This window comes from Heterocephalus glaber, unplaced genomic scaffold (genome assembly GCF_053883595.1).
Source record: "Heterocephalus glaber isolate CG9 unplaced genomic scaffold, H.glaber_assembly_v1.0 deba00000738, whole genome shotgun sequence".
NCBI lineage: Eukaryota > Metazoa > Chordata > Mammalia > Rodentia > Bathyergidae > Heterocephalus > Heterocephalus glaber.
The window spans coordinates 2,487,792-2,559,880 of record NW_028258161.1 but is presented as its reverse complement, the minus strand read 5'-3'; the positions used below and the strand labels follow the sequence as shown (position 1 = coordinate 2,559,880).

The 72,089-nt window shown below is 37.0% G+C and overlaps 1 protein-coding gene and 1 long non-coding RNA gene across 3 annotated transcripts; one reads left to right on the top strand and one right to left on the bottom strand.

The window, feature by feature from the left end:
* Nucleotides 1–26,203: 26,203 nt before the first annotated feature.
* On the top strand, nucleotides 26,204–30,265 carry LOC110345872 (uncharacterized). 2 transcript variants are annotated; one of them, XR_002389510.2, is made up of 4 exons: nucleotides 26,204–26,729; nucleotides 28,124–28,181; nucleotides 29,452–29,549; nucleotides 29,656–30,265. It is a non-coding gene; the product is annotated as an uncharacterized LOC110345872 (long non-coding RNA). The 2 variants fall into 2 exon arrangements; XR_015449477.1 differs by having other exon boundaries at nucleotides 29,452–29,577.
* A 19,000-nt stretch (nucleotides 30,266–49,265) lies between these two features.
* Nucleotides 49,266–61,973, bottom strand: LOC101713566 (flavin-containing monooxygenase 5-like). The gene is made up of 8 exons (XM_004865247.3): nucleotides 61,676–61,973; nucleotides 60,444–60,632; nucleotides 59,847–60,009; nucleotides 58,223–58,365; nucleotides 56,826–57,025; nucleotides 54,667–55,016; nucleotides 52,026–52,098; nucleotides 49,266–50,340 (listed from the first exon to the last, which is right to left on the bottom strand). The coding sequence occupies exons 1-8, from the start codon at nucleotides 61,808–61,810 to the stop codon at nucleotides 49,992–49,994; spliced, it is 1,602 nt and encodes a 533-aa protein (XP_004865304.1). The 5' UTR covers nucleotides 61,811–61,973; the 3' UTR covers nucleotides 49,266–49,991.
* Between the last annotated feature and the right edge of the window lie 10,116 nt (nucleotides 61,974–72,089).

Below are 72,089 nucleotides of genomic sequence, written 5' to 3'. Positions count from 1 at the left end.
CCATGAGCAATAAGTGCTTTAAATCTCTATAGTTTGGAGTGCTTTTTAATGCAGCAATACTGATATATTGACTTATCGCCTGTAATGGCAAAACTGACCATAACTTACTGGTATGTACAGATGTTTATTTTAACTATGATAAATATAAGTAACATGCAATACTGGGCATGGTGGTGCTTGTCTGTAATCCCAGCACTCAGGAGGCTGATGCCGGAGAATCACTGTGAGTTTGAGGCCAGCCTGGGCTACATAGTGAATTCAAGGCCAGCCTAGGCTAATAGCAAGATCCTGTACCTCCCCAACCTCAAATAAAACATAAGAAAAATAACAGAAACAGAACATTCTCACCATTTTTAAGGAAGCAGTTCAGTGGTATTAAGAACACTTGCATGTTATGCAATCTTCACCATTGTTCATTTCTAAAGCTTTTTTATGTTTTCAAAAGAAACCATTATACCTATTAATAACTTCCTATTCCCACTACCCTATCCCCTAGCAACCACCATTCTACTTTCTGTATTTGTAAATTTGCCTGTTAGAGGTATCACATAAAAGTGGAATTACTTGTTGTTTTATGTCTGGCTTATTTCACTTCATTTAATGTCTTTGAGTTTCATTCATGGTGAAACATGTCAGAATTTCCTTCATTTTTGAGGTTGAAGACTATTCCATTGTATATACCACATATTGTCTGCCTATTTATCAGTTGATGGGTAGTTGGATCATTTTCACCTTTTGGTTATTGCATAGTACATGAAGATTGAATTAAAAGTATCTTCTTCAATACCTGTACCATTCTTGACTTCCAGGATAGTGCTCCTACTATTTTTCTCCTACTACTGCTTCATAACTTTCTTTAGTATCCTCATATGCTATGCCTTTGAATTGAATGCCTTGGAACTCATCTTTTCAATGTCTCCATCTACACTCATTTTCTTATTTCCTGTGTTGCCCCGGTTTTAAGTACTTACATTTGAAATGAGACCCACACTTTTGTTTCAGCTTGGACATATCCTCTAAACTGTAGACTCCAGGAATTTTTATTTGGATGCCTAACAGGTATCTCAAACTAAATCTGTCTAAAGATGAAATTTGGATGCGACTACCAAATTCTCCTGGAGGCTTGTAATCTCATTAAGTAACACTTACAACCTTTTGTTTTCTCAACTCAAGTTATTCTTGGTACCTGCCTTTCTCTTCCACCCATTAGGAATCCATATCCAAAATATATCTAGAGTCTGTCCTCTGTGGTTAGCATCCTAGGGTAAAAACTGCCATCATCGTCACTGAGGTCATGGTCCCTAACCTCATGGCTGCTCAGCTTGCCTCTACTTTTATCCCCTGCAATTTGTTCTCAACATAGCAGTCAGTGTCAAAAAAAACCCTCAGGTTTCTTCGCTGCTCAAAATTCTCCAGTCAGTATAGTAAAACCCACAGTTATTACTGTGACTTTTAAAGTCTTTTAAGGCTCTCCATCTCCTCAGTCCACCACCACATCCTCTTCTTCAGAGCTTTGGCATCTACTATCCCATGTCCCTGGACAAATCTTCAGTTTATCAGATCACCATTCAAATGTCACCATCTGGATGTGGCCTTCCATGACTACTTTTTATAAAATAGCACCTTTCCCACACCTAATAGGCTTTATCTCCCGTATTTTGTCCATCATACTTAAGGCTATCTGGAATTATTTATATTTACTTATTTATTGATTGTCTTCCCACTGGAATGTAAGATCCATGAGTGCAGGGACTTGGTCTGTTACATTAACTGCTGCACACCTGGCAGTCAAAATAGCACCTGGGAAACAGTACACCCTCAGTAAATTACAGTTGAATGGATGAAGAAGTCATGAGCAACTCTCCCTCCTCATGTAGGTAATAGAATTTAAATCTGCAAAATAGACCTTCGGGTAACAGAACAAGTTGGCCTGCAGAAAGCATTCACTTGAGGTATAGTTATTAGAGTGTAGAGAGCTTGAAGGAGAATACATTTCACTTAGTACTTCATTTACTACTTCTGGCAGTAAAGTACAAGACCATTTGTTTATTGCAGCCACTCTGATCTGTGCTACACAATCAGGAATTTTATTGCCCTACCATTCACTGGTGTAGTGGTTGAGAAGAGGGGAGGGAAAGAGACATCAAAGAATAAAATTTTAAAAATTAAATATATACTCCTAATACAAATATAGAATGAATACAATGATTTATTAAACTTGTTAACAAGGGAATCTGCAAGGTAGTAAAGCTGGTGGCAAGATTATTTTAAATTAAGCCACTAAATTTGACACTGGGCATGGTGGTGCATACTGGTGATCCCATCCTTCTGGGCAGCTGAGGCAAGAGGACAGCAAGTTTGAGTTCACCTTGGGCAATTTAGTGAGACTGTCTCAAAACAAAAAATAAGGAAAGGGCTGGCTGGGGATGTAACTCATTGTGAAGGTCCTAGGTTCAATCTCCAGTACCATTGCCCCCCCCCCCCCAAAAAGAGTTTATTGCCAGGTTAGATACAAATGAGGGTAACCCTGGTTAACATCATGCTAGTCAATGAAACTATAATTTTTGGGTTTTCTTTTCTATAGTATAGAAGATATTTGCAGCTCAACTGGAAGAAAATCTATAGGTTATCATCTAACCACATAGTGTCTGAGCTCTAATCAATTATAAATAGCAATCTTGTTTATCTTTTCAAAAAACCAACTGTTTATTTCATTGATTCTTTTTTATTTCAGTGATTCTTTGTATTGTTCTTTTAGCCTCTATTTCATTAATTTTAACTCTACTCTTTATTATTTATTTCCTTCTATTAGTTTTGAGCCCATTAACATTGATGGTTATAACTGATAGGTATTGACTTATCATTGTCATGCTGCTTTCCTGTTGTTGGCTCTTTTTTATTTTTTCCCCCCTCTCCTTTTAATTTCTTGCCTTGCCTGATGGATTTGCTCTGTTGGGCCTCATGGAATTATGACCTTCATAGTCTTTTTCTAGGATATTTTTTAGAATTGTTTGGAATGCCGGTTTGGTATTCATGAAGTTTCTCAGGTGTTCTTTGTCATGGAAATATCTTATTTCCCCATCAATTTTGAAAGATAGTTTTGCAGGATATGTCAGTCTAGGTTGGAGGTTGTTTTCTTTTAGGGCTTGAAATATCTCACCCCAGGCTCTCCTTGATTTGAGGGTTTGTGTTGAAAAGTCTGCTGTGATTCTGATGGGCTTTCCTTTGCATGTGATTTGTTTCTTTTCTCTAACTGCTTGTAGTATTTTGTTCTTCTGTTGGGTTTCCAGGATCTTGATTATTATATGTTTAGGTGTAGATTTTTTTTGATCATGGCTAGTTGGAGTCCTATATGCCTCACTTATCTGTATGTCAAATTCTTTCTCTCTGTTTGGGAAGTTTTCTGTCATTAATTCTGTGAACAGTTTTTTTATGTCATTTGTACTTTCTCCTGCTTTTTTGTGGACTCCTATCAGTCTTATATTATTCTTCTTTGCATCATCTAGGAGCTGTTGGGTTGATTTTTCATGGTCCCTTACTAGTTTTAAGAGATCTCTCTTTTCATGGTCACTGACCACCATCCTGTCTTCTACATCTGATATTCTGTCTTCAGATTGGCTCAGTCTGCTGTGTATACTTTCAATAGAGTTTTTAATCTCCTGGATATCTGTTTGAATCTATTTCATGGTTTCCATTCCTTTTCTATGTTGGGAATTCATGGTTTCCATCATGGTCCTGAACTCACTATTTTTTTTTTTAATCTGTTTTCATTCTAGAGTTTCTAATCATGTCTTTCATTCTGCTCACCACCTCTGTAGTTACCTGGGAAATTATTTCTGTTTTGAATTTTTCTAGAGCCTCATTCATCTGTTTTGTTACTTCCTGTGCTATCAGTTCAGGGTGTCCAGGTAGTTGATTATCAGACTTTTCCACCTCGTTTCCCCCAGAGTTTGCCTTTGGTGAACTGGAAATCTGGAATTGAGCCTTGTTAAATGTCTTCTCATTTCTATTTTCATTGTTGGTACTGTCCTTGGTTTAGTTCCTGGGTCGATACTTTGATATTGGTTATTGTAGGTATCTTTGTTGCTTGTATTTAGAACCCTAATGGAATGATTGCTTCTCAAAGGTGTCTCCCAGATATAGCTGGCCTTAAGGTTTTGAGTCTCTAATGACTTTGGGGCAATCTCATTTTCATTATACCAGAAGGATAACTGATTAGATCAATCACAACACCTTATCCCAAGTGATACAATCAGCAATAACAATAATATAAAGTACAGATTAGAAAATAACAATTTGTGGTAGTTATTAGTTTATCACCTTTAACCATGTGAATTAAATCAAAATTGAGGACCAGCACAAAATATGTTTGTAGTGAATAGACTCTATAATATAGCAACTTTACCCTTCGGGATAGGGACTTAGAAGGAGTTGGGGAGGGAGGGATAGATAGGTAGAAGGAAAAGGAAAGGTTAGAAGTGAGGCCAGAGGACACAGGAAGATCACACAAACTCTAGGGAACTGTTGAAGAAAGAGGAAAAGACAGAATGAAAGAACAAAGACAAGAACAGAGCAACCTATCAGCAATAGGGAAGCTAGAAACTGTATTCATTTTCCTTGGAAACTAATGACAATTGAGAGAAGGAAAAAACAAGAAGAAAAGAAAAAGAAAAAATCTGAATTAGGGTAGGAACAGTAACAAAAAGGGAGATGAAGAACAATGTGGGAGAGCAAGAGAGTGAGAGAAAGAGAGAAAAAAAGAAAAAAAAGAAAAAGAAGAAAGAAAAATATTTGAAAAGAGTAGAAAAACAAATAAAAATTAAAAATGAGAGAAAAAACTAATTTTGAAAATGAAAAATAAAATATAAAAATGAAGGACCTCCTTCAAGGTATGTCTCTGCTGTCACAGTAGATAACATGGGCCACAGTGTGCGGATCTATGTCAATTAGTCTCAGGAAGCCAGCAGCAGACCCCTGAGATCCAGACTGATTTCGGGCTGCAAGTCCCAGTTGAGCTCCCTGACCTCCTGCAGAGTTGAACTCTGCAAGGTTCTACTGCAGGTTCCAGCTGCCCTTCCCCTGAAGATAGTCCAGGTTCCGATGGGAGGTGATGATCCCTCCAACTTACCTAGCACGGTGGTCTGGGGTGCCTTTATTGCAGAGATTCTTTCCACTTTTCCAGTGGGCTTCAGTTTTTATCAGGGATCCTGAGAGAGGCCCTCTCTCTGCTCACTTCTGCTCTATCTTCTGGAGCTCAGGACAATGGCCTTTATGATCCCCTGTGCCTCTGGGGTGTGGATCCAGGTATAGGAGGCCAGAGGTGGGGGGCAGCTGGGTGGTGCTGCAAATGTCCACCCCTGGCTGGGAGGCCCAGAACGGGGCAGTGTAGCTTGGTGGCTCCAGGTGGTTCTGCCCCTTCTATTAGTTTTGGATTTAGTTTGTTCCTTTTTTCAAAGACAAAATGCCCCATTATGTTATTTATTTTATTTGGAATTGCTCTTTTTTTTTCTTCCAGTACTGGGAATTGAACCCAGGGCCTTTGCTCTGAGTTATATCCTCAGCTTTAAAGTTTAAAAAAAACAACAGTTTTCAGATAGGGCCTCACTAAATCACCAAGTTGCCCAGACTAGGCTCAAACTTGTGAACCTTCTGCTTCACTCTCCCAGAGTACTGGGATTGCAAGGACATGTCCCCATGCCTGGCCAGATTAAAAAAAAAAAAAAAAAAAATATATATATATATATATATATACACACACACACACACACACACACACACTAAAAGCTGTAAACTTCTCTCTCAGAACTGCCTTTACTGTCTTCTACAGATTCTGGTATATAGTGTTTCCATCATCATTTGACTTTAGGAATTTAAAATTTCCTCCTTGATTTCTTTAACTACTTCCTTATCATTTAAAAGTGTTTCATTTTATTTCCCTACCATTCACTCTACATGGGTTTATCTAGTTTCTCTTGTTGATTTCTAGTTTCATTCCATTGTGATCAGATAGGATGCATGAGATTATTTCAGTATTTTTGTATTTGTTAAGGCTTGCTTAATGACTTAAAATGTAGACGATTTTGGAGAAAGTTTTGTGCACCGTTGAAAAGAATATATATCTCACTGTTGTTGGATGGAGCACTTCAGATATTTGTTAAGTTCATTTGCTCTATAGTGTGGTTTAATGCTGATGTTTCTTTGTTGATTTTTTTTGTTGCAATAATCTATCTATAGATTGATAAATCCTTCACTAAATTAACCAAAAGAAAAAGAAAAAAAGACTCAAATTAAAATTGGAGATGAAAAAATCTGTTGTTTTGTTTGTTTGTTTTGTTTTTTTGGTACCAGGGATTGAACTCGGGTCCTTGTGCTTGCAAGGCAATCGACGGAACCACTGAGCTAAATCCCCAGCCCCAAAAAATCTGTTTTATACCAGATATTAGTGAAATCCAAATTATTAGGAACTATATTGAAAACTTATATTTCAAAAATTGGAAAATATGGAAGAAATGGATATATTTCTAGTTACATATGACCTACCTAGAGGATATAAAAACTAAACAGATTAATAACAGACAATGAGATTGAAGCAGTAATAAAAAGTCTCTCAGCAAAGAGAAGCCCAGGACTGGGTGGATTTATTGCTGAATTTTACCAGAACTTTAAAGAAGTGACACCAATGGTCCTCAAACTATTCCATGAAATAAAAAGGGAAGGACTACTTGAAATTCTCTGGAGGCAATATTATCCTGATATCAAAACCAGATAAAGAAGTAACAAAAGCAAACAAAAAAAGAAAACTATAGACAATATCCTGAATATACATAGATGCAAAAATGCTCAATAAGATTCTTGCAAATATAATTAAAAACACATTAAAAAGATTATACACCACAATTAAGCTGGTTTCATTCCAGGGATGCAAACTAAGATCAACATATATAAATCAATAAAAGTAAAAAAAAAAAAAAGTAGTACACCACATAAATAGAATCAACCATAAAAATCACTTAATCATCTCAATAGATAAAAAGCTTCCATAAAAGTTTGACATCTTTTCATGAGAAAAACTCAGAAGAAAATAAATATAGAAGGATATTGCTTCAATATAATAAAGATATAGAAGACAAACTCACAGCCAACATCATACTAAATGGGGGAAAAACTGAAAGCATTTCCTTTAAAATCAGGACCAAGATAAAGGTATCTACTTTCACCACTTATGTTCAATATAGTACCTGAAATTTTAGCCAGAGCAAGTCAAAGACGTAAAAGGAACACAAAAAAGAAGTTAAGAAGTTAAGTGATCCCTGTTTTCAGACAATTTGATTCTTTACTTAAAAGACTCTAAAAATTCCACCTGAAGAATTTTAGGTCTGTTAAACAAATTCAGCAAGGTGATAGGATACACCTATCTTTTAGAGCATCACCTTGTCTTAGACACTTCACCTTGTCTTAGACATTTGAATAAAACAAATAATCTAGAAATAGAACCACACATACATGGTCCACTGAATTTGAAAGATTATTTAACATTAGCATTTTATAGAATATAAACTCAATTCAAGAGCCGAGGAAAAGATAGTGTTTTTAGCAAATGGCACTAGAACACCTGGTATCCGTATATAAAAAATTAACCTCAACCCTTTATTTCCATACATAAAAATAACTTGAAAGGATCTATGAACCTAAATATGAAAGCCTAAAAGTATAAAACTTTAAGAAGAAATTATAAGGGAAAATGTTTATGAATTTAGGGTAGGCAAGAACTACCTAGGATACAAAAAAAATGATGTATAAAGGAAACAAATTGATAAATGAGATTTGATCAAAATTTGGAATTTTAAATGACATTGTTAAAATGAAAAGCAGTTCTTAAACAGACCATATTTACAATGCATATAACCTATGACCAGAATATATAAAGAACACTTACAGCTCATTAATAGACAACCCAATTAAAAAGCAGACACAAGAAGACGATAAATAGCCATTACAGCCTAGTGCATAGTCTTAATATCTTTGTTGAAAATCAGTTGAAAATCAAATGTGTGGGTTCACTTCTAGGTTTTGTAGTCTGTTGCGTTTGTCTATATGTCTGCTTTCATGCCAATACTATGTTGTTTTGATTACAATAGCTTTGTAGTATATGTTGAAGTCAAGTAACATAATGTCTTCTGCTTTTGTTCCCCTCAGGATTGCTTTGGCTATTTGGCTTTTTTTCTGTGATTCATATAAATTTTAGGATTATTTTTCTACTTTCATGAAGAATGGCATTGATATTTTGATAGGGATTGCATTAAATATGTAGATCCCTTTGGATAGTATGCACATTTAAACAATATTCTTCCAATTCATAAACACAAGGTGTCTTTCCATTATTTTCTGTGTGTCTTCTTCAATTTCTTTCTTTCTTTCTTTTTTTTTTTGGTGCCGGGGATCGAACTTTGGTTCTTGTGCTTGCGCAGCAGGTGGCAAAACCACTGAGCTAAATCCCCGGCCCTTCTTTAATTTCTTTCATCAACGTTTTATAGCTTGTATTCTAGAGATTGCTTTTGAATTTCTTTTTCAGATAATTCCTTATTGGCATACAGAAACAATACTTATTTTTGTGTGTTGACTTTCTTTTTTTTTTTTTTTGGTGCCAGGGATCGATCTCGGATCCTTGCGCTTGCACAGCAGGTGGCAAAACCACTGAGCTAAATCCCTGGCCCCTGTGTGTTGACTTTCTATCCTGTAACTTTGCTGAATTTATTAGTTCCAATAGTTCTTTTTGGTGGCATCTTTTTTGAGTTTTCTCTACATACAATCATGTCATCTGTAAATAGTGATAATTTGACACTTCCTCCTTTCCAATTTGTATGCCCTGTGTGCTTGCCTGATTGCTTTGGCTGTGACTTCTAGTAAAATATTGAATAAAAGTGATAAAAGTGAACATCTTTGTCTTGCCCCAGAACTTAGAAAGTTTTCAGTATTCCCCTATTTGGTGTAATGCTAGCTGTGGACCTGTTATATATGGCCTTTTATGTTAAGGTATGTTCTTTCTATATTGAATTTGTTCAGAGCTTTATTTTTAATCAAGGAAGGATGTTTAATTTTATAAAATGACATTTCTGTATCTCTTGAGATGATAACATGGTTTTTGTCTTTCATTCTACTGATACGATGTATGGCATTTATTGGTTTTTCTGTATCACATTTACTGACTTTCATAGGCTGAAGACTTTTTGCATTCCTGGATGAATCCCACTTGATCATGGTGGATAATATTTTTACTGTACTGCTGGACTCAGTTTGTTGGTATTTTATTGAAAATTTTTGCGTATAAGTTTATCAAAGATGTTAGCCTGTGGCTTTGTTTTTGTTGTGTCCTTATCTGGTTTTGGTATTGGGACAATACTGAGCTTTTACAATGAGTTTGAAAAAATTTTCTTTTTCAATTTTTGTAATAATTTGAGAAGAATTGGTGTTACTTCTTTAAATGCTTTGTAAAATTCAGCAGTAGAGCCTTCTAGTTCTGATCTTTCTTCAATGGAAGACTTTTTTTTTTTCTTTTTTGGTACCGGAGATTGAACTCAGGTCCTTGCGCTTGTGCAGCAGGTGGTGAAACCACTGAGCTAAATCCCTGGCCCCTAGAAGACTTTTTTTAAAAAAAATAACTGATTCAATATCATCACTAATTATTGGTCTGTTCAGACTTTCTATTTCTTCATGATTCAAACCTTTAATTTGTTATGTTTTGTTATTTTGAGTCAGGGTCTCACTATGTAGTTTAGGCTGGCCTTGAATTCAGTAGGTAACCCAGCTGGCTTTGAATCCATGGCAGTCCTCTTGCCTCAGCCTCCCAGGTGCTGGGATTACAGGTGTGTGCTACCATGCCCAGCTGCATGATTCAGTCTTAGTAAGGTGGATGTGTTCTTCTAGATTATCGCATTTCTTGGGATGTACTATAGTTGTTCATAATTGTCTCTAATGATCTTTTGTACTTCAGTGCTGTCAGTTGTAATGTTTCCATGTTCATCTCTGATTTTGAGTCCTCTCTCTTACTGTAGCTAATGGTTTGTCAACTTGGTTTATCTTTTTGAAGAAATACTTTTTTGTATCATTGCTTTTTTGGGGTTTCTTTCACTATTTATGCTCTGATCTATATTATTTATTTCCTTTTACTAATTTTGGGTTTTGTTTGTTCTTTTTTTCTAACTCCTTGAGGTACAATGATAGGTTGTATATTTGAGATCTTTCTGATTTTTTGATATAGGTGTTGATCCCTACAAACTTTTCTCTTAGTACTACTTTGGTTGGGTCTCATAGTTTTTCATACATTTCATTTCCATTATCATTTGTCTCAAAAAATTTTTAAATTTCCTTCTCAGTTGCTTCATTGACTCATTGGTTGCTCAGAGGTATGTTGCTTAATGTCCATGTATTTGTTATAGTTTATATTTTTGTTATTTATTTCTACCTTTATTGTCTTCCTGTTAGAAATGATACTCAATATGATTTCCATTTTAAAAATTTGTTTTTTTGTACCCTACCATATGACCTATCCTAGGGAATAGTCAATGTGCTATTGAGAAAGATGTATATTTTACAGCTAATGGATGGAATGATTTGTAGATGTCTTCTAGGTCCATTTGGTTCAGGGTATGGTGAACTCTGTCCTTTCTATGTTGATATTCTGTCTCTGTGATCCATCCATGCTGAAAGTAATGTATTTAAGACCTCTACTATTTTTGCATTAGGTTATCTCTCCGTTTAGGTATATTGATATTTGACATATTTATATGATTCAATGTTGATGCATATATATTTACATTTGTTATTTCCTCTTGCTAAAATAACCCCTTCATTACCTTTCTTATGTCATTTTAATGCTTTTGATTTTAAATCTATTTTATGTGACATAAATGTGATACTCTTGCTTTGTTTTTGACTCCATTTACATGGAATATGTTCCTATGTTTTCATTTTCAGTCTATGTGTATCCTTAGAGATAAAATGAATTTCTCATAAAAAGCATATAGCTAAGCCTTGTTTATTTTTTAAATCCAATCCCTTCACTCTGTCTTTTAATTGGAGAATTTAATCCATTTACATTTAAAGTAATTGTTGATAGGTAATTTCTTATTACAGTCATTTTATTATTGTATTATAGTATTTTTATAGCTCCTTCTTTTCTTTCTTTTTTTTTTTTGTACCGCAGATGGGTACTGAATTTAGGACCTTGTGCTTGTGAAGCAGGTGTGGGGCCACTGAGCTAAATCCCTGTGCAACTCCTTTTCTTTATCCATTTTGCAGGGGGTTTTGGCTACGTGAATTATCTAGTAATATGTTTTCTTTCATTCCTTGCTTATTATTTTTGGTGTATTATTAAAATGTTTTACTTTGTGGTTACCATGAGGCTTACAAAAATCTTTTGATTGTCACAATCTATTTTGAAATGATAGCATCTTAGTACTGATCACAGAGATAGTAAAAGAAACAAAAAGATGAAGAAAAATATTAATAACATTGCACACTTGCTGGGCATGGTTGCACATGCCTGTAATTCCACACTGAGGAGGCTGAGGCAGGAGGATTGCTGTGAGTTTGAGTCAGCCTGGGCTACACAGTGAGTTCAAGGCCAGCCTGGACTACATTTACCAAGACCCTGTCTCAGAACAAACAAAGAAACCCAGAAAAGAACAAAACCAGAAACAAAACTCTACACTTGCACTCTATTCTTCCCCATATTTTGAACTTTTTTGTGTCCCATTTTACATCATTTTGTATTGCTTATCTTTAACATATATATTTTTAATTATTTTGTTTTAGTTGTTATTCTAATGATATAAATTGTTTACATTTACACTTAGAGCACTCAATTTTTATGTATAGAGTTACTCTTGTCAGTGAGTATTATACCTACCAATGTTTTCTTTTTACTGGTTAATATCTCTCATTGGAAGAATTTCCCTTGACATTTTTCAGATGGTGATAAATTCTTTCAACTTTTATTTGTCTGGGAACGCCTTTATCTCCTCTTCATTTTTTTTCTTTCGAGACAGGGTCTCACTATGTAACTCAGGCTGACCTTGAACTCCCTATGTAGCCTAGGCTGGCCTCGAACTCTCAGTGATCTCTTGCCTCAACATCTTGAGTGTTGGGATTACAGGTGTGCACCACCCTACCGAGCTTTCTTTTTCCTCTGTGAAGAGTAAATTTTCTGGGTATTCTTGGTATTCTTGGTTGGCAGGTTTTTCTTCCTTCACACTAGGAATCAATCTCTTATCCCACTCTCTTCAGTCCTGTAAGGTTTCTGCTGAGAAGTCTGCTGTCAGATGAATTGGAAAAGTTACGTTATTTTTTTTCTCTTGCTGCTTTTAGAATCCTATCTTCAGTCTTTGGGAGACTGACTATATGCAATATGTCTTGGGGTAGACTTAGCTGTCTCAGATCTGACTAGAAACTTTGATCTTCCTGCACCTGGATATTTGAATGTTTTTCAAGGTTTGGGATATCTTCTGTTAGGGTTTCTGTGCATCAGCTTTCTACCCCTTTGCACTCTCAAGTCAGTCTTGAACACAAATAACTTAAATATTTGTTCTTTTATTATTGCCACATAGTTTCCACAGGTATTTTTTAGTTTTTCCACGCCAATAGTAAATTCGCAAATAGCCTGCCTTTGGTCTCACTGAATCTTTCTTCCTTTTGATCAAGTCTGCTATTGCAGTTGTCACATTTCAATTTTCATTTTGTGTATTTTTCTGTTCCAGGATTTCTGTTTGACATTTAATAATTACTTCACTCTCTGTTAAAATATCTGATTACAGATTTTTTTGTTTTCTTAAAGTTTGTCAAATTTCCTTAAAACAGCTATTTTGAATTCTCTGTCCAAGAGTTTGCACATATTGGTTGTTTAATGGTCATTTTTGATGCCTTATTTTGTCTGTTAGATGGGTCATGGGTCTCTGAAAGTTCTTGATGCTTATTGGTGTACAACTATGCCTGTGGATCGAAGGATTAGGTGTTTATTACAGTCTTTGCCATCTTTGTGTCTGTCTTTCCAGAAATTCCGAGCAGGCTGTTCATCATTTTCTCTGAGCCTATGGCGGTTGCTACCACTCCAGTACTAGATGGCGCTTTAAATCCGGGTTTCCCCTGAGCCCATGGTTGGTGTGTTACCACTGTTTCAGCACTAGAGGGCACCCAAGCCCATGTTTGTCCCCAAACTACAGTTGCCACATTGCTTCAGATGGACTGGAGTTAAAGTGATTTCTATTTATTAATTTAGAATCCTTAAAAAAAGGACTTCCAATTATAAAAAACTGTATGACTTTATTTTCAACTCAAAAAATCAGAACACCCAATTTGATAGTTACAAGATACGGTAGCTTATTTGAAACCAAGGTCACCTGATAATTGTGAGTGATACGCAGTATTAGAGTAAAATCTCTTCTAATTTAGTCATTCATTTAAGATTTCTTTTTTAAGAAATTTTTTTGTTTTGAGTTGTGTATAATGTACTATCATCCTCAGAAATGCATGCAAGCAGGGAAATTAGTATGTTGCTAAACTAGTTCTAGTAGACCCTATAATGTGTTTTGGTTCTGAAGCCTTTCAAATTTTCCTCAAATGTTTGGAACTGTATTCTCTTCTCTGACCATGAGTAAAAAACTACTAAAGCAAAAAGAAAGTGGAAAATGGTGTGATGGTGCATGCCTCTAATCTCAGCACTCTGCGAGGCTGAGGCAGGAAGATCACAAATTCAAGCCCAGCTAGGGCAGCTTAGCAATTAAGGAGACCTAGTGAAAAAAAAAAAAAAAAAAGACTGAGGATGTAGCTCAGTGTGAGGGCTCTGGGTTCCAACCCCAGTTCCCTAGTGTAAGGGCCCTGGGGGAGAAGGTGGGAAAAACAAGGAAAGAATTGCATTTTCTCACATAGCTTGTCCTTCATAACAGAAGTTATTCACCATTTACTAAAAGAAAAATGAGACTTAGAAATATGAAGAAGCAGATTCATGCAGTTAGTGGGAGCACCAAGTAATTCATTTTGCAAGGCAGTTTTTCTTTGTTTCTTTTTTTTTTTTTTTTGTAGTTGAAAATGACATGTCACTGCTTCCATCTGGGGTGACTCAGCAAAGCAGATGGCCCATAAATCCTCTTCATCTCTGGTCCTTGTGTCATCATCTTAAATTCATTAGTATATCTCAGGCTCTTGAAAATTGCCTGGCACATGGTAAGGGCTTATTAGATGATGGATTTTACTTTTCTTATCTCCTGGCCTGAGGTCCCCCCTTTGCCTTACTGATATTGGTGGTCTAGATGTATACAGGCTTTAATGCTTCACAAAACTTTCTCACTGTTTTCTTTTATTTGATCCTTGCAATAATCCTAAAAAATTGGCAGAACAGGCATTATTTTGACAGGTAAGAACACTGTGGCTTGGGTAGATTAAGTGGCCAACCCATGATAATGCCAAATAGTAAACAGCAGATGTGGAATTAAAATACAGGCATCCTGGGTCAGGAATTTAGCTCAGTGGTGCCACCGCCTGCTTTGCAAGTGCAAGGTCCTGAGTTTGATCCCCTGTACAAAAACAAAACAAAAACACAGGCTTCCAGCCCCACTGTGGACACTGTTGTTTTCCCTCTGCACGGTCTTCCTTTTTCCTACACCACACCTCAGTAAGCATAACGCTTTTCTTTCCCATGTCCATTCCAGCTTTCCCAACTCCTTCTTTTCTCTCCTTCTCAGATTTTCCGATTTGAGCAAGGAGCTTTGGGAGATCAAAGTGCCAGGAGCTGAGCCCCACACTGCAGAATAAGGGGCCCAGGTGACAGACCTCTCTGTTCCCACTCTGGTAGGAAAGGAGCCCAGGCAAAGGCTGGAAGTGGGAAGCAAAAGTAAAATTCATGGTAGTGAGTTAGGAAGCAAGCACCAGAGGAATTCATTTCCCCATTTGTTATTTGTTTTTAGTTTATTGAGTTTATTGGTGTCTTGTAGGGATGTATTATGATCACATTCATCATTGGGAATTTGTGCCTGTACATGATATGTCTTGGTTATTTTTTCCCCATTCCCCTACCTTCCCTTTAACCCCTCCCTATTTACATAAGTTTTGTTCCCATCTTTCTTTCTTTTTTCATTTTTCTTCTTACCCTTCTTTCCTTTCCCCGACCCCCTCCCTAGTGCCCCTTCCCCTTTGAACCTTTTCTTCCTATTTCACAATGTCTATTAGGCATTTTGGTCCTGATTTACACTTTCAGTTTCTCACACCAGAGAAACTATTCCGTATTTACACATGTGTGTACTATTTATTTCACTTAAGAGTATGACCTCAATATGCATCCATTTATGTATAAATGTCTCTAGTTTATCTTTCTTTATGGCTGAGTAGTACTCCATTTTATAAAAAACCCCACATCTTCTTTATCCAATCACCAGTTTGAGCTGTTTCCAAGATTTAGCTATTGCAAACTGTGCTGCTAAAAAAATGGGTGTGCATATATTGCTGTGGTATGATGCTTTTGATTCTTTTGGGAATATAACCAGAAGGAGAATAGCTGAGTCATATGGGACCTTTAATCTTAGTTTTTTGAGGTATCTCCACACTAATTTTCACAGTGGTTGCACCAGTCTATACCCTCACCAACAGTGGAGAAGGATTCCTTTTCCCACAGCCCCTCCAGCTTTTGTTATTGGTAGGTTTCTTGATAGCAGGCATGCTTTCTGGAGTGAGATGGAATCTCAACATTGTTTCCATTTGTATCTGTCAAATGACCAGTGATGTTGAACATTTTTTTCATGTTTATTTGCTGTTTCTACTTCTTCATCTGAGAAATGTCTATTCATTTTAGATGCCCATTTTTGGATTGGGTCTTTATATTTGGAAGGTATGATTTTTAAAAGTTTTTAATATATTCTAGATAGTAGACTTTTGTCTGAGGAACAGCTGGCAAAAATTTTTCCCCCATTGTGGGTTGTCTCAGCTCTGCTGGTCGTTTCTCTTCTGTGCAGAAGCTTTGTAATAAGATGAGATCTCAGTTGTTGATTCTTTGTTCTAGTTCCCGTGCTACTGAGGTTTTGTTCATAAAGTATTTTCCTGTGCCAATATCTTCAAGAGTTGAACCTAACCTATCTTCTAGCAGGTTTATTGTTTCTGTTTTGATATTTAGATCTTTGATCCATTTTAATTTTAGTTTAGTACATGGTGAGAGACATGGGTCTAGTTTTAGTCTTTGGCATGTAGAAACCCAGTTTTTCCAGCACCATTTATTAAAGTGGCTATCTTTCCTCCAGTCCTCGCTTGTTATTTGTATTGCCACTGGAAAAAATACTGTAAGGATTCTGAAAATCAAGGAAGGATTATTAGAAATAATCAGAATCTTATCCGTAAAAATGCATACCATTCATATTACAAAAAGAGTCTGGACTTTATTATCAGATACCTCAAGGATCTAATACTAACTCTGTTATCGATGAGATTTTCTTTTTGGCCTTGGAGACATTGCTCCTTACCTTTCTAGCCTCATTTCTTCATTCTGTGAAAAATAAATAAGCTAATCTGCCACAGTACTAACTGCCTCCCACGGTATCTTCAACAGATGGGCACTCTGTGGAAAGACAGAGGAAGATCAACAAGGGAAAGATATTGTGGTCATGAAAAATACTTAATGAGGGGCTGGAGGTGTAGCTCAGAGGTAGAGCAATTGCCAAGTATGGGCAAGGTCATAGGTTCGATCTTTAGTCCTGCAAAAAAGAAAATAAAACTGCACACAATTAAAAAAAATGCCCAATGAGAGGCCCCCTTTATGGGAAACTATATCCACTTAATAACATTTTATTTACCATTGCATATATATTCCTGAATTTTGATACTTGTATATTTCAAACACAAATTGATTATGAAAATTATTGAACTTGTCCTTAAGAGTCATTGCCTGCTCAATTCCATAACTACCAAGAGGAAAGGCAGCCCTGTTTCAGAAAAGGAAAAGTCTCTGCCTCATGTGTGAGCCTGATAAGAACCAAAGAGCAAAATGCTCCTTTGCTCACTTTGTGTTCTCTTCCCACAGATGCTCAGTCAGCGTTGCAGTGACCAAGGGAGGCCTCTCAGAGTGACTGACATTTGACACGGATGTGGGTCCAGAGTTGCAGAAAGAAGGGAAGGAGTTAGTGAATAGGCCTCAGTGTATCCTTTAGAGGCCTGTAGATTTGTAAAAAGGATCAATGGCTAGAGCACTTGAAGGGAGAGAGTAACATAGATAATATAGGTGAATCCAGAAGAATGTTCAAGATAAGCTCAGAGGGAAGGAGGACATTTGGTGTGAACAATTAATTACATTTATAATTTATGGAAATTTCAGAACACTGTAAATCTGATGAAAGTGTAAAGACACTTATTATTAACTAATAAAAATAGCCTGGCAGTGACATCATGAATCTGTGAGACATTATTTCATCCACAGAATTATTGGGTTAGTAAAAGAAAAAAGTGCAATGTAGGTAGATTCTACTGGAGCTCAGTTGCTGGGGAACAAGCTGCTAGGCAAATACTTGCCTTTGGTAAAGGTTGCATCCAGCATATTCTTAGGGGCTGCAAAAACTTTATTGCCAACTTCGGAAGAAGAAGAAATAAAAGATAAGGCCAAAACTACAGAGCAGAAACATGGTTTTTGGGCATGTGGAGCCTGAGTCTTTGTAAATAGGGAAGGGTGGAGGGGGTGAAGGGAGGGCTGGGAATGGGGAAAAAATAAGAACCAAGATGCATCATGTAAAGGTACAATTCCCAATGAGAAATGTAAATGTGTTGTATACCTACAATGTACCAATAAAATTAATGGAAAAAAGTAGTAAAATGTAAGGAACAGGGGAAGGGGATGTTACTAGAACCTCTGCAGTAAGTCCTAGTCTCCTGCGAGCCATGGCAGCACAGGGCGAATTACAGGAAAAGTAGACAAATGAGACTGAGAAGAAGGAAGCTGAGCTTTGGGTCTGATCAGTGCTGCTCTGGGCGGCAAGGACAAAGACCCCCTAGCTTGCAGCACCTTTTATTCAGTACGTGGGGAAACAAATGTAACAAGTGAAATGCAGAGTTCAGTACTTCACATTGGGATAAACAAGGTGTAAAAAGACTGGGGGGCAGTGGAAATCTAAGAACAATGAGGAACTATGCAGATGAAGATTTGGTTCCTCCCTGGCGTCTCCGCAGGTGTGGTCTTGTCCTGGAGCATCACGGCATCCGGGGATCACGGAGGTCTCAGTTGTGACCTGAGGCCAAAATGCAATTATGTCTGGAATGTCCTAGCTGGGATGTAGGCAGGAGAACTAGGCCTACTCAAATGATTTTTCCCTAGAATTATGTAGCATTGCTCCCAGCAGTAAAATAATTAGGAAAGGTTAAGTTTAAGATATTTGTAACCTTTGTGTTTAATACAATTTTTTTAAGTTTAGTTTTTAAGCTGTTGAACAACTGCTGGCCCAAGTCCTGGCAATCTAACAGTTGGCTGTCTTGAGCTGGCATATGCTTGGGGAACAACTCAAATAATCAGGTATCAGGTTATTTATAAAACATGAGTTTGGAGTTATCTCATATAGATAGCTTTGGTAGGAAAGGAAATAATATGACTTGTATTTAGTAGTGCAACACTGAAGAGAGAGTTATACAATTTAATTCCACCAAAGCTGTTAGATTAGTGGCAGTATAGAGATATGTCTTAAGATCTGTCATTGTCTTTATAGCTCCCTTTCCTCCACCTCCCAGCTTTCTGAATACATTTTTTAAAAGGCAGTTTTGCCGAGATGTAATTCATATAACCTAAAATCACCCATTCTAAGAGTGCAGTTAAATTATTTTGCATTGCTCCTTTAACTGACCTTCTCAGAAGCTTCTCCTACCTTTTTCTCCTCTCAGGAAGAAGACTAAGTTAAACACCATGTTACCGTAGGTCTTTCACACAATAATAACTTTTTCAGTACAATTAATCATGTTCAGCAAAGTAGATTTCCCCCTGCTTAAGGTGAAAGGAGGGAGCCTGACAGAGGGATGCCAGGTTATCAATCAGCAGCTGAAGCTGCGTTTGGTATTAGGAGTCCCTGAAGTCACCCCAGTAATAGCGAGATAATATTTTATTGAATTTCAGGCACTGTGCCCCACCAGTTGTCAGCTTGGGCTGGGGAAATCAAATAAACTGTGCAGATAGGACAGGGAGCTAAAATTTACTCTGAATTTATACATTAATCTCTTAGTACACATAATATGCATTATATGTGCACTATAATTAATATTCCTCATTTTATAGATGAAGCAGTTGAAGCTTAGAGTGGGAAACTTGTCTGACAGCACACAGCTGGTGTGGGTCATGTAGGGCTCCTTGGTCTGCCGTGGTGCTACAGAATCTATGCTGGTAAGGCACGTGCTCTCTACTCTCTTGGAGAGACACTGTGGGCAAGGAAAGCAACTTAAACACAGAATAGGTTTTTGTTTAGGAAGAACAAATTGCTGCCTCTTCCACAGAATGAGCCTGGACAGGTTATTAAGGGATTTCTCTTTTCACGCATCAGTGTAAGGCATGTAGCTCTGTATACTTTGTGCTAACTCCAATGGCTCCACTTATCTGCCTCATTAATTTTTTTGGTCTCCAATCTTCTAATCTCATTTTTTGCCAGGATCCCAATCAACCAGTCAATTTAATGTCCATTGTAAAGAAGTCCAAGTAGATCCCATCTCTCTCCTTCTGTACAAAGTAGCTCACGGTTCTGTCCATTGCGAGGATTTCACTTCCCTGAGGTCCTTCCAGATCATTCATCGTCAGCTTGTACCAACATATCAAGGTAATCCATCTGTGGGCCGGGTCTGAGATTTTCTTTCTCCGCCTGTTGGTTGTACATCCTCATCCCCTACACACATGAGGTAATTTGAAGTACAGATGTTTACACGTCAGAAGTAGAGGCCACTGGGGCCTGGACCACGCAATTTATTTATGTTCTTTTGATGTTTCCAGGTCAGCTCTCATATGTTTTATTTCATTTGTACAATGAGTGACTGCTGTGCTTTTATCATTATGACACAATGGATCTGCTAATTCTTAGCTCATGAAGGGCAGCTTTTGTGGCATATCTAGGTCATACTGTTTATATAGCAGAGGGCAGAAATACAGAGAGCAAAAAGAACCAATATATGTGCACTTAGGATTACTGGTCTGTCACTTGGTGTACACTTCACTCACATTCCATTGTTCAGAGCAAGTCACCTTACCAGAGGCCCCTGCAGTGCATCCTGATCTGCTCAGTGCTATGATGCAAGGTGAGAAGAAAAACCCAGAGACAGAGTTAAAGAGACAGATATGGGGAGCCAGGGTGTCCAGTGCTTGAGCAGTCAGAGGATTAAACAAGCAAAGGCCCTGAACATCCAGAGCCATAAATATCAATATTTATTGGTGACATCATAGTTAGATTGAGGTAAAGGAGTTACATGAAGGGACTACATGGAGTTGCCATAGATACATTGCTGATGCAGGCAAAGCTTATAAAGGAAGAGACAAAGCATTTTTTGAATTAGGAACACAACAGACAAAATACAGGTTGTGGTTAATAATTAACCTTGTCTTTTTAGTAAAGAAGATTTTAACCCTGGAAACAGAATTTGGGTAAGAATCATTCTGATCTCAGTACATAGGCTTCAACCAGACTCACTTTTATAAACAAGCCAATTTTGTGGGGTTAACTCTATACAGCCTGCACTGCTTACAGCCTGCTTTAGGCATATCAATAGGGCAGTCCCCCATATAACCTAACTAAGCCTGACAATGGAACATGGACTTATGTTCATCCACAGAGAGCCCAGGAAAATGGAGGGTTGTGTCCTGCTCTTACAAGGAAAGAAGCAGACAAGTGGGAGCAAAATGGCAGTCTGCCACATTCCTGAAACTTTCTTGACCACTCTGCTCTATCATGAGCTCTTCCTATAATATGTTATCTATACCGCTTAGACTTTTTTGCTCACTTATATAAAGTTTGGATATTATTCTTTCATTTAGGTGTACTATATTTTTATCTTCCTAGTAAACCAGAAAATAGGATCCAGGAATTATATTTCCCTTAAATCTTTTAGCACAGTGCTAAGAGTACCTTAGTTCTCCAATATAATTAACTAAAGAGTTGGTAGCATCTATATGATAAAATAATCAGCCACATCAATTTTCATGCAGTAGCTCTATGATTCCTGAAGTTTCACTTAAGAAGGGTTTATCTATTATTTTACATATATGAGAAGTGACCTCTTTTAAAGTTGGTTCAGAAAAGAGCAAGTTAAGGAAAGAAACAAAGAGTCTCATTTACTCATTCAACAAGTATTTGTTACAGAGATTATACAAACCATGGAATGATTTCTGATCACTGCAGAGAACAGATTCTGATATCAATTTTTAAAAAAGGTGTAGTGGGAAAGATATCAGGGATATATTATCCTATTCTTGCATAACATTGGTATGGAAAGTAAGCTTACATTTATCTGCTAAGCAGCAACATGATAGTATAGTTAGACACAATGTATTCAGATTCTGCATTTGGCAAAAAATTCTAGTCAATTATTACCAGCAGCTGTTAGGCAAAGGAGACAAGTCTGTGAGGAGATTAAGCCAAATGTTTTTCAGCCTCTAGCTGCTATGGGGTTTTCAGTTTTCTTTCTTTTCTTCTGCAAAGTGCATTAACACAAGAATAGAATTTGTTCATATAGTTCTGGAACTTGGTTCTTTATTATGCCATCTTGTAACGCAATCTGTGGCTGAATGTGACTCTGGCTGGCTTGTACGTTGGTGGTCTGATCTGTTCTGGGTGCCCTGTGGTGGCAACAAGTACACCTGTTTCCATGGGGATGAAGAGGGCTCTGGCAGCATCAATGAGGTTGCTGTTCTCTCGCATCTGTGACTTGCCCACTGACCTGGAATAGTGACAAAGATGAAACTGTCTTTTTTTTTCTGAGACAGGGTCTCTCTATTAGTTCAGGCTAGCCTTAAACTCACTATGTAGCCCAGGCTGGCCTTGAACTCGAGGCCAGCCTCTGGCCTCAGTCTCCTGAGTGCTGGGATTACAGGCATGCACCACCATGCCTGGCTAACACAGATGGTTTTATAGTCAGAAAGACTTGGGTTTGAATACTGACTACCTCACCACTTAGAAGTTGCATGACTTTAGGCAAATTAGTTTCCTATCTGCAAAGTGGGGGCAAAACCAATTTTACTATAAAGGGCCGCTGCAAGCCCCAAGTGAAAAATCTATATTTGCATCTATATCTGCTAATGATTACTGCCTTGCCATAATAGGCACCAAATAACGATTAATGTATGTCTTTCCCAGCCCCTTTACTTCTCATCTGAACTACTTTTTCTTTTCCAGTACTGGGGGTTGAACTCAGGACTTCGTGCTTGCTGGGCAGGCACAGTGCCACGGAGCTGCATGCCCGGCTCTTCCTCTCAACTCCTTTTGAGACAGGCGAAGCCAACTGACCCCAAATGTAGCTTTTGCAGTTACACCTTCAGACGCTGATGACATAGGATCAACTAGAAACAAACACCCTCTCCTCAATTCGTACTTACCAAAATGCTATCCTTCCTTTGAGATTCACCAAAAATACAGCTTTCTCTTTATCATAATTATTATATTTCTTAACATTTTATAGTCTTATTTTGCTCGGTATTTCAGGCAAGGGTATTTTTTTTTTTTGGTATTGGGGATTGAACTTGGGACCTTCAGCTTGCGAGACAGGTGCTGGAACCCCTGAGCTAAATCCCCGGCCCTAGGTAAGGGTATTTTGATTTCCTAAAGAGAGGATAAACTCCTTAAGATCCCACAGTCTGTCACGTACTTCAGTTGAGTCTCCCTAAAAATCTAGCACAGGGCTGGGCACATGAAGACTTAAACTATGTAGGGATTTGAACTACAGCAAAGGCCACTGGAACTTAAAAGTAATGCATGGAATGACTATTTGTCAGTGATTTAGGGCTTGGAAGATCACATCAAGAGTTCAGTTTAGTTAATGCTGCATCTGAATTACCCAATGCATTGGTGAATTTTTCAAGACCCTTGAAATGGTTTTTCATTGAAACATACCATGTTGATAAAAATTCTGTAAAGAATAAAATTCACTAAAAATATGCATAGAATAGTTTCAGCCCAGCCAGAAAATTTTTTTCTTCTGTAAAATGTTTTATTTAAAAAATTAGGTTAATTGTAGTTATTAAAAGACATTCAACCACCTCTGTATCCCCTTCTGAGAAAATTCATCCTGACTGAACTTAAATCTTGATTTTTCTATCCCTCTTTAGCCAGGGTCACCATTGCATCTGTGCTGGGGATATAGATGCTCCAAAGTGACTCAAAAGTGACAGAAGCCATTTCTCTTATTTACCAAAGCTAGGCATTTTAAAATTTATTAGCACATGTTTGCGGTATGTAATGTTTATGTTCTTTGTGGGAAGTTGGCACATGTACATAACACATCTCAATTTCTTTTCTCCATCCATTTTCTCTTCCCTCCTTCCCACGTCCATCCATCTCTCTCTTTCTTCTTTCTTTCTTTCTTTCTTTCTTTCTCTCTCTCTCTCTCTCTCTCTTTCTTTTTCTTTCTTTCCTTGGTACATGTTTGGAGTACATAGTGTTTTCATGCCTTGTGTGGAGTTGGTACATGTACATAACACATCTTTTAATTTTTTAAATATATCTTTGAATACATAATGAGTACATTTTTCATGGAGAGTTGCTGCAGGTACATAATATATCTTAATTCTATTTTTTCCCTTAGCCCTCCCAACCCTCCCTGCTCCTTCAAACTCTTGGTCTCCTTGGCATTTGCAAAAGGTCTAATTTAATTTTTTTCTTCTTCCGTTTAAAAAAATTTCTCTTTCATCCACTATTCCTTTCCTCTTTGTTTCCCTCCTCCCTCCATCTCTTCTTTTTGTTCCACTTTGAGAAAGACCTATCTGCCTACTTCCTATTACCTTTTCTTTTTCTGATTACTTATACTTTGGGTTTCTCATATAAGACAAAACATTTGATATTTACACTTTTATCTGATTTATCTTACTTAACATTATATTTTCCAGTTGCATCTCTTTTCCTACAAATGACACAAGTTTATCTTCCTTTATGGTAGAATAGTACACCATTGTGTGTAAATATATATATATTTTTTATTTTAAATTTAATTTTATTGGTACATTTTAGGTATACAATATAATGACATTCATCATTGGAAATTTGCACCTAATTTCTTTTAAATTTGCACATAATCTCTTGGTTCTTATTTTTTTCCCATTCCCCTGCCCTCCCTTCAACCCCTCCATCCCTCCCTATTTACAAAGACTTTGTTTCCATTTTTTCATTTTCTCATATTAATTCCATTCCCTTCTTTCCTTTCCCCAACCCCTCAAACTCCCCCTTCCCCTTTGCCCCTTTTCTTCCTATTTCACATTATCTCTTACACCTTTTACTTCTTATTACACTTTCAGTTTCTCACACCAGAAAAGCTATTTGGTATTTACACATGCATTCATCACTGTGGTATGATAGCTTTAACTATTTGGGAAGATATATAGATAAGAAAGGGCTGAGTCAAATGGAATTTCTAGTCTTAGTTTTATGAGGAATCTCCACACTGATTTCCCGAGTGGTTTACACTCTCACCAACAATGTAGCAGTGTTCATTTTTCCCACAGCCTCTCCAGCATTTGTTATTGGTTGATTTCTTGATCATAGCTGTTCTTTCAAGTGTGAGGTGGAATTTCAGTGTTGTTTCAATTTGCATTTCTCAAATAGCCAGTGATGTTGAATATTTTTTCATGTATATATTGGCCATTTGTACTTCTTCATCTCTGACATGTCTATTCATTTCAGATGCCCATTTTTTAATTGGGTCTTTAAATTTGGGGGTTAAAATTTTTGAGTTCTTTATATATTCTAGCTAGCAGTCTTTTGTCTGAGGAGTAGCTGGCAATTTTCTCCCTCATTCTATAAGTTGTCTTTTCTCTCTGCCAGCTTTTTTTTCTATGCAGAAGCCTTTTAATTTGATGTGATCCATTTGTTAATTCTTGACATTGTTTCTTGTGCAACTGGGGTTCTGTTCAGAAAGTCTTTGTCTATACCTATGTCTTAAATAGCTTTGCCTATTTTGTTTTCCAGCAGATAATATGTTTCTGTTTTAATATTTAGATTTTTGATCCATTTTGATTTTAGATTAATGAATGGTGAGAGGTGTGGAGCTAGGTTCAATCTTTGGCATATTGATAGCCAGTTTTCCAAGCACTATTTGGTAAACAGGCTATCTTTCCTCCAGCAAAAGTATTTGGCCCGTTTGTGAAAGAAAAGGTAGCCAAATGTGCCTGGGGTTGTTTCTGCGTCCTCTATTCTGTTCCGCTGATGCATAAGTCTGTTTTTTTGCCAATACCATGCTGTCTTTATCACTGTGGCTTTGTAGTGTAACTTAAAGTCTGGTATTGTGATGCCCCATCGTGTGCCCTTGTTGTCCAGAATTTCTTTCGCCATTCTAGGTCTCTTCTGGTTCCATATAAATTTTGGGATTGCTTTCTCTAGTTCTGTGAGGAATGCTGTTGGTATTTTGATTGGAATTGTTTTAAATCTCAATAATAATTTTGGAAGTGTGGCCATTTTGACTATATTGGTTCTGCCAATCTAGGAACAGAGGATGTGTGTCCATTTTCTGTTGTCTTCTTTGATCTCCTTTTTCAGAGTACTATAATTGTCATCATAGAGGTGCTTCACTTCCCTGCTTGGGTTAGTTCCTAAGTATTTCATATTTCTTGATGCAATCACAAAAAGTATCATTTTCTTAATCTTTCTCGGTGAGTTTATTATTATTGTACAGGAACACAATTGAATTTTGAGTGTTGACTTTTATCCTGTTATGGTACTGAAATTAGTTATTCTAGAAGTCTCTTGATGGAGTTTTTGGGGTCTTCTATGTAGAGGATTATGTCATCTGCAATGATAATTTGACTTCTTTCTTTCTTATCCATATCCTTTTTATTTTTCGTTCTTGCCTAATTGCTCAGCTAATGTTTCAAAAACTATGTAGAATAGGCATGGTGATAGCAAACACCTGTCTTTTCTTGATTTTAGAGGGAAAGCTTTCCATTTCTCTCCATTTAGTATGATGTCGGCCATTGGTTTGTCATAGATGGCTGTTATTGGATTGAGATAAAGACTTTCTCTACCTATTTTCTTTAGGTATCATGAGTGGATGTAGGATTTTGCCAAATGCTTTTTTCTACATCAATTGAGACAGTCATGTGATTTTTGTTCTTCCGTTTATGTGTTGTGTCACATATATTGATTTTGCTATGTAATAATTAACTGAGTGTGTCAACTTGAGTAAGAAACATCCAACTAAACTGGGTAAGCATAGTTCTGGGTGTGCCTGAGAGGATTCACTGAAGACAGAAGACCCAGCCTGGGTGTGAGTGGCACCAACCAACTGGCCTGTCACCTGAAAGGAATAAAAGGGGAACAAAGAAGGAAGCCTTGCTTCTGTTTCTTCAGAAAACAGATCCGATCTTCACCTTTACCTTGGATGTCATCTCCCAGCTTCCTTCCGGCACAGACTCTTCAGCCTCTAGCACAGAACCTTCAACCTCCTGATACAAAATTGCATGGGACACTACATGAGCTCCAGGATCTCCATTGCACAGACTGCCCTTTTGCCCTCTTCCACACCTGATTCTCCAGGTGCCCACTGTAAGCAAATCTTGTAAATTCTTATATATTTGTATATCTTGCATTCAAACTGTTTCTCTAGTAAGCATTATCTGAAAGAGCATATGTTGAACCATCTTCGCCTCCCTGAGATGAAGACTGCTTGGTCATGATGTGCAATATTTTTGAGGATTTATTGCACTCTGTTTGTCAGTATTTGATGAAAATTTTTGCATCTATATTCATTAAAGAGATTTGTCTATAATTCTCTTTTGTGTTTGGATCCTTTTCTAGTTTTAGAATCAGGGTAATGCTTCCAGGAATGACTTTGAGCGTACCGCATCCCTTTCAATTTCAGTGAAGAGTTTGAGGAGTATTTCTGTTAGATCTTCTCTAAAGTTCTTGTAGAGCTCAGTAGTGAATCTGTTGTGACTTGAGTTTTTCTTAGTTGGTAGGTTTTTTTTTTTATTACTTCTTAAATTTCATTGACTAATATTGGACTATTAAAGATTTTTTTCAAGATTTTTATATCTTCTTGGTTCACCTTTAGTAATTTATATGTATCTAGAAATTTATCCATTTCTTCTGAATTTTCCATTTTATTAGAGTACAGGTTCTCAAGATAGTTATCAATGATCTGGATTTTGAAATACTCTGTTGTGATTTCACCTTTTCATTTCTAATTGCATGGATTTGTGTCTTTATTTTGGTAAGATTGACTAAGAGTTTGGCTATTTTGTTTATTCTTTCAAAGAACTAACTCTTTGATTCAATGATTTGTTGGTCCCAGTCTCATTTATTTCTGCTCTTATTTTTATAATTTCAGTCCTTGTATTAGTTAATAAGCCTTGACTCTATATAGCTGCTGTCCCTGTACTCGAGAATAGATTTTTGTACATTCAGGAAGAAATAATGTTTAATTTGATGCTATGGGTGTTAAAAATTATATAATATTTACATAATATTAAATATAATCTTATATGTCATATAAGGTTATATTTGACATATAATTATATAATAAAATAAAAGTATATTTACTATTAAATAATGATTATATAATATAAATAACATATTTAGTATTTTGCATTTATAAGATAATACATTAATATTTACAATACATTACATAGATATATATGACTGTTAGTACAATTGAATTCTTATCCAGAAGTTTATTATATGATATCAAATGAAAAGTGAAACTTTGATTGAATCGGAGAGGGCAGAAGCCTGCCTACTTGGCTTTTTGGCAGTGATAGTCCCTCCTTTTGAAAGATTGCTTTATATATCTCCCCATTCTAGTAATTATACCTTTTTGTCAGATTGTTAAGAACATTAGAATACATTTCCTTTCATTGGTTTAAGAAGCAAGTTTATCTTGGCCTTCTTGATGGAATAAAGTCATTAAACTTTGTATCTGCAAACACTCCCATTCCTAGCTTCCAGACCAATGATCATGAAGGAATGAAGTTGAGGATTGGTCTCAGATGGCAGCTGGTATGTTCTAGTATTAACCTTACTCCTATATCCTAAGGTCCTGATTTGCTTGATCATGGTCATATATCTTTGGAACTTTTATACTATTGAATTCAAGTTTTAATCTTTTTTCTCTTCCCTCAGACTAATGTCCCTCCCCAGTTGGTTCCATCCATAATTGCTAGGCAACTGCTTCTGCTCACTGAGTAGTACATTACTTGTGCACAATAGGCTGCTGGGAATGTGCCCTGTAATGTGCCCTTACCAACCTGTCCAACTGGAGACCTCGTATCTCCCAGATGGTTCTACTGGGAGATAACATCTTATCTCTATACCTTCACCAGTGGCTGTGATTCTTTCTAAAATCAACAGATGCCTATTTCACATGCCAGCACCGCCATGTGTACTATCAACTGGCTTCTGATTTCACTTGAAAATAGAATTTGTTTTGCTGAAGGAGTGCTTGTGTGTGCTATTTTGTCCTCTTTAACTTGCTTGGTTCAGTCTCCCCTTCTCTTATCTTCCTTCATCAGGCCATTTTGCTGAAGTTTTAGTATGTTTCACACCTCAGCTTCAGAATTTGGTGTTACACTGTTGAGTAGCAGTTCTTAGAGTCTAGTCCACAGATCTGCAGGCCCGGAGAACTGTCCGGAGAGTCTGTGAGGGGAAAACTATTTTTATAACAATATTATCTTTATTTACTGTTGTCACTGTGTTGATATTTGCATTAATACTATGGATGCAATGGGAGATAAAGTGTTGGTGCCTCAGAATAAATCAAAACAATGCCCCCCCGCAGTCCTCAAACTCAAAAACCAGAAAACAGTGGCACTAAACTTTTCCCAACAGTGCCCCAACCATGCACTGGACTATGCCCTAAACCATGTGCCCAGCCAAGACCCAACCATGCACCAAACTACACCCTAAACCATGTTCCCCAACAGGAACCAGATGGTGCCCCCCAACCATCTGCTCAACAAGGCCCACCCACACCTGAAACCAAGCCCCAAACCATTTCAGTAGTCATGCATTCCTCAGACATGCATTGCAGGTAAAAAATCAGTTTCGCTTAACAGTGTTATTGATGAATTATTAGCTTTGTTCACTATATACCCTTAAGTCTCCTTAATATCCTGTGTAACAGAAAGGAAAGTGTACACATAGCACTTCCCTGCATTCTGAGATATTACAGTGACCTCTGGAAAAAGCATTTGTGGAATTGTTTGAGTTATAGCCTGAGCTAGGGGCCTTTCTCACTGTTCTCATGGAACACCGTTTTTTTTTTTTAAAGAATGACTGATACACGAGCTGTTGTTCTGACTTGGGGATTTAGCAGATGTTTTCTAAAGAGTGGATGAAGTAAGCCTGCCACTTCAAGGAAAACAACAGGTAGCACTCATCGTCAATGATAATATTGGTATGTTCAAGCAAAAATTAGAATATCAGAAATCTTTTATGTGCTCCTATAAACTTGACCATTTCCTAATATCTACAGGTTTTTCTGATGAGAAACACGACCCACTGATTTTGTGTAGTGGAATAATGACAACATTTGGAAAATCTGCGCAACTCAGGGAATCATCATATTCTAAAAGTTACAAAATTTTGGCTGGCTAAAAGATATGCACAAAATGAAGATGTATCAGTAGTTTTTAATGTAGTAGAGCACAAAAATTCATTGATACATTTTCCGATTCCATGCTTGCAACTAACCTATGAGAAATTATTACTTGTTGAGTTTTGCTTTAATATCAAAGAAGAATATCTACAATTATTTGCAAAACTATTAAACTATGATTCTTTTTTTTTCCTAACTACAACTGAGTGAGGCTGATTTTTTTTCATAAACTTCAATCAAAATAACACAATTAAACAGTTTGGATGCAGAAGCAGCTATTAGAATCCAGCTGTCTTCTATAAAGCCAGACAAGAGTTTTGCAAAATGTAAATGTCACTCTTTTCATTAAAATTTCTTTGTTCTGAGTAGAAGATTATTTTTCATAAAGTGCTATTTATGTTGATATACATTGTGTTTATTGTTTATTACTGTTTCTAATGAACAAATATTGTACATACATATCTTAAAATGTCTCTTTTAACTTCTAAAAGAGTAAATATAAACAGACAACTCACATAAAGAGTTTTTTGGGGGGTCTTTTTTAATTTTAAGGGCACAAAGGAGATTGAGAATCACTGAAACTATTAAGACTAAGGAGAGAAGTGTTGCTATTTACTAAATGGCTGAAAATTCAGATATTTTACATTATTCCAGATAATTTATGTAATTGGTACTTTTTTTTTATGCAATAAATGCCTAAGGAGTAATTTGTTTTGTAAAACATATTACTCATTTGGGGTAGCCTCTAAGAATATGTTTAAATATTAATAGCAAATCACCACACAACAAAACAAATCAAGACCAGAAAGGAAATAAACTAATCTCCTAAATTTAAAAAGAAAAAGCCAAATAGACACAGAACATCTATTATAAAATTCCCAAAGGAAAAAACTTGGATTTAGATGATTATAAAGAAGAACATTCTATGACGGGATGTCTTTTAGATAAAAATTAGCTTCTATTGTCATCTACAGAAATCCAAGATCATAAACAAACATGTTTTTACAGCTTGTAATTATTGCAGTGATAGAAATTAAGAAGGAATTAAACAATTTCTCATTGCAAATATTCCTCCTATAGGGTGCTGTACTCAGATTGAATTTGTCAACTGTCTTCATCTAAAATACAAAACCCTGTATTCAAGCCACAGAGTTACAAAATAAGTGGGCCAGCTACCTTTGTCATTGTCCTTATGGATCATTGATTAATAACTCTAGGTGACTGCCAGGCATGGTATCACATGGTTGTAATCCTAGAACTCTTGGAGGCTGAGGCAGGAAGATTGCAATTGTGAGCCCAGACTGGGCAATTTAGTGACTCAGTAAGAACTTGTCTAAAAAAAAAAAGGATGAGAGTGTAGCTCAACCCCCAGTATACCACAAAACAAAACAACTCTGGGTGACAGAGTTTTGTTCTTTCATCAACACTGTGATGCCATGAAATACTATGATGTTTATGTTGCCAATTATAAGTTCCATGTTTGAAGAGATGAAATATCTCCATTTAAATATATTTTGGATGAATTCATGGATGTAATTCATTTGAAGTTCCTAAAAGTCTTTGAAAACACCACTTGAACTCACTTTTAAATGGAGGCATCATGGGATTTACGGCAGAGTAAGGGCAGAGAGCGCTGTGCTGATACAGAACTGACAGGGGCAGAAACAAAGGATTGAGGTTAAGAAGAACTCTCTGCGTTAAGACCTACTTTTTAATTTTTAATTTTAATGTAATACCAGTACATATTAATAGAGAAAATATAAAAGCACTTCTATGAAGAAATACAATTTCATAACAAAATAGAGAATAACAATGCTAAATACACGGTATATCATAATTTTAAAAGAATATATTTTCAATTGCTAATCTATCTCTCAACTCATCTCCTAAGAAAATGATACTTTTTTGCATAAAAAGCCTTATTAACAAAGTATCTGACGCTTGGAATTATTTTGAACAATTTTTTCCTATTTTATACTATCTATTGTACATTTTGGTCTTTATTTACATTTTCAGTTTCTCACATCAGAGAGACAATGTGATATTTACACACATGTGTCTGATTTATTTCACTTAAGAGGATGGTCTCAAGATGCATCCATTTACCTAGAAATGTCTTGAGTTTATCCTTCTTTATGGTTGAGTAGTATTCCATTATATAAAAAATCTTTTTAATTCATTCATCAGTTGATGGGCATTTGAGTTGTTTCCAAGATTTAGCTATTACAATGTGCTGCTATAAACATGGGTATGTGTATATTACTGTGGTATGGTGCTTTTAGTTCTTTTGGGAAGATACCCAGCAGAGGAATAGCTGGGTCATGTGGGACCCCTAGTCCTAGTTTTTTTTTTTTTTTTTTTTTTGGTATCAGGGATCGAACTCGGGTCCTTGTGCTTGCACAGCAGGCAGTGAAACCACTGAGCTAAATCCCCGACCCCTAATCCTAGTTTTTTGAGGAATCTCCACAATGATTTCCACAGTGTTTGCATCAGTCTGCATTCCCACCACCAGAGGAGCAGGGTTCCTCTTTCCCCACAGCCCCGCCAGCATTTGTTATTGGTTGATTTGATGACAGCAACCATTCTTTCTGGGGTGAGGTGGAATCTCAGTGTTGTTTTCATTTGTATCTCTCGAATGACCAGTGATGTTGAACATTTTTTCATATGTTTATTTGCTATCTCTACTTCTTTGTCTGAGAAATGTCTCTGCATTTCAGGTGCCCATTTTTGGATTGGGTCTTTAAATTTGGGAGGTTTGATTTTTTAAAGTTCTTTATAGATTCTAAATAGGAGACCTTTGTCTGAGGAACAGCAGGTGAAATTTTTTTCCCACATTATGGGTTGTCTCTTCACACTGTTGGTGGTTTCTCTTGCTGTGCAGAAGCTTTTTAATAAGAAGAGATCCCACTTGTTGATTGTTTGTGATAGTTCATGGGCAACTGAGGTTTTGTTCATAAAATCTTTTCCTACACCAATGTTTTCAAGAGTCCTACCTAACCTCTGTTCCAGGCAATTCAGCATTTCTGTTTTAATATTTAGATCTTTAATCCATTTCGATTTTAGTTTAGTGCAAGGTGAGAGATACAGGTCTAGTTTTAATCTTTGGCAAGTTGAAACCCAATTTTTCCAGCACCATTTATTAGAGAGGCTATCTTTCCTCCAGCAAGGGTATTTGGCTCCTTTGCCAAAGATGAGGTGGCTGAGTGTGTCTGGAGTTGTTTCTGCATCTTCTAATTTGTTCCACTGGTTCTCAGGTCTGTTGCTTTGCCAGTAGCCTGATGTTTTTATCATGGTGGCTTTGTAGTATAGTTTCAAGTTGGGGGTTGTGATACCCCCTGCCACGTCTCTCCTGACTAGAATTGCTTTTGCTATTCTAGGTCTCTACTTGTTCCAAATGAATTTTTGGATTGTTTTCTCAAGGTCTGTGAAGTATGCTGCTGCAATTTCAATTGGGATTGCATTGAATCTATATAGCAGTTTTGGAAGTATGACCATTTCACTATGTTGATTCCTCCTACCCAGGAGCAAGGGATGTCTTTCCATTTTCTGATATCATCTTCAATCTCTCTTTTCAGAGTGCTATAGTTTTCAGAGAACAGGTCTTTGATTTCTTTTGTTAGATTGATTCCTAGGTATTTCAGTTTTTTGGATGCTATTATGAAAGGATTTGTTTGCCCTATTTCTCTCTCAGTGAGTCTGTTGTTTGTGTAGAGGAAGGCTATGGATTTTTGTGTGTTGACCTTGTATCCAGTTACTTTACTGAATTTGGTTATTAAGTCTAGAAGACTTTTGGTGGAGTTCTTGGAGTCTTCTATATAGAGTATCATGTTATCTGCAAATAATGACAATTTGACTTCTTCATTTCCTATCTTTATTCCTTTTATTTCTTTCTCTTGTCTAATTGCCATGGCTAATGTTTCCAGAACTATATTGAACAAGAGTGGTGATAGTGGACATCCTTGTCTTCTTCCTGATTTTAGTGTGAAGGATTTCAGTTTTTGACCATTTAGTATGATATTGGCTGTTGGTTTTGCATAGATGGCTTTTATCAGATTGAGGTAGAGACTGTCCATTCCAATTCTTTGTAGGGTTTTTATCATAAATGCATGTTGGATTTTGTCAAATGCTTTTTCTGCATCTATGGAGATAATCATATGGTTTTTGTCCTTGGCTCTATTGATATAGTGTATTACATTGATTGATTTGTGTATATTGAACCATCCCTGCATCCCTGGGATGAATCCCACTTGATCAGGGTGTATGATCTTCTTGATGATCTTCTGCATTCTGTTTGCCAGTATCTTATTAAGGATTTTGGCATCTATGTTCATTAGTGAGATTGGCCTATAGTTCTCTTTTTCAGTTGGGTCTTTCTCTGCTTTGGGGATGAAGGTGATGGTTGCTTCCAGGAATGAATTTGGGAGTATTGCTTCCCTTTCAATTTCCTTGAAGAGTTTAAACAGTAGTGGCAGCAGTTCCTCTCTAAATGTCTTGTAGAATTCAGCAGTGAAGCCATCAGGGCCCGGGCTTTCCTTAGTTGATAAGTTTTTAATTACATTTTCAATTTCATGGGTTGATATTGGGTTGTTCAGAATTTTTAGGTCTTCTTCGTTCAACTTTGGTAATTCATATGTATCTAGGAATCTGTCCATTTCTTCTGTGTTGTCCATCTTATTGGCGTATAGGTTTTGGAAGTAGATATTGATGATCCTCTGGATTTCTGCTGGGTCTGTTGTAGTTTCACCCTTTTCATTCCTAATTGCATGGATTTGGGCCTTTTCTTTCCTTTTTCTGACAAGGTTGGCCAAAGGTTTGTCAAGTTTGTTGATTCTTTGGAAGAACCAACTCTTGGCTTCATTGATTTTTTGTATCGTTCTCTTAGTCTCTATTGCATTGATTTCTCCTCTGATCTTTATAATTTCCTCCCTTGTATGAGCTTTGGGGTTGTCCTGCTCTTCTTTTTCTAGAAGCTTGAGGTTCAGCATCAGGTTGTTTAATTGGGATTGTTCTGTTTTCCTAATATGTGTATTCACTGCTGTGAATTTCCCTCATAAGACTGCTTTCATTGTGTCCCATAGATTCCAATATGTTGTATTGTCCTTGTCATTTAATTGAAGGAACTGTCTGATTTCTTCTTTAATTTCCTCTGTGACCCATTGGTTATTCAGAAGTGTGTTGTTCAATTTCCACGTGTTTATGAAATTTTTTGAGCTTCTTTTGCTATGGATCTCCAATTTCATTGCACTATGGTCTCATAATGTACAGGGGACAACTTCAATTCCTTTGCACTTACTTAAACATGTTCTATATGTGAGTATGTGGTCTATTTTGGAGAATGACCCATGTGCAGCTGAGAAGAATGTGTATTCTGATTTTGTGGGGTGGAACACTCTGTAAACATCTGTTAAGTTCATTTATTCAAGAGTTCGATTGAGTTCCAGTATTTCATTACTTATTTTTAGTCTACTTGATCTATCTATTTGTGACAGTGGGGTGTTGAGGTCCCCCACTACAATTGTATTAGTGCATATATGACTTTTCATGTCTGTTAGTATTTGTTTTATATAGTTGGGTGCACTAGTGTTTGGTGCATAGATATTTATGATTGTCATCTCTTCCTCTTGGATTCTTCCCTTTACAAGCATGTAATGTCCTTCTTCATCTCTCTTAATCAGTGTTGGTTTCAAATCTACTTGATCTGCCAAGAGGATAGCTACTCCTGCTTTTTTTTCGAGTTCCTGTCGCATGCAGTATTGTTTTCCACCCTTTAACTTTCAGTCTATGAGTTTCCTTTTGAATTAAGTGTGTTTCTTGTATGCAGCATATTGTTGGATTTTGCTTCTTGACCCATTCTGCCAGTCTATTTCTTTTGATTGGTGAATTGAGACCATTAACATTGATGGTTATAACTGAAACATATTGACTTGTCATTGCCATGACTTTTTCTTTTTGTTGGGTTCTCCCCCTCTACATTTAATTTCTTGTCACGCCAGATGGGTTCATTCTGCTTTGGTTCCTGGGGTTGTGATCCTCAATGTCTGTTCCTAGGATATTGTGTAAAATTCTTTGGAGTGCTGGTTTGGTATTCACAAAGTTCCTAAGGTGCTCTTTGTCATGAAAGTATCTTATTTCTCCATCCATTTTGAAAGATAGTTTTGCAGGGTACATTAATCTGGGTTGGAGGCTGTTTTCTTTTAGGGCTTGGAATATGTCACTCCAAGCTCTTCTTGCCTTGATGGTTTGTGTTGAGAAGTCCGCTGTGGTTCTGATGGGCTTTCCTTTGTATGTGATTTGTTTCTTTTCTCTGGCTGCTTGTAGAACTTCGTTCTTCTGTTGTGTTTCTGGAATCTTAACAATTATATGCCTATGTGTAGATTTATTTTGATCAAGGCTATTTGGAGTCCTATATGCCTCACTTATCTGTATGTCAAGCTGTTAAGGAACATCTTTCTATTTTCTGATGTCTTCTTTTTCCAGAGTATTGTAATTTTTGTTATAGAATTCTTTCACTTGCTTGGTTAGGTTAATTACTAAGTACAGTATTTAATTTTTCTTGATGCTGCTGTGAATGGTATTGCTTTCCTAATATCTGTCTGAGTAACTTCATTACAAGAATGCTATCATTTTTTGTGTACTGATTTTGTACCCTGCTACACTATTGAATTTGGTTATTAATTCTAGGAGACTTTGATGGAATTTTTTGGATCTTCTATGCAGAGGATCATGTTGTCTGCAAATAACGATAATTTGACTTCTTCCTTTCCTATACATATTCCGTTTTTTTTTTCCTTTTACCCAATTGCTCTTGGTGATGTTTCAAGTGCTATATTGAACAGAAGGGTGATAGAGGATATTCTTATCTTGTTCCTGATTTTAGAGCAAAATCTTTTAGCTTTTCCCCATTTAATGTGATGGTGCCAGGCTTGGTGGTTAATACCTGTAATCCTACACTTGGGAAGCTGAGGCAAGAGGAACATTGTGAGTTTGAGGCCAGCCTGGGCTACAGAGTGAGTTCAAGGCCAGCCTGCACTACAAAGTAAGACCCTGTCTCAACCCCCTCCACCCAATAATATGATGTTGGCAGTAGGTTTGTCATAAATTTATCAGTTTGAGGTAAGGTCCTTCTATACCTATGTTCTTCAGGGGTTTTTTGAATAAATGTTTGATTTTGTCAAAGGCTTTTTCTGCAACAACTGTGATGATCTTTTGATTTTTATTCTTGCATCTGTTTATGTGATGTACTACATTTAATGATTTGCATGTGTTGAACCATCCTTGCATCTTTGGGATGAGCTCCACTTGGTCATGATGTATGATCTTTTTGATGATTTGTTGCATAGTTGGTCAATATCTTTAAGATTTTTGCATCTATCTTTATTAAAGAGATTGGTCTGTAGTTTTTTTTCTTCTTTTTCTTTTTTGGTCAGGATCTTGTCTAGTTTTGGAACCAGGGTAGTGCTAGCTTCCAGGAATGACTTTTGGAATAGTACTTGCCTTTCAATTTGACTGAAGAGTTTAAGGAGTATTGGCATTAGATCTTTCCTGAAGTTCTTTTAGAATTCAGCAGTGAATCCATCAGATTCAAGGCTTTTCTTAGTTGGTAAGTTTTTTTAAATTACTGCTTCAATTTCATTGCCTGTTACTGCATAATACAGCATTTTTTATATATTCTTGTTTCAGTTTTACTAATCCATATGTATATACAAATCTATCAATTTTTCTGAATTCTCCAATTTATTGGCATACAGGTTTTTGAAGTAGTTATTAATAATCTTCTGGATTTTAGCAGTGTTTGTTGTTTTCATGTTTTTCATTTTTAATTGCATTGATTTGTGCCTTTTCTTTCCTCTTTTTAGTAAGATTGGATAAGGATTTGTGTATTTTATAGAGCCATATAGATACAGTTCTTTGATTAATTGATTCTTTTTTTTAACTTTCAATTCTTTAATTTTTGCTCCAATCTTATCAATTGTTTTCCTCATACAAGTTTTGGATCTGAATTGTTCTTTTTTTTTTTTTTTTTTTTTTACCTTAAGGTGCAACATTAGGTTATTTAATTGTACTTGCTGTGTTTTTCTGATGTGGGTGTTCATAGCTATAGACTTCCTTCTTAGTACTGCTTTCATTGTGTCCCATAGGTTCTTATATGTTATACTGGCATTATCATTTGATTTGAGGAATTGTCTAATATCTTCCTTGATTTTTTTCTGTGACTCATTGATTATTCAAGAGTGTACTGTTTAATTTCCATATGTTTGTATAATTTCTGTTCTTTTGCTACTGATTTCTAGTTTCATTGTGCTGTGATCTGATGATATGCATGGGATAAGTTTGAGTTTTTGCGTTTACTTCAGCATGCTTTATTCACTCATGTGTAGTCTATTCTGGAGAAAGTTCCATGTGCTTCTGAGAAGAATGTGTATTCTGCTGTTGTTGGGTGGAACACTCTGAATATATCTATTAAGTCTCTTTGTTCAAAGGTTTTGTTCAACTTTGATATTTCTTTATTTTTCATATATTGATCAGTCCATTTGTGACCATGGAGTATAGAGGTCCCCAATCTGTTTGTGATGATGTTTACCTGATTTTTTATGTCTAGTAGTGTTTGTTATATGAGTTTTGTGTGCTGGTATTTGGTGAAGGTAAGCTTATATCTTTAGCCAATATCAACTGTGTGTCATTTCCTGAGCTCACCAGGGTATTTCATTTTCTATTGCTTTTCACATACTGCTTTTTCTTCCTGGAAGGCATGTGGCTAGCCATGTTTGCCTGAAGAAATCTTAGGTCTCTAGTTCCCAAATTACTTCTATTAATACATCCTTCCTGACTGTCCCAGAAAGTCAGCATATTTTTTTTTAACTTACACTGTGTTACATAAACAAGTCTGTCCAATGCTCATGATGGTACAGGCATTAAGATTCTTAGAATTCAAACACTTTCTTACACACCCAACATCATCAGTTAAATACCTGCAATTCCATAAAGACAGATACTTTTCTGTGTAATGGCCACTACAGACCATGACCTCATCAAGGATACAGGTTTTCTGCTTACCTTCAGCTTCTACTACAGCATTTCACTAGCCAAAGGGTCAAAAATCAGGGTGCTTCATTACACCACACACCTTTGACTAGGAAGAAAGGAAAAAGGCAGCCTCAGTTCTAAAGCATTAGTCTGCACTTTATTTTTCCCCCTAGAATCCTGTTTTGACAAATAAAGTAGGTGGTATTTTGTCTAGCCATAGCTGCTGGTTCTTTAGGATTTTTATGCACAACTTCCTAAAGGCATTACTTCCTGAGGATCAATGTACTTTGGAGAACAAAGTGCATTAACTATTTCCCCCAATACCATATATTTTATATTTAACTGAAAACTAAATTTCATGGACATGTGTTCAGACTCTATGTCCTTGGAGGGAAAAATAAAACAGCAACAACTCTTCACTAATACTAAGAATGAAAAGACACATGATAGTTCTTTCAGAATTGTCTTAGTTACTTTCCTAAAACCAAAGTTAAAGGAAGAAAGGTTCACTTTGGTTCGCAGTTTGTAGAGGTTTCAGTCCATAATTGGCTGGCTCCAAGGTAGGGTGGCATGGCAGAGGGGTATAACAGAGGAGAAACAGTCCACGGCCAAGTGGGGTAGGCAGAAGGCAACCAGCAGTGAAGTAGCAAGCAGCAAGTGATGACCAGTGACTGTAGCAGCCTTCTTTTTGTCTCTTATATTTTATCCAGGCTACCCTTAGGGCAGATAGCACTCACACTCTTAATCCTAGCATCACACCATGAACCAATTCCAGAATCACATCCTTGATCCTAACATCACACACCCTAGATCCAGCCACCTCTGAAAAGCCCCACCGATGCCCACATGAGGCTTTCGGGGGCATCTACATACAAGTCATAACAAGAATTGTGGAAAATTCAAATTAGGGGTGTGCCTCAGCTTACTCTGCTTAGAGCAGACTTTGCCTTGATTATTGGCAAATGAGGTCAGAGCTTTCATTCCTTGCCAAGAGCTGGATGTGTTTCATCAGACCAAAGTGTCTGGAGTACATCCTGAGACACTCCATAATTCTGGAGTAGTGCAGATAGTTTGGATCATGATTAGGGAAAGGATAATTGCTGAAGGCTGTCCTTTACTTGGAAGTGTTGGAGATTGAAGACTTGTATATCCCAGGATGGCCACTTTAAGTGCTTCCTACAGGAAGCAAAGAAAATAAAAAGCCTAAAGAAACCCCTATGGATTATAGGATTAGGAATATTGTGAAGAAAGTGTTGAAAGTATTAGATATTTGGTGTTTGGTTCTTTTATTTTCTTAAAAACCTTATTTGTCTTTTTTTTTTATCATATTGCTTAACAGAATGAACTCATTTCCTTAGAAGGAATTTCATAGTGGAATCCTATATATTGTAAGGACTCGAAGTAATACCGGTAATAATTTCACAACTGGATAAAAATTGAAGATACTAAAAACACAAGACAACAAACAAAACACAAGCAGAATTAAAGTGAACAAAAATGTAATTTGGAAGAGAACCTGCCAAAGCCAAAATCAATGTCACAACTAATGGAATTTGGTTTAAGAGAAGGAACTGGAAACAAACATTACCTGACATACAAATTAGATAAATGGGATGTATACTTAACAGCACAACTGTATACTTTTTAAAGACTATGTATTATATTTCAGTAGGACACATTCCTGTTACCCTACAGTTAGTTCCCTCTTATTCTCTGGAATACTATCCATGAAAAGACTCATTTTTTAAAGCTACACCTGTCTACATTCATGATGACACGCATCATTCTTGGTAAGGTCATTTCTTTTTTCAGAGGTCATTAAATACCACAAAACAAGATGTAGGGTGATCTCATAGCATTCAGAGAAATGTCAGAACTAAGATTCAGAGATTTTTGGTCCCTTTGGTAAGCTTCATGGTGGTAGAATAAGTATATGTTTTCTGAGTTCAGAGCTTTTTCATGTAACATCTATAACTAGTAACCCAGGGAGATGAAAGAGATAGGATTAGGCATGTACTTCAAGAATTCTCTAGTTTGTTTACGTACTGCTTTGAAAAGAAACCTTGAGGAGTGTTATGGCTTGTGTCTAGATCTCTCCCAAAGCCTCATGCAGTCTTTTTCAGAGGTAGCTGAATCTGAAATGTGTAATGCTGGGATTAAGGGCATGTGATTGCTAAACCACTACATGTGAATGATTGGTTTTGGCACCGCCCCAATCTCGGTAGTCTGGATGGGATAAAAGGAGCTGAAAGACACTGTTAAATTCCCTTGTTGGTTTTACTACCTTCTGGCCACCATGAACTGTTTCTCCTCTGGAAGCCCTGTCTGCAATGCCACGCTGCCTTGGAGCCAGCTGATTATGGACTGAAACCTCTACAAATTGTGAGCTAAATAAATCCTTTCCCTCCTTTACTTTGGGTATTGGGTATTTTGTCTCAGCAATGAGAGAAAAGTAACTAACACAAGGAGTAAATAATTATATGCTATCCAAGTTCTAAAAAATCTCCAATGAGATAATTGCACAGAGAATTTAACAAGTTATTAAAAAGATCATATCAGGGCCAAGTCAACTTCATTCCAGAGATGGAAAGATAGCACAACATATGTAAGTCAATGAATGTAATATACCACATAAATAGAACCAAGGTTAAAAGGATAAAAAGAGAAAATTAATATGGCTATAGAATCAGACTGTACAGATAGTATGGATTCAGACTGTAGCACTGTCATAGCTTGCTACAGATTAATTTATAATCTCATTATATCTATTTAAAGTACTCGAGCTGGGGATGTGCCTCAGTGGTAGAGAAAGACTTGCCTTGAACTCATAAAGCCCAGGGTTCAATCTCCAGCACTGCAAAAAAAAAAAACCATAAATAAAAAAGATTAAAAAATTTAGCCAGGCATGGTGGCACATATGTGTAATCCCAGTACTCAGGAGGCTGAGGCAGGAGGATTGCCATGAGTTCAAAACCAGCCGGGGCTACATAGTGAATTCAAGGCCAGCTTGAACTACATAGTGAGACCCTGTCTCAAACAAAACAAAACAAAACAAAACAAAGCAGTACACTTGAATAAATTCTTCTTGATGCATTTTGAAAATTCCACACAAAAGAATAAATTACTATTAGATTTTAAATTGATGTATGGCTGCTGTAACAAATTACCACAAATTTGGTGAATTAAAAGAGGTCAGTAAGAGTATTTCACAGTTCAGGATGGAAGTCCTACATGGGACAGCAGGGCTCCATTTCCTCTAAGTGATGATCTGCTTGACTGCCCCATTTAGCTTTAAAATGCTGCCCCCAATACCTGGCTTGTGGCTCTGCATCCCTCAGACTTCTTCCATAATCTCCTTCCCTGAATAAACCTCCTGGGTCTTCCTTTGAAGGACCTTGTGATTACCTTGTATCTAACTGGATAATCCAGGATAATTTCCCCATACCCAAATCTCTAATTTATTCACAACTGTGAAGTCTCTTTGCTATGTAGTAGGGTGTGCTCACAGATCACAAGGATTATAGCATGGACACTTGGGGTGGGCTTTTAATATTCAGGCTGCCATAATTGCAACTGAGAGGCTTTGGTTCATAATGAGAGATAGGGTTAACAAATGAAAAGTTGGATGGTGTTATTTTACAAGTTAGACAGCCATGTGAAAGAAATTTTAAGTTAGAGTTGATATCATGATTATCTATTACAGTCATGGGTATTCATGTGTGAAATCTCCAGAGGTCGGGTCTGTAAAAGTTCATTTCTGAGTCAGATCAAAAAGCGAATAGTAACATATCCTCAGGCCATGGACGTTTGGATTCCAGTGAGGTGCCTATGCTTTTCTAAATTTGTGTTCTCTAGAAATATCTTGGAATTATTGTCTTCACCAAACCATCCTTTTGTTCAGGGATCTCATAGTAATAATCTGGGTTATTTCAGACCTTTAGATTACAAAACATGCATGTAGGTGGCTAAATTACTTAATGTTTGTGTATAAACAAATCTGCTTTTTATTTTTCTGCCAAAGAGGAGGTTACACTCACCCCACATCAATACTACAGTGTTACAAGAATAGAAAAGGGACCTTAGAGATTTAAGTGTTGCGAAGGGAGAAGAAAAGAGCAGGGCCATGGATCAACCCCAAGTAGCTGCATGCTTCTCTCTTTCCTAGGTTGCTCATTCTCTACTTCTTGAAACAGAGTAAATTGAGAACATTTCACAACACTCTTATTCCAAGAGCACTTGCAGCATTTGTTGGAACTTAGAAGTGGTAACACCTTGTAGGGAACACCTTGGAAAACCATTCCAGCTGGGAGATGGAGGTCTCTCAGCTACCAGGTTTTCCTGAATTTCTTGGATTCTGGTTGTATGTTCTTGATATAGAGCACTTGATATAGTATTTTTAAACCTAATATGAAGCCACGAAATTTGGCTCCTATGTCGTTCATTTCTCTAAATGTAAATTCTCTATAGATTATTCAGCTGTCTAATCTCAGCACTCCGGGAGGCTGAAGCAGGAAGATTGCAAATTTGAGCCTAGCCTGGACAATTTAGCAACTTGGTGAGACTGTTTTTTGGTTTTTGGGGGGTTTTTTTGGTACCAGGGATCGAACTTGGGACCTTGCGCTTGTGAGGCAGGCAGCTAAACCCCTGGCCCTGAGACTGTTTTAAAATTTAAAAAATTAATAATAATAATAATAATAATAATAAAATTTAAAAAATAATAATTAATAATAATAAAAAAATAAAATAATAAAAATAAATAATAAAAAAATAATAAAAAAATAAAAAATAATAATTAAAGAGGTGGAGTCGTAGCTCAGTGTGAAGGCCCTGGTTCAATCCCCAGCACCACAAATGAAACACAAAAATCAAATCAAAGCAAAATAAAATGAAGGAACATCATCTACTAACGTTCTTGAAATATTGCACTTGAATTGATGCAATTAATGAATTAAGTCATTTCTTCTATCTAAAAACAGTTGCTAATATCTCCTCTACATCTGGTATTGTGTTAAGCATGAAAATAAAAAGAATGATTAAAATATCTTCTATCCTTGTTAATTAAGATTAGTAGAGCTCTTAGAGACAGGGAAGAAGCTTGGGGGAGGAGTTAGAAAATGGAGATGGGGGTAAAGGGATTACAAATGAGCGAGATATGCAATATGCATGTCTCGATCCCCAAAACAAACTTCACTGTAGTGTAATACAAACATGGACTAATAGAAATAAAATAATTTTTAAAGGTTTTTGATGTTTAAAAAGCTATTTTAAATTAAATCACATATATGCATGTTTAGAGAGTTTTTCATAGAATTTAAGAAGCCAATATGAATATGTATTTAAAATTGGTTCTGTAGTGTTTTAACTTACTGAGACATGAATGATAGGAGTATCAATTACTTAATGTTAAGTAAGTTTAAAATTTCACAATACATGGAATGTTTAAATCTACTTGACCCATTTACATTCACCTAATTAAATGAAGCAATTATATGTATTTACAAAACCTGAGAAATTAGACAAGCATAATAATTATTCTTTCAACTTGTTTATTCATCAATGAAAAATCCTAAAAGTTAAATGGCTGTACTTGATATACAGGAAGCAATGGACAGTGCATTGGGATTGCATCTACATATTTGTAAATTGTATCACTTCTCAGCCTTTTGGTTAAGATCAAGTGCATATTTGTAAATCTGAGTTATACTTTAATGATTTTATATACCTCATAAAGATGAATATAACCTTGCCTGGGCAGGAAATCCAGCTAAAAATGTTTGCTAACTATTCTGAAGACATCTCCATTTTAATTTTATCAACTGATTTAAAAGTATCTTATTGATCAAAGATGTACTCATGTCAAGTAAACTTTGAATTAATAGTTATATCCTTAACAGTTTTAATTATCTGTATATTCATTTTTCCGTAAGTCAATTTGAATGAAATTCTTTAACCTACTTTACATGTGGATGGAACAAAAAACACATACACATGCAAAAAAAGTGTGAGTTTAAGCCTGGATTTAAATGGCCCTTTTGACAACATGGCTTCTCATTTGGCATATTTAATTGTGATATTATATGAACATTCTTGCAGTTTAAGATGACACTTTTGAAGTAATATTCTTCCCTAATGATGACTTGAGTCCTGAAACTGGATGAGAATATCAGCAGAACCTGTAGAATCTTATTTGGAATTGACACTCTATATTGTAATTTTGTTCATTTATTTTTTGGTTTTCTTGTTTTGTTTTCCCAAGAAAGAAAAGATGATGCTGTTTTAAATTTTAAAATTGTGCCAGTTACTTTGTTACAATAAAATTAAAGGTGTATGCAAAAAATATTCATGCATGTATTTATACAAATATCATATAGCCTTCACTATAGAATTTTATTCGTGAGAAAGAAAAAATATAATTAACCAGTCTATGAAAAGATTATTGAATCCAAATTGTATTTCTGACAATGGGGTTAACTAAAGTTTCTTGTTTATTTTGTTACCTTAATATTTTTACTTGCCTTGTTTTCATTTATGCTACACATTTATCTTAGTAAAAAGAAGGTTTTGTGATATTATCTGTTTGTTTCTTTTTTCCAAGAATCTTTGTGGTTTAGGTCCTATACTCTAAGTAATTAGTTTGAAGGTAACATTACACAGTATAATAACTATTGTTATTCTCTTATTGTTTGATTATGAAATTTTGTCTTGATAGTCTTATGAAAGTTTTGCCCCAGATTTTATGTAAAGTATTTCCCAAAACAGCTTGGTTTTACAAAGTTTCCTTTACATTTTCACCATTTTTCACAGTCTCAAATGAGTTAAGGAGTTAACTTATTCACATGTTTACCTTTTACCTAGAACTGCTTAAAATAACAAGCCTCCAAGAATGAAATATTGAAATTATCTTTTTTGTTTGTTGTTTAGTTTGCTGATTTGGTTTGCTAGGCTAAGACAATATGGGCAAGAAACATTTTTAGAAGTGGTTTTAAAAAATTATTGACAGTTTTTCTTTGGTATTTTATGGCCCAAGTGGTAGAAAAAAATTTTTAAGCTAGACAAAGAGACCTTTTGTTATTGCTCTGAGCCCAAGACTCTGACTATAAGACATAAATGGTTAAAAAAAAAAGGCAGAATATTTTCATTGCTCTTATCCATTGTTAGCCAAGTAAGCATAAATTTTCATTTTCAAAAGAGATGACTCTTAGGTTGTTACCAGATGGCTAAGCCTTCTTTTGCTCAATTGAGAGAGAAACTGCAAAAAGGCAAAGTGCATCTCCCTTAGCATTAGCCTCTCTGAGCTATGAGAACCAATAGCACTCTGTTCTTAGTGCTGCAGCTCCGAGCTCTGGATGCCAGGAACTCTCAGCTATTATCATAACCCTACACCCTGTGCCCACCAGGGCGAGCAGCCTATGATACGAGTGCTTCTAGTAGCTCTTGCGTCTCCTCAACAGCCAGCGCTTGTGGCTTGTGGCAGCTCTGCCCTAGGTAAGGAGGAGGATTACATTAGATATTTATAACAGTAATTCTTTGTTACAAATGTTAATAACAAGGGTGGCATTGGTCTGAGGTCGAACAGACAATCCTGGGCAGGTGCCCCTGTGTGTGCGCGTGTGTGCGTGCATGCGTGTGTAAGTGTGATGGTCTTTGTGAAGGTTGTGGTTCTGGTAGAGTCTCATCATTATTCTCAATCTTGCTTGAGAACCCTGCCATCATAACTTTCTGTCATCATTTTTTATTTTGTTATGGCTGATATCTGTGATTTCATTTTGATTCTGACAATATACATAGCCTATTAGTTTCCTACTGCTCCTATAATAAATTATCACAAAGTTAGGAAGTTAACAACATCAATTTATTACCTTATAGTCCTGGAGGTCAGATGTCTCCCAGAGCTTAACCCAAGGTGTCGGCAGAGCAGCACAGCAGCCTTCTTTCTTCAACATCTGAGGATGGAATTCATCTCTTGCTTACCCAGTTTCTGCAGGATTCCTGCATGGCTTGACTCTGCCTCTTGAAAGCCAGCCATGGTGGCCCTCAGCCTCTGCTTCCCCACTTCTCCTCTGACTCTCCTGCCACTCTCTTTCTTTACAAGGACCTTTGGGATTGCAAGTGGCCCAGCTGGGTAACCCAGGAAATCTCCCCATCTCAAGAAGCTTATCATAATCACATCTGCAATGTCTCTTTTCTCCATGGGAGGCCGCACATTTGCAGGTTCTGGGAATTCATTCTGTGTACAGTTCACAGTAACTCCATAACCTGGGGCAGTGGTGGTCCTGTCATTTTGAGGATGTCACTTGGGTCTCATGAGGTAGAGCAGTCTCCATGCCAGAAAGCTGCTGAGACATCTGTGCATTCTCCCACATCTTCAAGTCTAAGCTTCCAGGTTATCTTCAAGAGATTTTAATAAATATTTGAATTTTTTATTGATGCTTTCAGGATATTTTATTGATGTTTCTGCTTAGGTTTAAAATTTACACCAGTTGTTGCCTCATGCCTGAGTATCCCCATAGGCAAAGAGAGAAAGTGAGAGTCTTCACGAGTGTGACAAGACTTTATTCTCCTTGATGAAGAAATCTACTTGGTGATTGTCACATTCCACACTACTCAAAAGACAAGAAGGTGGAGCTGTCTCCAGGGAGCCTTCCAAAGACCAAAAAAGCAGTACAGTGCAGTTCTTCCTGTGCAACTGTCACATCTGCACCTATGGCTATTAATGTGAAACTATTCAATTCACTGTGAACTAGTGTTGTTCATTTAGAGATTTTTTGCCTCCAGTTGATTCTCCATTACAAGGCAAAAATAGACCCTGTACATTTCTAAACCATTGGCCCTTAGATGTCTAAGTCAAATGTCAAGCTAGAGTAACACTGTAAAGTGATACTCTTTTCCCTCATGTAAAACTGGAGCTTTTACCTGGAATATCTAGAACATTTCACGCTTCCTTATTCCTCACATCTTGTCTACACCTCTAAACTTATATGTTTTTAATAGGTAGTTTTTTAATCTTTTGAGCTTTGAGGGGACTCAAATAATAAGTGACCCAGCTAGATGGTTGTTGGTAGGAAAAAATAAAAAAGGTTATTCTGCATGATATATAAACTTACTTTTGATAGATGTTTCTCAATTTTTAACTGCCTTATAAATGGTAATATCTCATAATGTTAGCTTATTTTTATGGGGATATATTTCACATTTTTCTTAAAGGGTTCAGAAGGAAGTTTAGAGATGACAGTTCTTTAGAAACAATGAGAAAATTATTTTGGCAGATTAAAACTTTTAAGGTCAAATTAAATGGCTTAAAGCTTTGAGGCCTCAATCAGCCCCAAACCATGGAAGGGAATCAATATACTAAAAATAATACACTAAAAATAATCATGGCTCATAGAGTGAGTTCCTTTTGGACTCGGATCTTTGGAGGTCAGATGACTGGCCTCAGAGACAGTTGTTCCATCCAGCGCCTCAGTTCTACAAATAGCACATGCCACAGTGATGTATGTTACCTTGTAAGAATTCACAATTCAAAGGACTACCTTAAAAGTTTATCTACTCCAGCCATTTTTAAATTGATGAAGTTTATTGGTACATTTTAGATATACATAATGATCACATTTATCATAGGGAATTTGTACCTGTACATGATATATCTCGATTCTGCTTTTTTCCCCTTTCCTCTCCCCTCTTTAACCTCTCTTCCCCTCCTTATTTATAAAAGCCTTGTTTCCATTTTCTGAGACTATGCTCTTGATTTTTATTTAAATTTCTGTGGATGAAAATAATATTTAGCAGAGATCATTCCAAATAACATTAGACCTACATTCTATGTCATAGTGATAAGGTTTAGTGAGATCACAATGAATGGGATCCTGTTGCACTCAGACTAAGAATGTCATGGTGTTGTCCGGTAGTTCCTTTAGAAACAGCTTGCCAATTAAAAGCATTCCAGGCCCTTCTTGCCTCCAACAAAGAAGTGGATGAGCCAAGTCAAAAATGGTGCTAAAAGTTTATTTGAAAAATGAGGGGTGAAGAAGTAAGGGAAGAACTAGCTCTGCAGAGTGAACCTGAACCAAATGAAAGAGAGAAAAGGATAAAAAGTAAAAATAAAAGTGCACTCTGCATCTAGGAGACGAGATGTAGAGGAGGCTTCCATGAAGGGTAACAATAGCAGTTCCCTCATGGCATCTGGTCTCTTTTATGCCAGCCACATCTTGTGAGAGCCCATGAGAATTTCTACAAATGAGGTCCTGAGAAGCATCTGGTGCCACCCTGGGATCTTGCAGTGGACAGGCCCTGGCCACCTCCCCAGCTAGCTTTGCCCCATGCTACCTCCTATATCAGTGGGAGGCAGTTCTAGTACAATTGCTTATAATCACAAATTATAATGACAAACTACAATTGCTTATAATTACAAATGCTTATAACATTCAATTACAATGCTTATAAGAATCCATCATAGAAGCCCCTTCTTCATGCTTATACCTAACTTATTTATTACTCTTTAAGACTGATCTGATTTATCTCATAAGCCTCGTCATTTGCTTCTCTAAGTTTTCCTTTTTGGTGTGAGTTTGGTTAAACTCAAATGTGTGGCCTATCTGTGACACATGTTTTCAAACATCCCCCCCATATAATGCACTTGGGCCAACCATTGTTGGAGTAATGTTGTTTTCATTTAAATGCCATAAAGATAAACTTGAGTCATATGTAGGAAAATGGATGCGCATTGAGGCCATAATGTTAAGTAGAAAAAAAAAACCAAAACAGACACACAAGCTTAAACATTACATAATTTCTCTTGCATGAGAAACCCAAAGTATAAATAAAAAGCAAAATAAAGGGTAAACAATAGGAAGTCAGAAGATGGATCTTTCTCAAAGAGGAAGGGCATAAAGCGATGGAGAGAGAGGCAAGGGGAGGAGGATGAAAAAGGAATTAAGATGTGTTATATACATGTACCAAACCCATACAAGGAATTCAAACATTATGTACTGCAAACACATACAAAAATTATGTGAGAAAAAAGAAATGAATCCTAAAATGATTAAAATATCTATATGTGAGCTAGTCTGTCTAATTAAATGGTTTCCCCATGTAATCAATTGTCTTCATTTTGATACAATTCAAATAACAGTAACTTGTTCTTCTGTATTTGCATACACATCTATGTCAATGTGAGCTTACAGATGTATCATTTAGATGATGAATAACAAGAGAGCAGAGAGAAAAATGACAGCACAGATACACTTGGCCCCGAGCAGACTAGAGGAAAGAGACCCAGAGGGTGTGACCACACGGGTCCTCAGAGGTTTGAGCATCCGGTCTCTTTGGGTGAGGATGGCCTTCCGGGCCCTGCACCATTTCCCAGGCCCCTGTAGACGGTACTGATATGAGGTGCAGGGCCCATAGAAAATCTCCTTGGCCAGTTTTGGATCCCAGAGGAAGAGCGAGAACAGGTTGGGCTTGACACCTAACTCAGAAGCAATTTCATCCATGTAGTTGATGTACTGCACTTGTTGTCCTTCTCCTGGGCTTTGCACAGACCTGGAACAAAAAGGAAAATGATACAAGTCCTAGGCAGATTTCAGTCACTGTTCTCCCTTGTGTTTCCAAAGGACTTTATTTCTATTTTGCTTATTGACTTTGTTATCTTCTACTCATTAAATCTTCTTAATTTCATATACTTGCCTTAATTAACTTCTTTGGGTTATGATAGTATCTAAGCACACGATGTGAATCTCTGAGGTCTTAAAGTTCCCTAAGTACCCAGTAGAGTGAGTACAGAATGTTAAACGAATGGGTGGATGAAGTCTTAAACAGTTATTTTTCTTTCAGAATCAGAATCTTGTTTCATTGTATAAATCTGACATTGAGAAATGTGCATTGAGTAGAAGAATGTTAAAATCCATTACTCACTCCCTGCTTCCAAGCTGCATGAAATATCTTTCCTATGTGTTAATTCTGAACATAAATTCTTACCTTGAATACAATCAGAATTATATTTTGACTAACTCTAAGTGACTTGTTCTACATACTTGGAAATTAAAAAACACTCTATAAAATCAGCTTAGGCCAAAGAAAAATGAAATTAAAACTACTACATAAAACATATTAAGATTTTTCAAAATCTTGGGAAGAGATAAGTATGAATTATTTAAGAGAAACATAATGAAACGTGAATGATCCAAGTAGCCAAATAAAGAAGTTAGAAAGAAACATAAAACATGACTAAGGAAGGCGGTAATAGCCATTTGGCACTAAATTTATGAATTCAGGAAAAATTCTTATTGAAACTTCAAGATGGTTGTTTAAACAAGTAAACAATAAACAGACAAGTATCTTAATGTGCTAATCAAGCAAAAATAGTGAAAATATAAATAGGCACATAAAAATATTCATTGCCTTCTTGTCTACTTATCCAATGACTATCACTTAAATATGATCAAAAAGAATGAAATTCTGATTGCAAAATAACTGCATAAAGCAATAACCTTTATAAAGCCCAGAAATAATTAATTAGAAAATCTATTTATTTTAGCAACAAAAATATGAGCTCATAATAATAAACTTAAATAGATACATATGATGATAGAAACCCTAAATATTACCTGCCCTATTTCATTTTATAGCTTAGACTGCTGGTCTAGTTATTACCTGACCATTCTAAAGTTCCCCTTAAGGGTTCTATTGAATGTAAGTTTACTGCAAAAAATAAGTGATAAATGAGCATCTTCTTAAGCTACTCCTTTTTTTTTTGGATTTTTGAGACAGGGTCTCATTATGTACTTCAGGCTGGCCTCGAATGTGCAGAGATGCTCCTACTTCAGCCTCCCGAGTGCTGGGATTAAGGCGTGCACTACCATGCCCAGTTTCTTAAGCTACTCTTTATTGGATTATAGATTCTGAATTTAGCTAATTTCTTATGTAGTTTTCATGACCTCTGTTCTGACGAGGAATGAAGCAGTGCTTCCCAGTGGGCCTGACTTTGGAGATTGCTTACTGCATCGATATGATATTCTATGGTTGTTGAACAAGGGAAGGGATCTATATTCAACAGCCAGGGAGTCTGTATACATGTTCCCCACATATGGGACATGGTTAACCATGCTATCAGTTAACTGAAATTATCCTCAGATATATCATTTAGTTGCAAATTGTATAAAGAGAAAAATTCAATAGCTTCTTCTAAATGCATTTCATATACTTTAGCCAACAATTAGGTTTCTTACGTGTTTGTCATTTTCTTTCTGCTTCTGTTGATGTCCGCCATCATGTCACTTTCGGAAGGTAATATTTTCAGTCCTAAGAAAAAGAGGCAGACATTTGAGGCCTGTTAGGAAGGCTTGGGGAGTAAGTAAATAGAATGGTTTGAAAGACAATAGGCATAATAATAAGGCCTGCATGAAATTCATAATCAAAGACTTTTGAAAAAAATCTCAAGGAAGGCAATTTATTTTCTGGTAAACTTGGGTCATCAGAAAAGGTGGTGTTAGGTTTTCCCTAAGAAAAGTAGCTTTTAAAACTTGTTTCTCAGATTAAATCCATAAGGAAAATTCTTAAATACTAAGAATTTAATGATTTTTTGAATCTTTCAGAGATCCTCAAACTGTAATGTGTTCTGACTCAAATGCCTCTCTCTTAACTAGATATACCTTGGTCTTGACCTCCTATCTCAAACACAATATTTCTTAGTCTTCAGAGCAATTTTAAAATGTCTTAGTTATTACTCTATATTAAAGATGTGTACAGTGATAGAAAATGTCCCAAAACCGCAATGACTGCCTTTGGTAAGAGATCAAGTAATTAAAACAGGAACATGGTGTGTGTGTGAATGAGTGCCAGGGACTGGGAACATGACAATATGTAAGTTATGGGAAAGGTGAGATAACATCAGGGAAACGGAACAAAACAAATAGTCCCATTGTCTCTATCTAAACCTCATGGTTTCATCAGGTTCCACATACTTCTTGGTACAAAAGTATGATTTACATGAGTACTCTCAAGTATCTTTCAAAACATAATTCAGAGGATGAATTTGCAAAACATAAAAGGAAAAAAATTTCAAAACAAAAAAGCCACCTAGCACATCAAAGTATTTTGACAACCAAGCATCTGTTATGAAGTATCAAATGCTTATGAATGTACCCAACGAAAATGTGCCTATATATTCAATAACAGCCATGCATTATATGATTCATAGCATCATTGTTGATAATAATTCTAATTGGCCATTGATACAGAATAAGTACTTTGTGGACATCCATATCCATAACCATATATCAATGGATAAAGATGTGGAGTGCTATATACCAGCGAAAATAAATGAGTGCAATACAAGGATGAATTTACAATATCATTTTGAGAGAAAGAAACCAAACACCAAGAAGTGCATATTACATAATTCTATTTATGTAAAGGAAAAAAAGTTAAACTGATTGGTGCTATTTGAACAGGCACTGTTACCCTTGGTGATGGCGGGGAGGGTAATGTTGGAAGTGTAAAAGCCAAGCTTCTGAGTATTTATAATATCATTCCTTTGTTTTAGGCTAAATGAAAACTGAGTAAAAGAGTGTGTGTGGGGGGGTATTCAATTTATGAAAATTCAGGAAGTCTACAAACATGGTACAGGCACTTTTGTGCATATATATTTTACTAAAATAAATCTTTAAAAATCTTTGCTTTACATAAAGGAAATTAGATATGAATAAAGAACTGAACATGCAATCAGCATAATAAGGAATTGTTTTTAACTGCTCTTTCATATGGGCACCACGGTGTTATCCATTTGTCATTTTGAAGTGTCCCACTGGTGTCATTGTTGGTGCTCCTATTTCTACTGATGGATTCATGGTGGAAGTCAGCTAAGAAGCTATATACTTGTTAGAAGAAAGAGAAGGAAGATATGTACATGGAAACCAACATACCAAAAGAGCAATGCTGTAAAGATTTCTGAGAATCAAATGAGTTATTATCTGAAATTACTTCAATGAGGAAATAGCCACATGGCTTCGGGAAAGGAATGATACAGCATAGAGAAACAGCATAAGCTACCTAGATACATACTCAAATCTTGTTTAGTGAACAGTAGTGCATCTTCCATATTTCTGACTCACTTATTAGGTGCTTTTATGTCTCAGAATGAATTTAGTGAGGGCAGCCATTAGTTTGTATCACACTGTACCACAATTGTCTTGAGAAGATAGAATCTTGACTTGTCATTAATGAAGCATTGAGAATGTGTTCAAAGATACTTGTGAAGGTGAGGGAAAGGGCTCCGTGTGAGTCTATAAATGTGCTCTGGGTCTCAGCATCTGTAACGTAACTGTCCAGCTTGATCCTGAGTCTGATAGAATCGGGGAAGAGGAGAAAGAAAGGTTTTTGTAATCCTGTTTTGATCAGAAGCACTGATTTGAGTAAGGACTTGGAAAATGAGTTAAGAATATGAACCACATGCTTGGAGTTCACCAGTAAAGTAAAATAACTTCACTGTGTTTTTGAAATATGTTCGTAGGCAGGTTCTCCCTCATTTGTTTCCCTATATTGGCCAGTTTGCATTTCCATAAAGCCTCACTATAAATGAACCTCCTGCTGGAAAGAAACAAATAAGTGGCTACCCAATAGTCAAATGTAACCTACTGATAATTTCATACTTTTCTTTATTCCTTGAATGCTTTCATTTTTAACACAATTCTTTGAGAAATTAAAAATCAACCTTCTAGAGAGTTCAAAAGAAATTTTCTAATGGCGAAATTTCAGGCCCCTTATTATACAAGAGAAAAGATTAGTTGAATAGAAGTCCTCTGAGGGTCCCTGTTAGGAGCTTGTCCTTGTTAGGGGCCCAACTCTCTCATGTAGAAGACCAGTACATACCCTTGAATACGCGAACAGCCCATCGGCTTTGGATTTCTGCTGAGGGAATGAGGGGGCCTACTGGCTGAACCACACCAATGAAAGCTAGAGTTGGTTTCTCTAGCTGAGGGGGGAAGACAAATTTAAACAAGGAGTGCTGGCTGTCCAGGATTCCTGAGTCAGCCTCCAGGAAAGGGGCGGTCCAGGAGTAGCCTGTGGCAAAGACAATGGCGTCTACGTCTTCTTCGGTGCCATCCTCAAAGATGGCGGATGTAGCCGTGAACTCTTTCACGTTTGGTTTCATCAGCACTCTCCCGGTAATTATGTGCTTTGCCAGATCATCACTAAAAACAGTTCGGTGGCTAAAAATTCTGCACGACAAGAAGCGTAATATGAAGAAGTGAGTATGAATGTTCTTCCTGAACATGTTGTGGTAGGTAAATGCTCAGGAAATCACCATATTCCTTAATAATTTTAAGACTCTTTATTGGCATCCCTAGAAAGGCAATATAATTTATTGATCAAAAATTTGATTTTCAGAATCAGAGGTTTGGCCTCAACACTAGTTCTTTCTCTTACTCGTTGTGAGACTTTGAACATGTCATGAGTCATTTGAATCTCAATTTACCAATCTGCAAAACTATAATATGATAAACTGATCAAATTATGCTAGGTGATAATATACATGAAATATTTTCTTGATTATAATATTTCACCAGGAATAAGATGTTTTGATTTTTAACATATTCACTTGCTCTTTATATCGTATAAAGAAGACATTAATTGACTCAATGTTTTTTCAGGGCCTAAAATGTACAATTGAATAAAATAGAAATTCAATGGTAAATATGTACTCAGTGAAATACAAACTTTTGAAACCTCCAATTTATGGTTTGATCAATTAATAAGGGGCAGATAGTCATATTTCCATGTCTACATTACTTTTAACAAACACATATTCCATCTTCTGAATAATTTCTCTCTATGAAGGAACCTAGAGTCACACATACTATTTCAGATAGGCTGAAGCTATTTTTGTACTATACATTCCTTTTAACATTAATTTTCTGAAAAGGGGCAAAGGGAAAGTGGGAGGGGTAGGGGAAAGGAAAGAAGGGAATGGAATTAATATGAGAAAATGTAATAAAATAGAAACAAAGTCTTTGGAAATAGGGAAGGATGGAGGGGTTGAAGGGAGGGCAGGGGAAGGGGGAAAAAAATAAGAACCAAGACAGAGTATGTAAAGGTGTAAATTCCCAAAGATGAATGTCATTATATTGTATACCTAAAATGTACCAATAAAATTAATAATGTAAAAAACGTTAATTTTCTCTTTCCACTGCTTGTACATTAATTCAAAGTACTATATTTTTTCCTAGACTCTAAAGCATTTAATATGAAGAACTGTGTAGGGTTAAAAAGCAGAGAGAGCCAAAGATGGTTACATGCATAACATTAAAATTCAAGTGTTAGAGGAGGAAAATGATGGAGAAATGCAATAGAGGAAGAGTCACAGAGGTAAAAGAACCACAGGAAGGAGATGTAGGATGAGAGGACTAGGTAAGATCATTACCTACTTAGTGTGCACTGGGATGGGAGAAGAAATGCAAGCATATGCAAATACAGAATAAGTCCTGTGATAACATTCAGAAGCATCAAGTCGTAGGTTGGAGCATGGCCTCATGGGTATGGATCATGCAAACAGTGGGAAGGAGGCTAGAGCTGTTGGGGATGTTAAGTGGCTGCACTGTGTGAGTATGGGATAGTCTTTCATTCAGATAATGAAATAGAATGGGTTGATGGTAGGTTTGAGGGTAAGTATGGAATCCTATTTAGAGTTTAGAGAGGGAACAGAAAGTAGTTGAGAAATGATAGCAAAAAAGAGGAAGTAGAGGGAGGCATAGTGACATGGTCTGAGTGTCAAACAAGATAAGTATTTAAGTTCTACTTCACCATCCTGCACTCCACATACCTCTTTCTTATACCTCGGTACAATAACATAGAGCTGGCAGAAGAAGCAAATAGCTTGGATGTTCCCAGTCAACAAAAATTCTATCAAGAGGTAAAAATGTACCCATGAACCCATGAATTGTCATTCCTTACAAATAGCTTATAGGTTCTGTTGGCTACTCTAACTGCTTAAAAAATATCATTTTCTTATCTTAAACCATTGATCTCACCTGTGTTTGGGCTGCAGCCCATAATTGGCATGGTTAAATCTTGCATTTAATTTGTTCTCTGCCCATCTGTTGAGCAGAAATGTGGGAATGATTTTTTCAATTGTTCTGTTATAACGAGTGAAGAGGGTGGCATCCATGGGATTTCCATGATCCCAAACCCGGCTCCAGATCCATGCACCTTGTCTCGTGCTGAGGAAAACCTGAAAGAAAGGAGTGGCTGCCTAGTAACAGTTCTGTTTTGTATCAACTCAATCTTAGTTTTTAAAAAAAATTGTCATAGGAAAAGAGTGAACTCCTCACACCACCTCTCCACCCTGCCTGATTCCTTTCCTCCTCTGTCACTCTACACAAGTCTCACTCTGTACTTCAAGTCTATCCAATTCACCTACTATGCATTATGGATCTATTGGCATTGTAATGTTTCCTCTTGTTCTTCTAAATGGAGACTCCTCCATCCCAGCATGTCAAAGGAAATATTAGGGTTTAGTAGTTAGTATCTATATTCCCTCTAAACTTTATCATTCTATATTTCAGACTAAAGGAGAAAATCTAAATACAAAGTTGCAGATTATAACAAAAATGAAATAATTTCCACGTGAAAATATATGAAGTGAATGAAAAACAGACTGCACATTTTGAGAAATTTATTGTTTTCTATTTTGAGTCATTTAACTGAGAATTTGAAAAATAGTAGCAGCTTTTTAATGAAAATTACTTGCCTGTGATGTCATTAATTGTAAAGATCTATGATAAAATGTATAACTGTATCTAGTTCATGAAGTCTGAGATGCATGGGTAGCAAATGGTTGATTTGTCTTTTCCCTATAAATTGTGAAACAAAAAAAAAAGTTAATTTTGAACTGTGGAAAGTGCATCCTGATGTCCATTTGGAATCCACTATATTCTCTGTGGAGAGTATGTGGCTCCTCTTCTGGTCCGCATAGGCAGTGGAGCCCACAAAATTTCTGCTTTACTACCAGCACCTCATTTACAGATCAGCAGGGCATTTCTATTTATGTTTGCATATGTTGTTCTCTGTTTAAACTTTAGTTCCAAATTGAAACTGTGCTGTTTTCTGTGAAATTTATTTCAGCTTGAACATTCATATTTTCCATATATAACTACAGCTAGACAGTTCTAATAAGCTGACTGTAGATTTATTGCTTTTTTTTTCTTCAGGACTTCAGTGTATTCCAATGTGGGAGGATACTGCTATTTTTGGTTTTGGTATTCTTTCACTCATGCATAGTCAGACAAAAAATTGTGCCACTGGTTTGTTGAGGTAGCAGACAATATTGCCCTACCATGCTAAGGCAATAGTAAAAGTCTAGACTCATGTGGTCCATACTGCAGGAGTGACTTACACCAAAGCACAGAATCAGTGTACAGTGCCAAACCTGTTCAGCGACATGGCTGATCTCGCTAGCCACATCTACTCCCGAATTCCCGAGGCCAATCACGACCACTCTTTTCCCCACAAAACTGTCTGGATGCTTGTACTCCCAACTGTGGAGATATGTGCCGCTGAAATTCTGGATCCCTGTAAGGAAATGGTCGAATTCTCACATCACAAACGGAAATGGGAAAGGCTGTTTGGCAAAATTTATTTATAACTTTGAAATACTGTATTTGTTATTTAAATCTCCATCTTTGTTGTTTGTCAGTTGCCACCAATATTATAGAATGAGATTACCAAGAAGCAAAATATTCAGTGGCAGTAACAATATGGCCAAGACCAAAATCAAAGCATACTAATGTTCCTTTTTATGTGTCAAATTGTAAATTTCCTCAGTATGATGACTCCTGGCTCTTTGGAAGGCTACTGTATTTTTCTAAATATGAAGAAGTGTCTTCACTTTCTGTGAGTCTTCTAAAGAAATGCACAAATATGTAATGATCCTTAGCAATTTAAAATGGTGAGATATCAAATACACTGAGAAATCAAATGCACACCACACATGCACCTGTAATCTTCTGAGAAATCACATGAAGAATGAGTAAAAACTGATATGAATTTCAAGAACATATTTTGCTTAACTTGCACTATATTCTAAAATGTTAATATATCATCAATATACAAGGGTATTAAGGAGATATTTTATATAGTTGTATTATGATGGCGAACCTTTTAGAGCTTTCAATGAGCTCCCTGTAGATTTGCCACCACTCATCTAGGGTGTATTTTACATGGAAAGAATATCTTGTTTATATTGGACACATTTCCAGTGCTTACTAGTGACACTGGGAAAGTGGCTGCTACATTTAACCCTGTGAACCATGCGTATTAGAGGATTCAAAGAATTTCAGAGGAAAATTTGATTAATTTCAAAAATATTATACAACTGACACAAAGCCTACAATTATTTTGCCACATTCTATCACTCCTTGAGTGTTGCCGTGACCCTAAATTATCTAAAATTTGTGCTCTGCTCTTTTGTGTCAACTACCATTGCTTTACTTGAATTCCTATCATCATCGCTTTAATGGATTGAGAAAGTCTTGTTATTGATATTCCTGCTTTGTTCTTTCTTCCCTATCAGTTAATATTCTATACCATTTCAAGACTGATCATTACCAAATACAAGTATGATCATTCACCTGCTCCCCTCCAACACAAACACACACACACACACACTACCACCACCACCACCACCACCACCACCACCACCACCACCACCATGTAGTGAGGTTTCATAGACTCTGCAGACCTCTCTCTACCCATTCATCAGCAGCACACACATCAATTCTGTGTCATTCCCTCAGCTTACTAGGCTATTTTACATTGGCTTCTTTTCACAACTGCTTACCATCCCATTCAGTCTGTGTTTGCCTGAGTAATTCTTAGTTTCCAGTTCCAATGTTATTCCCAGTATCAGATCTATCCTGGCTGTTCTGAAAAGTATCACATTTTTTTTTGTATCCCCACTGTGCCTTATAAACATGTCCAGCCAATGCCCACGATTGCATAGAAAGTAAAATTCTTAGAATTCAAAGACTCTAACACATTCATTGGTTAAATACCTGCAAAATCCTGTAAGGGCAAGTACTTCTCTGTGTAACGACCACTGCAGATCATGACCCCATCAAAGGTATAGGTTTTCTGCTTTCCGTCAGCTTCTACCACAACATCCCACTGGCCAGAGGATGAAAAATCAGGGCGCTTCCTCACAGCACACACTTTGGACTGAGAGGACAGGAACAAAGGTGGCTTAAGTTCTAGAGCATTGTTTTGAGACTTCTATTTTCCCCTGAAATTGTTTTGACAAATAAATTAGGTGGCACTTTCTCTAGTCATAGCTGCTGGTCCCTTAGGATTTTAATGCCCAGTTGCTTCATAAAAGCTTTAATTCCTGAGGACAGAAGCACTTTGGAGGACGTAATACATTAATTTTTTAAATAACTCATTTATTTAATACAATTAATGGAAAAGTAGATTTCAGGAGCATATTGTGAAACTATGTTCCTTGAAGGGGCACCATTAACTCGTCACTAATCTTGAGAATGAGAAGAGATTTGATAATTTTCTCAGAATTGTGGTGGAAAATGTGAAGTGAAACCACACCTCAGCTTGCTCTGCTGTGCCAGTGCAAAGGTGGTGTCAGAGCTTTCATTCCTTACCAGGAACTGGATGTATTTCATCAGACCAAAGTGCTTGGTGTACATCCTGAGATACTCCATCATTCTGGAGTGGTGCAGATAGTTGGGGTAATGATCAGGGAAAGGGTAGTCGCTGAAGGCTGTCATCTCCTTGGAAGTGTTTAAGGTCACAGACTTGTAAAGCCCAGGCCTTCCGCTTTCAGGTGTCTCCTGTAGGAAACAAAAAGCCCATGGCTTCCAGTACACAGCAAATAATGTGTTAGTCATGACGCAATCTGTGGTGTTGGGTTCCATTTTCTTTGAAAAACCATATTTATCAGTTTTATGTCCTATTGTTCAACAGAGTGTGGTCATTGGAGTCACTGAAGGGAACTCTTGGGTGAAGCCTGTTTATAGTGGTGATACCAAACTGATATCAGTAATTGTATCATAACAGATAATTAAACAGATATTAAAACAACACAACAAACAAAACTCAAACAAATAAAATTAAAACAAACACAGAAGGAGTTGATAAGAGAAACTATAGAAAGTCAAAGTCAACCTCACAACTCAAGGAAATTTCATTTAAGAGAAGGCACTGGAGAAAAACATTACTTGATTTAGGAAAAAATCATGCAAATACAAAGTACATTAAAGTTTTAGGGTAAGAGTTGACAAATTAGATAAACAGGATGGATATTTAAGAACACAAGTGGATGTTTTTTAAGAACATGCATTATATTTCAGTAAGACAGATTCCTGTTAATGCTACACTTAGTTCCTTCTGTCCTTCTTGGATACTAGGTAGTATGTATTCATTCCTTTAAGTTATGTATCACTACATTTATGATAACACATTTTTCTTCATAGGGATGTATCTTTTTTTCAGAAGTTATTATATACCACAAAATAACATCTAAGGGATCTTATGGCATGGAGAGAAATGTCAGGACCAAGATTCAGAAGATCAGTAAGTTTGCTGGAGGTGGAATAAGTATCCACGGTTTCTGAGATTGGACTTCCTCATATGTAACATTTATAACCAATACTCCAATAGTCCACATGGGGTTGTCAGGGAGATGAAAGGAATAGTACTATGCATGTGCTTCAAGAAGTCTCCAGTTTACTTGAATGTAAGATATTCCATTTTGAAAAGAAACCTTAGTGGATAAATAATTTGTATGTCATACCAGAGTTGTATTTCCTAGAGGAAAGAGAACAATGGCCTCACACAAAGATAACATCTTTAAAGATAATATGTATAAAATTACCTCATATCTCCACACTCCTCCAATGTCTTTGCTCTTTTCAAAGCACAAAGGCTCGAGACCCTCCTCCAAGCAGCTCTTCATGGCACCCAATCCGCTGGCCCCAGCACCAATCACTGCAACCCTTTTCACCTTCATGTCTCTTGAATGGAAAATAATTCTCTTAGTTATGTTTTGAGGGGAAAAAAGTCAAGGTTCGTGACCATATCAGCACTCCCCTTCATTTAGCATTCTTATTTCTTTGAATAGAACTTTGCTTGCTTCTATTACAGCGTATGCATATATTATACCTGTTATGTACATAAACACATCACGCTGTCCAGATCTGAAGATTGTGTTTCCACATATTCAACCATCACAGATCTACAATATTAACAGATAAGTTTCTGTTGAAGATGTAGATGCTGATTTTCTTGTCACTCTTCTCTAGAGAGCATAGTACAAGGACTGTTAGCATAGCATTTACTGTTTATTCCAAGTGATCTCTGTGATTTAAAGCATATGGGAAGAAGTTGTGCCAATACTATGCAATTTTATTTAAGTGACTTTAACATATGCTGATCTTGATGTCCACAGGGGAGCTTGGCACTAATCCCCAAGAGATCCCGAAGGATGAATGTGTGTGTAGTATATTTGACTGGATCTTTAGTCTTTTTATTAGAATCAGAAAGAATTGCATTCCTTATTCAAACTAAAATTTCCTGATGATTCAAAATCTTTTATTGTAGAAATATCATTCTGCATTAAAATTAGATTTAAAAATAGTTATGTCATTCAGGTTCGTGTAATATGTTCTGCTTAGTAATAGCTAAAGAAGTGTTCAAAGTTACAATTGGTGCAAATAGGACTATTGTGGTGGGCCTTGATCCAAAGTTTTCTATTCTATTCTCCTCACATAGTACCTTCTACTCTATTTCTACCCAATTAGGTCAGATGAACTGTTCTTCATCACCAGCACAGAAATGGAAAAAGAAAGGAAACATTGAAGTATAATCTTTCTTATTTCTCCATTTGGTAGATTATTTTTGAGACAAGTCTTGCTATGTAGTTCAGGCCAGCTTTGGACTCACTGTGTAGCCCAGGCTGATTTAGAATTTGTGGTAATCCTCCTGCCTCAGCCTCCAAAGTGCTAGGATCACAGACAGTGCCTCACCATGCCTGACTCTGTTTGGTAAACTGAAATGAAATCTGGAGTTCTTGGTTTTGGGGGGGAACAGTCATTGGCAGGCGTGAACTCATTCCTTACTGAATCAAAATCAAGTTGGTTTCAAGTCTCTTGGTGAATTATCCTTTCCCCTAATGTTTGATCTCTTCTGACACCCTCTCCTCTTATGCATCAACATTACATTACACAGAGAATGGTGACCTTCCTATTTTGGAACTTTTCTGCTGATTGTTCATTTTGTCCAGAAAGTCTTCTTTTTCTCATGTATACCCACTTACATCCATTCATCAAGACTCGGTTCTGTCAAATGAGAGAAACGTTGTTGACATTCAGATTTCATCGCCTCTTTGGAGTTTATCTTGACCATTTTAATTCCTCTCTTTCTCTTCTATACCCAGAGTTGTCAATACACACTTAAATTTTTCTCAAGTTTTCTAGGTTTTGGTTTTGTTACATCTTTCTGGATGTGTCATAGTCCTTCTCCAACGAGATGGTGCAGCTCTGAGGATGAGGACACCACCATTCTCTTCAGGTCCTCATCATAGTGCCACAGAACAGCAAAGGGACGCAGTGACAGAGAAATGGTAAGCACTTTCTAGTCAGGTCCTTGTTATTTCAATCTTGCTTTGATAGGAGAAGGGATTCTTGCTTCCCTGCCATTTTAGGGCATTTTGAGAATTATTAGTCCCTGTTTTGCTTTTTACACTTTGCACCTTCCTTCGCTTCTCACAGTAGGCACAGGAAGGGCTCCTGTGCTGATTGAGGCTGACTTTGCTGTCTGTTGGATGAAGCAAGCCTGGCTTCCCGCCTGCTCTTCCTGAGGCTTTCTTCCACCCTTTAGGAATCTGAGCTGCACTGTGGTCATCCATGCATTTGATGCACTCTGAAGAATTCATCCTCCCAGGCAGCTTCCAATCTCTATTCTTGACAGAGAAGGAGTAGGAGCTCCAGGGTAAGCCACATTCCCCAACCCAGCCTGGATGGGAAGTTGTGCACAATAAGGCCAGGGATATATTTTAATGCCCATTTTTATCCTATGTCTATTCCTCATGTGGTTAGAACCAGTAAGTGGAAGATGCACATTTATATTCCAAGGACTTCCACATTCATAATAGTTGTAAATGCATTTCCTCCTTTCCTTTTTATATACACATTCTATATTCATTTCAGACTATATTCACAGTGGAGTGCATAATTTGTTTAATTTTGTAATAAATCTGAACACATACCGTCTTAAGTTTCACATCCATTTAAAATCTGGAACATCACCTATTCCCATACACCTATTGTAACTATGAATTGTTACAATGGGTCCAGGGATCTAATTTATTCTTTTATATTCTGCCTTACAATTAATGCATGTTTCTTATTTTTAAAAAATCATTAAATAAAAAAAAAACTATAAGAGGGTCAGGGATTTAGCTCAGTGGTTTCGCTGCCAGCTGCGTAAGCGCAAGGACCCGAGTTCGATCCCCGGTACAAAAAAAAAACTATAAGAAAAAATAAAAATTAAATATTCCACCAATCCAGACCCAAAGATTATTAAGTACACATAATTTTAGAACCTGTGTCTCTCACTCTCTCTTTAGATGTCTCTGTATGTATGTATATAAATATATAAAATATACAAATGTATATAGTGTATATGCATAAATATATCTATATCCCTTGAATATAGTATAGTATATCATCTCTGTCTCTCTGTGCGTCTGTGTATATAAGTTGAACATAATATTTACAGTATATCACTTATTTTTTCAGCTAATAATTTTGTGAACATATTCCCTATAATAGAAGGTCTCTGAAAATATTTTTGAATAAATTTTAATGGCTGTGGAATTTTCTATTACATGGTTTTCAGTTGCACATTTTAGATTTTTCCAAATTTTCTCTACTATAAATAAAGGATGATAACTTCTCAAAATCATTTTCTCACCACAAACATACTTCGTTCCATTTTTGGCCAACTGGACCTTCTTCAATTGCTCCCATCATTCTGGGTTATAAGAACACAGGCATCTCTTTTTACCTGGTCCCTGGGACATACTACCTGTTTTGTAAGTGGTAGCTAAAGTAAAAATGGCAATGAAAATCTAAAAATGGAAGTGGAGTGTTGATGTCAGTATGGAGTAACAAATTCTCGTCCAACTTTTACTTATCTCTATACCAAGTTTTATGTAGTTTTCTCATTTTATTGTCCATGGCTTCTGATTTTTCTCATTCCCTAATTTCATGTCTAAGGAAAATTTTGATTCAACAGATTAATATTAAACAATCATAAGGCAAAGTATTTGTCAGACACAGCAGTTGTGTATGCTGAGGAATAAGATTTCATTCTATCATCCAGGAATTTAGTGTCCACCAGGGAAGCAAAGGTCAACATGGTAATATGCATGATACAGGGAACAATATAAATATTATGACTGCAATTGCTTCATTTCTTGATGAATAAAATATTTTCATTCAATAATTAATATCCAAATCTAGGGCAAACTACTTAAAAATCAAGAAATCCTAGCAATTCCAGGATATATTGTTGCTACTGGAAGAGTGGTTGAAACCAGTGCAGGAGGAGTTTGGGGAGGGGTGATGGAAGAAAGCAGAAATAGCAACATCCCCAATTTTCTAACCAAAATCTTCTGATGTCCTGGAGGAAGGAGTGTCTAACTCACAATCTTTGAGGGATGGTGGGACCCTCTTCTTCCTGGATTCATGTCACGTGCAGCTGTGTGTTTGATGTTTCTGTCCTGGCCTTCTCAGGTGGCTTAGGTTCCAGGGGCAGGTGCTGCAGGAGCCCTGGCCCACTGTCCTTGCTGTCCATGGTCTCCCCAAGGTATCCTCTCAACCTCCAGGGAACCTTGGTACTACCATGTCTTCTCATCCTTAATCCTTCATAATTACCTAGTCTCTTTATTTCACTGGAGGGCAGGATCTTCAGATCTGCTCCCGAAAGAACTCACCTTACCTTTCTTCCTAGGAATGTGTGACCACTGTAGATTGAGGAAGAGTGTTTCGCTTAATTGCTATCAATCACATCTGTGGGATATTTGTCTCAAATGTCTCCGTTTGGGGCTCTCAGCACAAAAGAAGCCCTTTTCACAAATCTTGTCAGAAATCTGCAGCCACAAAGCACTGCAACATCATTTCCAAAGTAATATGCTCCTTACTTCATGTAATAGTCACAGTTCTCCAGAGTGACAGACTCAGGAGGATATCAGTCTAAATACATATATAGAGACATAGACAGATAGGGATAGAGATAGAGACAGATGAAGATAAAAAGATGGTATAGAGAAAGAGACAGAGATGCAGTTTTATGAGAGGGGGTTTGTTAGAGAAATTGACTCACGTGACAATGGGCTGAGAAGTCCTGTTACTGGCTATCTGCAAGCTGAAGACCCTGGGGTGCTGGTAGCTTTGTTCAGTCCAGGTCTAGAAGCCTCAGAACCGGGGAAGCTGATGGTGTATCTCTCTCTCTTTGAGAACCCAGGGAATTGTCAGTGTTTGTCCTGGAGACCAAAGCCTGGAGACAACGTGGAGTTCTGATGTCCAAGAGTGGAAGGGTGTCCCAGCTCTAGGAGAGAGAGCGTCTCCCTTTTCACTGCCCCGTTATTCTGTTGGTGCCCCAAGCCAATTGGATGTGCCTGCCCATATGGAGGGTGGATCTTCCCCACTAAGTCTACTGAGTCACAGGCCACTGCCCTCTGGAAACACCCTCAGAGGCACACCCACTCAGTGCAATCATCCAACAGATGCCAAACCACCTGGGTTTCCTTCCAGCAGAAGAGGAATGGGTTCAGTGCTACTAATCTTGGAGAATAATTAATGATTAATCAAATACCTGTGAATTGTTCGATTCAGTTAAGTTGGTACCTGAAGTTAATCACAAGCCCACCCTTCATGAACTAGGCACAAATGTCCTTTTCCTTATGTCATATTTAAACTTCACATGTTAATAAACAGTTAATAGTTCCACCTAATGTGCTACCATTGTCCTGCATACCATTGAAACAGCCCTAAGCCTTTCCTAAAAGAAGAGTTAAAATCCTGTGTGATCATTACCCTTCTCCTAATGTCCATAACTTAAATACTATGATGTACAATTAATAATGCTCTATACTCACATAAAGTGAATAAATCTTGTTATATAATTAAGTCATAGGAATAAAACCAAATGTGTATCTTTACATATAAACACAAATATTTCCAAAAATATATTTTAGCAATAAGGAAGAGATACTCATGACAGTTACAGTATTAATTTTGTAACTGATTTCATGATCATAGATGTCATTTATTACTACCTTATTCCACTACTCTTTTTTCCCAGAAAAATATTCCCTAAGTGTCTAAGTGAAATAAATCAGATACACAAGCTTAAATATTACACAATTTTTCTTATATGAGAAACCAAAATATAAGTAAAGAGCAAAATAAAAGATAATTAACAGGAAACAAGGATGTGGATCCTTTGCAGAGGGGAAGGTGATGAAGAGATGGAGGGGTTGGAAGAGGGAGGAAGGCACGGGGAAGGGGAGGGAGGTAAAAATAATTGATATGTGCTATGTATCTGTACCAACTTCCCACAAGGAGTAGAATCATTATGTACTGCAAACATGTGGTAATAAAAATGAAAAGTTAAAAAAAAATGATGAAATTCACACTGAGTCCCAAACAGGAAGCTGGTGAGGACCTAATTGTAGAAACCTTCCTTTCTCCCCCCAATATTTCCCTTGGCTGAGGGTCTCCAAAGAAAGCAGGAAGAAGCCTTGAGGCTGGGTGTGTCCATTACCAAGGGGCAGCCCTCAGGGAAATGAAGTTTGGGGTGGAGTTGTCCTCAGAGGCTCCCAGTGTGGAGTCACGGTGCCTGTAAACATGACCCAGGTTGAGAGCTGGTGGAATCCCAGCCTCCTGAGAGTCCTTCTGGATGGAGAATGGGCTCTTCGGTGAGAGGAAGAAAGGTGGCTAGCAGTCAGATATAAGACATTGCTAGACCTGATGTCCCCAGAGAAATATTGGGGTTTCAGAGGCTGAGTTCAGAGAGGGTCTGTAACTGAGGGGATGGTATGCTTGGGGCAGGGAGGAGGCTGTGGGAGCTGAACCCAGTTTGCAGCTGTTTTTTCCTCCTACTGGGTCAGTGAGTGAGATCATGGCCTCCCTTCCTGGAAAAACCTTCTGGACATCAGCTCAGGCCACTGCTGCCCAGCCCTAACAGGAGGTCAGATGACTTCTAGGAAACCCGCCTGAGTCAGGGGCAGGAGAGCTGACTAGAGGGAAGGTGACTGATACATGCAGTCAAGAAGCATCAGGAGGCCATGTGTGAGGGCCTCAGGCAAGAGGGCCACTGTGGAGCCAGGAGCCCAACCTCGGGGCCTGGCCCTGCCAGGGTCTGGATCAGAGTTCTGCTTCAGCCCGCTCCCGCCCTCTTGATCACACACTGAGTCTGCCCTGCTTCCCCATTCACTGCTTGCTGTCTGCCATCTTCACACACTGCCCGCTTAGCTGTAGCAAAGAGCAACACACTACAAGCTGTTTCTTCTCTGCCATGCACCTTTTCCATATCACCCTGCCAAGGATTGGTATAGCTGTGTCAAATGGCAGTTCAGTCTTAGTTTTTGAGGAACTTCTATACTGATTTCCATAGTGGTTGTAATAATGTACATTCCCACCAACAGTCTAGAAAGGTTCCTTTTACCCTACATTCTTGCCAGAATTTCCTGGGTTTTTTTGCAGTCTTGATGATAGCCATTCTGACCAGGGTAAGATGGAATCTGAAAGTAGTTTCAGTTTGCCTTACCCTAATGGCTACAGATGTGGAAAATTTTTCATACACTTATTTCATATACTTCTTTTCAGAAGTGTTTGTTCGATTCTTTGGCCAATTTCTTGATTGCACTATTTGATTTTTTGTTGTTAAGTTTTTGAGTTCTTTATATATTTTAGATACTAGTCCTCTGTCAGAAGAGTAGCTGGCGAAGATTTTCTTCCTTTCTGTAAGTTGTCTCTTTTTCTGTTGATTGTTTCCTTTGTTCTGCAGAAACTGTTTTTAAACTTGGTGTAGTTCCATTTGTTGACAATGGGGTCAACTAAAGTTCCTTGTTTATTTTTCTACCTTAATATTTTTACTTGCCTTGCTTTCATTTATACTACTTATTTATCCTAGCAAAAAAAAAGTTTTGTGTTATTATTTGCCTGTTTGTTTTTTTTTTCCAAGAATCTTTGTGGTTTAGGTCTTGTACTCTGAGTAACTAGTTTGGAGATAACAATATACAGTGTAATAACTATTGTTAGTCTCATTATTTGCTCATGAAATTTTGTTTCATTTTTTCATAAAATAAAAAGTGTCTCAATAGTCTTATGAAAGCTTTGCCCCAAATTTTATGTAAAGTATTTACCAAAACAGCTTGGTTTTACAAAGCTTCCTTTACTTTTTCACCATTTTTTACGGTCTCAAATGAGTTAAGGAGTTAACTTATTCACATGTTTACCTTTTACCTAGAACTGCTTAAAACAACAAGCCTCCAAGAATGAAATATCGAAATTATCTTTTTTGTTTGTTGTTTGGTTTGCTGATTTGGACTAAGGCAATATGGGCAGGAGAGAAACATTTTTAGAAGTGGTTTTTAAAAAATTATTCACAGTTTTTCTTTGGTATTTCATGGCCCACATGGTAGAAAAAAAATTTAAACTAGACCAAAAGACTTTTTGTAATTGCTCTGAGCCCAAGACTCTGACTATGAGACAAAAATGGCTAATGAAGAAAAGAGGCAAAATAGTTCTATTACTCTAAGCCACTGTTAGCCAAGCAAACATAAATTTTTACTTTTTAAATTTACTTTGTAAAAATTAATTTTATTGGTACATTTTAGGTATACAATATAATGACATTCATCACTGGAGATTTGTACCTTTACATGATATATCTTGATTCTTATTTTTTCCCCATTCCTTGCCCTCCCTTCAACCCCTCCACCCCTCTCTATTTACAAAGACTTTGTTTCCATTTTTTCATGTTAGTTCCATTCCCTTCTTTCCTTTCCCCTATCCCTTCCATTTCCCCTGCCCCTTTGAACCTTTTCTTCCTATTTCACATGATCTATTATACATTTTGGTCCTTATTTACACTTTTGGTTTCTCACACCAGAGAAACTATTTGTCATTTACACGTGTGTCCTATTTATTTCACTTAAGAGTATGGCCCTCAATGTGCATCCATTTAGCTATAAATGTCTCTAATTTCTCATTTTTTATGGCTGAGTAGTACTCTATTTTATAAAACAACCACATTTTCTTTATCCAGTCTCCATAAATTTTCATTTTCAAAAGAGATGACTCTTAGGTTGTTACCAGATGGCTAAGCCTTCTTTTGCTCAATTGAGAGAGAAACTGCAAAAAGGCAAAGTGCATCTCCCTTAGCATTAGCCTCTCTGAGCTATGAGAACCAATAGCACTCTGTTCTTAGTGCTGCAGCTCCGAGCTCTGGATGCCAGGAACTCTCAGCTATTATCATAACCCTACACCCTGTGCCCACCAGGGCGAGCAGCCTATGATACGAGTGCTTCCAGTAGCTCTTGTGTCTCCTCAACAGCCAGCGCTTGTGGCTTGTGGCAGCTCTGCCCTAGGTAAGGAGGAGGATTACATTAGATATTTTATAACAGTAATTCTTTGTTACAAATGTTAATAACAAGGGTGGCATTGGTCTGAGGTCGAACAGACAATCCTGGGCAGGTGCCCCTGTGTGTGCGCGTGTGTGCGTGCATGCGTGTGTAAGTGTGATGGTCTTTGTGAAGGTTGTGGTTCTGGTAGAGTCTCATCATTATTCTCCATCTTGCTTGGGAACCCTGCCATCATAACTTTCTGTCGTCATTTTTTATTTTGTTATGGCTGATATCTGTGATTTCATTTTGATTCTGACAATATACATAGCCTATTAGTTTCCTACTGCTCCTGTAATAAATTATCACAAAGTTAGGAAGTTAACAACATCAATTTATTACCTTATAGTCCTGGAGGTCAGATGTCTCCCAGAGCTTAACCCAAGGTGTCGGCAGAGCAGCACAGCAGCCTTCTTTCTTCAACATCTGAGGATGGAATTCATCTCTTGCTTACCCAGTTTCTGCAGGATTCCTGCATGGCTTGACTCTGCCTCTTGAAAGCCAGCCATGGTGGCCCTCAGCCTCTGCTTCCCCACTTCTCCTCTGACTCTCCTGCCACTCTCTTTCTTTACAAGGACCTTTGGGATTGCAAGTGGCCCAGCTGGGTAACCCAGGAAATCTCCCCATCTCAAGAAGCTTATCATAATCACATCTGCAATGTCTCTTTTCTCCATGGGAGGCCGCACATTTGCAGGTTCTGGGAATTCATTCTGTGTATAGTTCACAGTAACTCCATAACCTGGGGCAGTGGTGGTCCTGTCATTTTGAGGATGTCACTTGGGTCTCATGAGGTAGAGCAGTCTCCATGCCAGAAAGCTGCTGAGACATCTGTGCATTCTCCCACATCTTCAAGTCTAAGCTTCCAGGTTATCTTCAGGAGATTTTAATAAATATTTAAATATTTTAAATATTTAGATTTCTTTATTGATGTTTTTAACATATTTTACTGATGTTTCTGCTTACTGATACAGCTGCACAGACTGCTGAATCCACATCCTTCAGCCTACTCAGTTTTCACACTCTGTCTCCACGGTGCTTTGGACTTTAACAATTCATCGTGAAAAAAAGTCATTAACAAAATAGCAGAGGCTGAGTCTTGGGAAGATTTCCCATAGTCAGTTGGGGGAGAAAGGCATTTAGAGCAGAGCACCCTTCTCCCGGTTCCCAAATTACCTATTCCGGGAGAGAGAGGGCTGTTCGGATGGCCAGTCAGCAGGACCAGCACAGTCAGCATGCAATTGTGATTGTTACTTAAATATTATTATAGCCTTAGTTTTCATATCCTGTAGTGTTTATTTCTAAAGCTCGAAAGTTTAGAGTAATTTATAGAAAGCACAGCACCTTATTCTTTGTTTCTTCAAACCAACTATTTAAAATAATTTAGAAGAAATGTTTCTTGTTTCTAATAAATTGAAATATAAAATATTTTACCTTGCCCCTTTTAACTTCTATATTGTAAACTGGAACTTTCATGCATGAATGAGAATTTGATAGAATTATTTTAAAGAAAGAAAGGATGGAAAATATAGTCCTTAGAAAGTACAATTTTATTTAGAAATTCTTGTAAGCATAATCTTGCTTTGTGCCACCCAAATGG

Coding starts and splice junctions, on each gene's coding strand:
- LOC101713566 (XM_004865247.3), bottom strand. CDS start 61,810: ATGAAGGTGAAAAGGGTTGCAGTGATTGGTGCTGGGGCCAGCGGATTG. Junction 60,633..61,675: donor GAGGAGTGTGGAGATATGAG/GTAATTTTATAC, acceptor TGTTTCCTACAG/GAGACACCTGAAAGCGGAAG. Junction 50,341..52,025: donor AGAAAGAAAATGACAAACAC/GTAAGAAACCTA, acceptor TTTTTGTTCCAG/GTCTGTGCAAAGCCCAGGAG.